Raw genomic sequence first — 70,420 nt, forward strand, 5'->3', positions numbered from 1 at the left:
GATTGGGCTACATGTCCAGTTAGTCGCAAGTCAGTCACTGGCTATTGTGTTTTTCTTGGTAATTCTTTGCTCTCTTGGAAGGCTAAGAAGCAATCAACAGTTTCTAGGAGCTCTACTGAAGCTGAGTATATAGCTCTTGCTTCTCTTCCTGTGAATTACAATGGATAAAGTATCTTTGTGATGATCTTCATCTCTCTATTCTTGTTCCTTTTTGCACTTTTTCTGATAATGAATTTGCAATTCAGCTTGCAAAGAATCCCTCTTTTCATAAGAGAACAAAGCACATTGAAGTGGATTGTCATTTGGCTTGAATCAAGATTCATGAAGGCCTCATTCTCTTGTCTCATGTTCCTTCTGGATGTCAACTTGCTGATATGTTTACTAAGGCCTTGTATCCTACTTCTTTCAAGCAAAATATGCGCAAGCTGGGCCTTGTTGATATACATTGCCCACCTTGAGAGAGGGTATTAGAATTAGATGATTTCTCTGTCATTTGTATTTCTTTTTAGTCTTTTAGTTAATAACTAATTCTGTTAGTTAGTTATTTTAGTTAGTTAGTTATCTTCTTTTAGTTAATAACTAATTCTGTTAGTTAGTTATAGACTTACCTTCTTAGTTAGTTAGTTATCTTTCTAACCATAGCTTTGCTTGTATATATAGGAACTCTCTTAATCTGTTTTGATTGATTGAAGAATTTTTCAGAAACTGTTTTTTCTCCAAATTCAGTTTATGCTCTTTCATATTCCAATAGGCTAAAAATGATCGAAGGTTTCTAACATGCAACAATGATAATTAGGTTTGAATTTATCACCTCCTATAAATTTTTCAAATTCTTCACCACTAGACTAGTCTAATTCGGCGGGCTTAAAGCCAAATAGATTTGGAAAATTAAACATTGAACCTAAAAAAAATAGGTACTAGTCTAGAATTTGAGTAAGAAAGAAGTGAGCGCAAGAATGAGCGTGCAACTAAGGGTACTATCGTGATTTCAGCATTTGTAGGACTAATTACGTTTTAAAAATTAAATTTCAGTTAGAAAGAGGTGAGATGCAAAATAAAAATCCAACTGTATGTATGGCCATACAGCTAAAATTGAAAATATTAATTGTTTCATCTCATAAATAAAAGGATATTTTTCAGCAAAGGGCCATAGTTCTATTGATGGCATTTAAGTGACCACATAAAGGGGACCATAGTTGTGCGCAGCACGAGGCAAGTTTTGTTGTTGAAGAGACATATAAGGAATCTGACTTGTGTGTTTGAACAGAGGCCCAGAACTAGAAGTTGGACCCTAAACATGGCCCTTCCTTTTCCCATAAACCTTATTGTTGCTTTTCTTGTCACCTTTCACCCATGATATCAGATTTCTTTTCCTTTTTCACTTTCTCTGTTCCTGTTTTCCAGTATTCTTTTGGGTGCACTGATGAACTCCTCAGTTTTACAACATTTTGCGTTGCTTCCTCCAATAACTATGATAAGTAAAAACAATCCAATATGCAAAATAATGCTGGGGGCATTCTACCACTTTTTGATACAAAAAGAAACATAAACTCTAATAACGTACAAGTGAAATAGTAAGTGGGTAGAAAACCAACAATTAAACTGTTAGTACCTGGGAAAAGTCCTCGTGCCGATCAAGTTCACAGGCTTCCTAATAACATGCCTGATATAGTTCATGTGTTGGAGATTTCTTCATCATGAACTTGATAGCTGCCAAGTAACGGCTATATTTTAATACAAACAGAAAAACAGGTTCAAGTTTGAACAAACAAGAAAAACCTTAAAAAGGAAAATAATAGCCTTCTGACCTTTACAGCAAATTATTCCACTTTCGGTTGAATTACAAAAGATAATGTAATGATCAATAACTCCTCATGAACATGTTACAATTACAGGCTCTGGTGGTTGAAACTTGAAATGGCAGTGTAGGACATTTGCTTATTAAAGAAGAATTGCCCGGTACTGGGAAGTGAATTAAGAATTAATGTAGGATTATGCCTAAAAGAAAAAGAAATATGCCCATTCAAATCCAATCCTATAAGACAAACTTACAAATCAGGGTAGAATTGAGAGTGGCATAACAAATTATTCATGCAAACATTTAGTATTCCAAACAAACGTGGGAAACATAATTATAATATAACAATTTTCTTTCCATGGAGCTATATATTTATTTAATTATAAACTTTCCCCCCTAATTTAAGTAAGCCTTCTAGTGATCTACACTACAGATCTAGAATCCAAAAACAAACAGAAAACAGTCATAATTTGTTTAAAAATAAAGAAAAAGTTAAAAGAAGGAGATTCTGGCGGAAGCGGTGCCGCGGAATCCAACGGGACTTCAACCTTGGACGAATATTTGAGAGAGGAGAGGAAGTCATTTTTTAAAATAAAAAAATTAAATTTAATGCGTTAATCTTTTAATTATCTTTATAAATATTTAATAAACCGTCCTTTGCAATAAAAAAAAAGCCTTTATTTGAAAAAAATATCTGTTTAAGACTTGCTCATAAAAAAAGCAATCAAGGTATATTATTTGGATATTTATATTTGCTACTTCAAAAAAAGAAAAATTAACTATAGAGTACATTTATTTTTCTTTCATACCAGAGGCACGGTTGTCTGTGTTTTTTCACAATACTCTAAAAAAAATGAAATATCTTAGTATGTAGTATTAAAAATATTTTAGTATCCGACGATTATCTGTTAACAGGTTCCCAACTAAGAACTAGCGACGAAAGACCCCATAGCGTACGTGTAATTACTAGGCTTCCAAAACTGAATTGATTCGATCAACTATGATCGATAACCCATTAAACTAAGTATTAACTTTCTAATAAGGTTCAACCCAGTGACCCACAAGAGCATCATTAAAAACACTTTCAGAATAGAAGAATGAAACAACGCTACCGTGACTACTGTCCTCCTGGCCTAGCTGGAAAGCTCTCTGAAACAGTCGCTCAAACTCGATTAAATTAACACAGCTAAAAATATAGGAAATTTATTCTTTCTTCTTTTGTTCTTTTCTATTTAAATAAGGCAAAAGCACGACTCTTACACTTACTACACTGCGTTTAGCTGATTTCTCGAGAACATCTTCTCAAAGTTAAAAGCTTAAAGATATTGTAGCATCACGTGGCTTATCACATGACCTCTCTGAAATTTCTGCCTCCGTTTTCACCAAATCCATAGTCCTGACAATGCAAGATGCAGCAGTCAAAAAGTTAAGCACATGATCCCACATGAACGCAATATGGCATCTTATCCCATTATCCTTGTCATTTCAGACAGTAATAACTAATATATAATTCAGAATTCACTCTCAAAACATGGTATCTTTAGCTTTACTTGACTCACTATGCAACAAGCATCGCGACCATAAGAACCAAGATCCTCCCATTACCATGAAGAGCTGGTCCATAGCACTGACTGCTCTTGCTCTGCTATTATTAACCTGGTCTACCAGGGCCAAAGCTGAGTTTCTCCCATCAATACAAGTGCACTCTTGGCCATCAAGCAAGACTTCATCTTCTCGTCACGCTCATAGAAAGAATCTTTCTAAGCAGCTGGATTCCAGTTTCCGAAGGATACCTCCAAGCAAATCAAATCCCTCACAAAATAAGTAACTCTTACTATTAGCAGTTTCAAGCCTTTCCATCATACGCAGCTACCCTACTGGCAGGCAAATCATATTTCTTTTGCAGGTTCAATCCTCCAACATATGGTTCACAGACAGACAGACAGAACAAACAGCAATATCGGAACCACCCGTTTCTTTCCTGATCTTATTTCCTTTATTTTGTTTCAATTGCGCCTTCTAAAAACAAATATCTGTTAGTGTATACTTGATTACTTGTATCTTACCTTTCAACTGCCAAGTGCCAATGTTTATATGTATTGCAATTTACATTGAATTTTACAGTTTTGCTAACCACGCTTTTTGAGTTCTCTTATATACCTAAAATTTAAAATATTTGTATTCTAAAAACGGGGAACGATCTCTACGTTCGTATTGAAGTTATATATAATAATTATGCACATCACAGTATATAGGGGTGAGGGGGGAGGAGGTGCTAAGGAAATTCGTTAGAGGAAAAAAAATCTTTAGAGTAACTACCTTTCTTAATGCAATTTTCCAGTTACATAGTCTATGCGACATGGTAAAATGATACAAAATTACTAGCAAAGAGGAAATCATTCAAGCCTTCATGCATTAAATCTTGGGGACCCTGCTGACATGCTTAACGCCATCCTTCTCTTTAAGGAAAAAACTTGTCTTTCACTCTGCATTTGGTGCCTTCACTTTCTTCAGAGAAGCCTCAGAAAGGTCATCATCTCTTCGTCGTTTCTTCAATGTCTTCTTAGCAGCAATATCAAACCCACTTTCAACCTTTTCCTTGTTAGATCTTTTCTTCTTCCTATTAGAGTTAACATCATCTCCACTAACCTGAGCATTTTTCTTACTTTTGTGCTTTTCTTTTTTTGGGTTTTTCTTGAAGTTTTGGGTGCTCAGAAATGGTGCACCAGAACCTAGGGATTGGTCAATTTCTTTCCTCATTTCCTTTACAGTTTTTTTATTTGATTTATTATTCGAAGTGTCAGCAAGAAAGGCATCATTTTCCGTCAACTTTGTATCACTGGAACCAAACATGGTATAAAAATCTTTATAAGTAGATTCTTTGGATGCTTGTTTTGACCTCCAATGATCAGGATTCGCAGCATATCTGTGGTAATAAAGGAGGGTATAAATCATGAGGATTAACTTCAATAAACTTATAAACTCAAAGCTGAAACCAAACAACATTCCATCAGATGTCTTACTCTAACTCATAAGGTTTGAGTACACAAGAAGTTGAAAAATATTTTCTCAATCAAAAGCAATAGTCTGGAAATTCTATAATACACTAAATAGCCTGCAGCATACCCGTCAATATCTAGTTTCCTCAATAGGTAAGAGCCCTGCTTTGCCTTGGAAAGATCACTTCGCACAGCCAACATCTCAGACACTATAGCCTCTCTTAGTGACAGATTACTGGCAGTGAAGCACTTTTCAATGGTAAAAGCACCAGATGAGGTGAGAGCAACCTCTCCAAAATGCCCTTGTAGTCTACAAAATAAGTTATGAAAGACGTAAGGGGAAAAGATAGAGACAATAAAGTAGCAATTTTGAAATCCATTAAATACAGATTTATTAATATTTTCAACTTTAAGTCTTGAAATAAAATATTTTAAAAGGTAAAATCGATAGGGAAAAAGTACATACCCCCTCCAAAACTTAGGCTTTGGCTCATCAACTCTCAATTTTGGAATTTAACACCCCCTCAATTTTAAAAGTATCTCAATAGATATTTCAACCCATTTAGTGTTAGCCATAAGAAAGCATTATCTAAAGGATCCTAAACCACAAAGGGTCAAATTCTAACTTTGAATAAAATAAATTAGATTTCTGCCAAATAATTGCTCTCATTTCATGTGCATGTATCGATGAAATAAAACTTGAACATAAATCCCATAATTTATGTGATATAATGATGGAAAAAATTGTAGTTTAATATAGAAATAGTAGAAAACATAATATAAAAATCTTGTTTATAACATTAATCCTTCTAGCATAATTGCATAAATAAGAATTCCCTAGAGAACATAAATGCAAGATGTACAGTCAAAAGACATACTTTGTAACCAATCTGCGCTTCTGTTTCCCAGAAGCTCCCGAACATAGAAAAGCCTCAATAACATGTGACCCTCTTGCATCTACCACTGCTTCAAGCACATGAGTCGCTTCCATGGAAGTTATACTGATGATATAAGGTTGTATACATTCCTACCAAAATAGAATGCAGGACAATGGAAATTAGCAATTCCATAAACTATTAATGTAAACACTGAATAAAACTAGTAGGTTTAAATAAAATAACAAAGATTAGCAATGAGCAATTTATGGCATAGTGCTTCCATCAACTCCTACAGTAATACTCTGTTTGGTACAAAGGAAAGAAATTAAGAGACAAAATTGAAAGTTGAATTGTATAGAAAATAGAAGGAAAGTAAAATTTGAATTTTTGTTTCTAAAATACAGCTTTCCTCCTCTTTATATTTTCTCTTCAACCAAACAAAAGAAAAATACATCATTATCCATGTTTTCTCTCTATATTTTCTTTCTTCACATCCAAACACACCATAACAATAAGACATCAACAATACTATAAAAAATTCACCACACTATCAGATGTCTGAATGTGCATTACTATCTCAGCTAAAATACACATGGAAGAACAAATTGTCTGTAAAGAGGGAGACCTTAATCTTTCGGAATCAAACAAGGCTACAACAACACTTGAAACTCATTATTAGGATTTTCATTATTTATGATGATGGATGAAATTTTTTCTTTAGGAACAAATGCCAGATCTGCACCTAAGGAATAAGTTTAACAGCAATGCTATAACCCGTAAAGCATTATGCTATGTGCCATTAAAGGATTTCAACAAAAATGGAACATTCTTCCTCTATGTTTTGTTTAAGAGTTCAATTTCTCTGCTGTCAGTGTAAATTTTTTTCTTAATGCTGCTAATCAATCAGAAATCATTTCAGGTATGACTTTTAAAGTAGTTATTATTAAAGTTAATAAACTTTCCATACATGACAATGTGTGATTGGATGACAGTGTAAGAAACCTTCACATTGTCAGTGCAAAGATTTTTTTTATATTGTCAATCAATTAAAAATCATTCCAAGTATGACTTCTAAAGTAATTATTATAAAAGTCAATAAACTTAACACACATGACAATCTGGGATTGGATGGCCATGTAACAAACCTTTGCATTGTCAATGTATTCTAATTAAATTCTTGGTCAAAAGAACAGGAATGAAATTTCACTAGTTGACATTGATAACAATACAGGAAGTAGTGACCTTTCATACTCAAGTAAAAAAAAAAAAACCACTACACTGCAGGGTAGTGAAAATACAAGCCAGGGCCTTGCAAAGAGCATGACCTCTCAATTCCCAATTTCCCATGCACAATATACAAAATAAATGTCTTCCCTACTACATCTCTGCCACTTTCCTAAAAACACCCCTTCCACAACACTCACATGTGACTGAGATAACCAACTTACCCCAAAATACAGATCACTCTTTTTTCCTACTCTCATACACCCTCAACCCCTTAGTCATATTTGGACCTGCCACAACATCAAAAGGACCACCTAGTTCAGGCCCAACAACTGCCTCTAATACTTTTGAGCTAACAAAACCAAAAAGAAGCAGCCAAAACATCAATTTTCAAGAAAGTCACTTACACTTCTAAAACGGAATACTGTCTGTAGGATCAGAGAACCCATGACATGCATTTTAGAACCACTTTGCCAGCTCCAATTGGACTTATCTTCACTTGTGAAACAGCTATCAAGAAACAATAGTCTTGGAACAATCCATTTTGGAGACTCATCCACTGGACACACTGCTTCAGCAAGGACTTGACAGCACTGCCCCAAAGTTACAAAACGTCCATCAAAGTTTTCACAAGGATGAAGAACAGAATTAGGAAGGTAAAATAACTTCAGTGTGTAATGCAAGTAACAATTTTCTTTTCAATTTTGAAGCAATCATTGTAGGCTTAGAGTTAGGTTTTAGAAGCAATATATTAGTTTGCAATATCAAATACATAAGCATATAGGAATCCACATATCATAGACAATGCAACTAAAGCAAACCTTGTGTTCATTAATATGAAGCCTTTCACTGGCAGCAACAAGTGAAGCAACAACTCCTGACCTTCCCATTTTGAAAAGACCCTCCAAATTTGGCCCAAGTTCTTCCCAAATCAACTCCATCTACCAAACAATAAAATATCTTAAAACAAACCTGGGAAAATATCTGCAAAGAGAAATTTGTAACACAAATAGACATTGAGGAAAGTATATAACAAATGCCGTACATGCAACACTATGCAACTAATTCTAAAGTAGATAAAATTAATTGGTGGCCACCCTTAGCAAGATGAGGAAAATGTTCAAGATTGAAAAGCAGAATGGCAAGTAGGCATAATACCAGATCTTGATTGCTTGCATAAGAAATTAATGCTTGAACAACAAAGTTTCCATGTTGATGAGATGATAACTCAAACAAGGAATTCCTGAATACTTTAGTGAATAATTCATTGAATAAGGCCTCAGGAGATACTTCCAAAACAACCTGCAAAAAGATTAGAAAATTTCATTACCTCAGAATCTCTTTAGAAAAAAGAATTTTACAGATGCCTCCATAAAATTTGCATAGGCATAAAATTGTTAAGTATATAATGGCACATGAAAATATACATCATACAAGATGGTATAGACTATCACAACAATTTACAAGCATAACATGTCAAATGCACAGATCAATGTCCACCAATAGATATTATTTAGGGACTAAAAAAAGTTCTTGAGATTAATCTTTTGGAAAGGTTACTATGATGGAAGATATATAATGCTTGTTTGCTTATGTACTAAAACACTAGAAAAAAATTCACATTTACTATAGACAGTATGAAAGGAACATATGAAACTTTTCTTTAAAACATCTTCAAAATAAGAATTAGCTAATTACATGTAGTTTCTATTGAACTTCTCTTTGTATTATTCACAAGCTCCAGCACTACTCTAGCTAATTATACAGTTTTCCCTCATCTATATGTTTCTCACCTCCATTAGATGGCTAAATTTAGATTCTTTTAACAAATTCTTGAGCTCCGCTACTACTCTAGTGCCTATAAAATTGTCCTCTGCATTATTCTTATCCTTGCAGCCAAGAAGGATAGGAATCACATGTAACAACTCTTCATCATCGCCTGCCAAGACCCTCAGCACTGTCTGCCATTAATCAGAAATCCCAGTGAGATGAGAGGAATCAAAGAGAAAAGCTAAAACTAAAACTAACAGTAAGCACATAATGGCACCATAGAAAATGCTTTAACCGAAGTGGTAAGAGAACAAAGTTAAGAATGAATTTCACAATCTCTTTACAGTATGATAAAGTTCTAAAGCAAGCAGATCCAGAAATTACTCAAACGAAGGCTATACTCACATAAGCTCCATCCTAATATCAACCCCACTTATGGAATTACCAGACTCTAGAGGCTAAGACAATATAAACACCACAATGCTCCCCACCGTCAACCAAAGCAAGAAAAATTTAAATTAATTTCTTTAAAAAGAGAACTTCGTTGAACAACAATAGGCTGTCCCCCAACCTAATAATAAATATCAAGCCTGATGGAGTACAAAGTATTTGTTTAATGCACCATATATAAAGAGAGATGGAAATGATACCTGGAAAACCAAACTGCTGAATTGGTCAACTTGTAGTATCTTGATACATTTCTTAGCATGCTTTAACATATCTGACACAAGTGATTTCAGTAAATTTGGAAATCCAGGCTGAAAATTTGTTGCATCATATTTTTTTGAAGAAAACTCCTTCGAATTCAACCGGTCTGCTAATACTGTAGTTGATTTTGATAAATAGTATCCGGACTTATCTAATGGTACTCCTCTACAAAGGCAAAGAAGAGTCCGAAGCACGTGAGAACCATAGCAGTTGCACATGACATCAACAGAATTTGCTGCAATCACCTGCCAAATGACATGTATACGTATAAGAATTCACATTTAAAGAAGAAGAACAGCCTTCAGAAAAGTAGTATGAAATGCGTTACCACCTTGCATATCATGGTTAACGCCTCCTCAACGAGAGGGCGAACGACGTCATCGTCGTCCTGGAGATGAACAGCTAAAGACTTGATGGAGGTCTCAGCGACATGAGAACCAGATCTATCCATTGCAATATAGGGGAAGTGGTTAGCAGAAGTGTGAAGGAAATCACAAAGATGGTGTACATCACAGCCCTGGAGAATGGTCTCGAGAGTGTGGCTAAGAATATAATCAGTTGCAATTTCGAATTCTTTCCCCTTGGTTTCTTCGAGAGCATTAGCACATATAAGTGATCGATCCTCCAATTCAACCCCGTCACTTTCAAAAAGATTAGAAATTTCAGAGAAGTATTGGGTTGTTTCAGGGTCAAGCTGTTTCCTGCAAAGGTAAAGGAAATGCAAATTGAATAAATAAATAAAGACATAAAAAGTTGAAGGGAAGCAGAGTAGGTACCTAACACGGGATAGTTGAGGCGGAGAAGTGAAGGAGTTGGAATCGAATGCATGAGTGGATCCTCCTTTCTTATGCTTCCTCCTCTTAGTTTTGCCTTGTTTGAGGGGTTCATAGTCGTGCTCGCCCATTGAGCTTCTTGACACCAATGTTTTTGAACCAATAGAAACCATAAGAGATTGCAGTACCTTAGATTCAGGTTGAGGCTGCTTCTCTCCCACCGTTTCACCTATTACCTAAACCCTACTTCTCTTCAACGCAAAACCCTTTTCGCTTTTCTTTTACTCCTTCACCCCAAAAAAATGCTACGATTTTTTATATTTTTATTATGATTAATAGCGACGTTGATTCCTCAATAATTTTTTATTCGAATTTAATTTATTATTTTATAATTATCACAACTATGTATTTTCTGATGTTTTTTTGCATAAATTTTTCCAAATAATTATAACTTTTGGAATAATTTTAAATAGAAAATTATTTAAATGATTTAGAAGTAAAAAATTATTAAATTTAAAATATTTTAAAGATAAGAGGATTTAATTTTTTTTAATCTATATACAATGTGATTGGGTTAGATATTGGCCGAAGATGATCAAGATAAAATGTTGAAAAATTAAAAGATACCAAGCGACCCATTTCATTAAAACAAGAAAAAATATTTTCTTCCATTTTTTTTTGTTTTAAAACCAGAGTCTCCTCGTCTCTCCCTCACCCATGCTTGCTTCTTCTTACTCTCCTCACTCATTTCTCTCCATTATTTCAAAATTCACCAAACTAATTGCACCCATGAGGCACATTACCAATGAAAGAGTGCTTTGAGTTGAAAGGACTGACACCCACTCCTTAAAAATCTTTATTTGTAGCCCTTTGAGATAAACACATAACCCATAAATCTAGAGCTTTATTTTATGGCATAGATTAACGATGGATTTTGTGAATGTGATATGGAAATTTGAATATCAGGATTTTCATAAGTTTCCTCCAAACCCTAAGCATTACAAATTAGCGATAGATGTTCTTCCAAGAATATCTTTCATCACGTTGCTCAATTTTTCATTAATTATATGATCCATTTGAACCAATTCAATTGTATATTTTTTACGTATATGAAATTATGAATTGAATGGAGCATGGACAAATCCTAACAAATAGTCAAGTTTGATATACACTCATAAAAAAAGTGTTATGATTGTTATATATTTTAAGGGTTAGTTCGATAGAAAGAAAAGAAATAAAAGGAAAGTAAATTATGAAAATTATAAACTAAAATAAAGCTTAAAACTGTAGATCTTCCATCATTTTGTTGTTTTTACTCTTAATTTTTTTCTCCAAACAAACACAGTCTAAGAATTTTTTATTTTTACGGAAGAGTCTGTTATCTATTAATAAGCACCAAATTTAGATATTTACGTTTCATTGAGTGAGTAAATTAAAAGCAATTTGTCATTATTTTTTACTTTCATGTGATTTCTATCAAGTTAGAAATTCAATTACTCAATTGGTTTGACGTGATGTTGCTACTCCTTAATTATATTTAGTGAAATTATCGTTGAAGATAATAACCTAAAGTTTTGAAAATCTTTAATTAGACACGACTCTACATTAAAACCATCATAACCTACTTGAAAAATCCGTGTAATCTTATAGTGACATTTTGACATGCAGTGCCTTTAATTAATAATTAAAAAAATTGTAAACATATTTCAATTTAGAATTAGAATATTCTTTTATTATAAAAAAATAATAACACATTGTATTATTGAAATTTATATTTTTGTATACAGGTTGTAGATTTTTTCAAGGTGTAATTAAGTATACAAAGATGAATGATATTTAAGGCAATCTTTCTTAACACTCTTTTCTATTACTTAAAAATTACAAAATTAAAATAGAACTTTATTAAATATAAGGTGAAATCCATAAAATTTTATGATTTCTAATAAATTTCAATGAATAAAAAAATATTTTTTTTTAAATTTTTTTTAACATTTATCTTATATAACTATGTAAAATTATTTTAGAACAACCATTTGGTATGAAATAATTTGTGTAAAATATAAGGAATAATTTAATATTTATGCATGATCAGTATTAAAAAATTATATAATCAATAAAAAATTATAATAAATATGATTTAAAAATAATTATTATAAATACCAATTATAATTAAATAATAATGTAAAACCTCTTTATATAATCAAAACTTATACTATTTACTCTATAATGAATTAGTCCATTTATTTGTTAGTTAAGAATGCAGGACCATATACATGACTTAATGAAGTGAAAATTCATACCTGTACCGTCCTAAATCAAATTGTAATTTGACTCTCATACTCTTAGTTTTTATGTACTCTTGAGACTAGGAAGTTGTGTAGTGAAATTATAATTTGAGTGATATTTGATGTGAGATTTTTTGTTATTTCATGTATTTTCTTGACAAAATTCGCGTTTGAATATTAGTTATTAATTTGTAGAAGTATAGTCACTCAATCAAGTGAAAAAGTTAAAAAAAAATACACAATTTCATGAAAAATCTGATGTTATTTTCACTTGATAATAGTCATAGTAAATTGACCATGACCGTGGTCAACTTCCAAATGGTCATGGTTAACATCATGAGGGTCGTGATCAGTTTGCAACTCCCACAATGTTTAAACTTCCAACAACGACCTTGGTCAACCATAAGGGCCCTCATCATTTTACAATACATCAAGGTTCAACTTTAGGATTTTGATAGCGATTGTAGTTGATATCACCATGGGGATAGTGAGCTTAATCAAGGTAACTATCTTTAGATGTCTAATTAAAGTAATCATATCTAATCAGAATATTTATCTATAGTATACCTAATTAAAATAAATATCTTTAGAGACCATATTATAATATCTATCTATGGTGTATATGATTAAAATAATTATCTATTAACATTCAAAATTCAATATTTAGTTTACCTTTTTGAGAACGTTGAAAGCGTTTATGAACAGTAGGAAACACCATGAGGATGGATTGTGATCATCGTTCCTTCCTTACTAGTATGTTTATGCTAATTTCTTCTAGGTTTTCTAGTTTTGCTTTAGCCATCAACAACTAGTCTCCTATAGTCTAGGGGTTATGTTATAATTGCTCAATTGTACTATTTCTATTATTCTTAATTAAACTACTCAATGGTTTATGTTAATTAAATTTGTGCCTTATTGTTATTGTTAATTAAGACTTGATCAATCTTAACTTAATCGAATATATAGTGGTGATCATCCGTGTGTATTTGGTGGATCTAGGTAGTGAATGTTTTATATCAAACTGCATGATCCAACTGTTTGGATAATCTCCAATAAATTAGTTTATCTTTAAATTAGTCATCCATAGACTTTATTTCATTATTTGCCTTAATTTGATACATTCACGATCATTGGAGTATCGATGTAAGACAAAAACACCTATTGACCCAAATCAAAGGCTTTAGGTGACTTTGGAAATTGGTAACTTAGGGTAGGAATTTCTTATGAACATGGTTGGGAAAAAATTGGTACTAGTGAATCATAATCCTTAATCACTTTAAATATCATTCAATTTTCTCATTTATCTTATTTTACTTGTTTTCTTTTAAAATTAAAATCACAAAAAAATTCAATATCTTCTTAATTTACTTTAACTGTTTGGTTTAATAATTTTGACTATTTGGAAACACAACTGGTTCCTTAGATACGACATTCAAACTTAAGTTCATTGTTATTACTGCGTAAGGTACACTTGTCCTTGTGCATATATATTTTATGCATCATGTACCATCCTGGATCGAATTTTAATCCGATCCTGATACTCTTAGCCTTTGCATTTTCCACTTTAGGCTAGGGGGTTGTGTACCCTTCCATACCAAATTGTAATTTGATCCTCATGCTCTTAAGCCTCTATACACTTTGTGGTTAAGGTTAGGGGTTGTGTACTTTCTCGGATTAGATTGTAATCCAATCCTCATATGTCAAACCATATTGATTGAGCCTTAAATCCGATCACTATGATATCAAAGACTGATTCGATCATCCCTGAGACCTATGAAGTTAAGGGGAATATTTTGATACACAAGACAGCTTGACCCATGAAGGTTCATCTTAATGGCATGCCAACATTCTTTGGATATGAGAATATTTTGATATGTCATAATGTTCGGCCCACAAATATTAGAAGGAATGGATGCAGCAGACTAGGATAAATAGTTTTCTTCTTGATCTAAGAGACGATAGGTTAAATTTTACCTTTCACTATTTTAAATTAGATCATTTCCACTACGACAAAATTGAGGAAGCCTTTTCTATAACAATATACTATAAAATCACTGCATGACTGCAAGTATAATTTTGGTAACTCATGATTTCGTACTTTATCTTTTCACAAACTTTTGATACTGATGATAATAGATATAGCTCCATATTTCTGCCTCTGGCAAATTCTTCTGATTAGTGAACCTATTTTATGGTTGCTAGCTTGCGCGCCCTGAACGGGAATAGCAGAAAAATGAATTACAAAATATAAGTGAATTTCTTTAAACCTATTTTTAAAAAAAATTAATTTAACTTAGAATTATCTGAAAAACTCATGCTGGACTTACCGCACTCTGTTTTGGTTACATTATTCTTATTTCTTACATATTATGGAGTGATTTATTTATATTGTGATACACACCCACTATGGAAATTGTGAACCATGATCATAAATGAACAAATAGCAGATTCATTCATTCCATAGTGAAATGGTGAATGGACCAACCAACTTAATGATAAGAGAGAAGCACTATCAAGCATCAAACAAAACTGTGACTTGGAGATCACCGGCAATTAAAGTAAGGGATAAGCGACTTAGGCCCTACATGACTATTTATATTTTAATGCATCATGACAAGACACAAGCCAAAAATAATTGAATTTATAATATAAGCAATCAAAACCAATGCTTACCATTAATAAGAAATCATTCCGTTACTATATAGGCATGGCCTATCCAAATTTTATTCTTCTATTCGGAGATCGAACTCTGGAAGAATTAGATTGATGGCTGTTAACTGTACTTCCTCAATTCAAATCCCAATTCAGAAATATGGATCATTTCTCAAGTACCCCAACAAAAAATTGATGCCCAGACGCAGCTATGTCCCACTGAAAAAGGCATCGGTACTGAGGATCACAGCATCCATCAAGAACAAGGTCAATATCTTCATCTTTTTCTGTCATTTAATTTTATCCTTAATGTTGTGAAAGAGATGCTTTTGGTAAGTTGTGTTAATTAATGTCTAGCTATTTGGTCTCTAATTAAACAGGTTTATGAAGATCACTCTCAGGGCATAATCTGCTACCAAGATGAGTTTGGAGAAATAATTTGTGAAGGGTATGATGAAGGGTCTTGTTTCCAAAGAATTCCAGAGCCAACCAATCGTCCAAGAGATGCTCAAATCACGACGAATCTTCTTCTACGACAAAGTTGGCTTCAGATAGTTAAAGGAGAGAACTCGAATGATGGTCTGCAAAAGGACTTGAACTGTAATGGCTTTAACTCATTCTGCTAATTACCTTAGTGAGCATCATCAGAAATTAAGACTTTATTGTATTTGCAGAGGGTTTTGTTCCTAATGCTCATGCCTCTTGCGAATTGTAACTTTTATAATGGCAATGCTTTTCTTAATTGCCTTTACTTTTCGACTAGTTTTTTGTATTATCTGATGATAGAAAATGATGATGACTTCCCATCACAAAGCAATAAATTTAATTGAATGTATGTCTTTGTATTCTAAAAAGACAAATTAAGGCAATTGCCAAAAGCAGAAGAGGAGGGAAAATATGATATGTATGAGAAAAGCAAAAGGAGGCTAACTTAAGTTGCTGGATTTTAAAAAAGATCTTCTTTCAATGTTCGCTGCTGTGGTCACTAATCTTCACTCTTCAGACCCTCATCACATAATAATAATAAGAAGAATAAGAAGGATAATAAAATAAAAGTGTGAAAGGGAAATAATTAATTAAATTCCTGGAAAGAAACGACATGGATTATAGGGGTCAAACCAGTGACCAGTCACTGTTCAATCACGCTATATGTGAACACATGTACCTGACTGAAACCTGAATTGTAATGTTTCCTTCAACCAAAAGCAGACAAAGAGTTGGTTCCTTCTTCACGGAACTGTTCCGTGATTCATTAACATGCTTATTACTTATTAGTTTAGTTAAGAGGGGAATGAAGGAAATGAAGTAATTTTAAATTACACTCTATTTTAATTGGTTCAAAAGGCTTAATCGCTTGATATTATTCTTGTTATTTTTGTTTGAACTTTAAAGCCTAACTTTACAAGTGTAAATAGAGTGTTCACTAGTGAAATTAGTTTGGATTTATGAGATATTTTCATTCAAACATGATTCGATTTGAATTAGCTCATATATATTTATATAAATTGACCACTCAAATCATATTTGAGTTGGTTTAGATTGAATCATCAAATCACAAAATAAGATAATACAAATTAAAAAAATAATAATAGAGAAAAAATAAAAAAATACATAATAAAATGAAAGAAAGTTAATGAATAATATTAAAAATGGAAATTAGAGATGTATATAACATAAAAATTATAGAATTATAAAATTACACAACATTTAATTTTTTTTAAAATAATATGGGTTCGGACTAATTGAAAGTTTATATGCTCAAATTTAATATTCAAACTGATGTTATCAAGTTTGTAATTTCAAAATCCAATGATTTTAATCAACTTAAAATTTTGTCTTTGTTTTATTTAAATTTTTTAGATCATTGATTTAGGTTGAACTCATGACTGCTGTCAAAGTTCAAATAAGAAGACATGTCATTGTAAGACATTAATATTTTAATTGGTTGAGTGCAAAAATAAATAAATATACAAATTTATAGTGAATAATTTATAATAAATTCTCAAGAGTTTAATTTTCCAAGAATCATGATTGTCAAAAAAAAAAATCCTACCAAAAGTTCCCTAAACAATTATTACTTAAGACTCGTTTATGTGGCTGAACTTTCAAACAAAATAAAATAAACTGTGGGTGAACCTAATTAAAAAAATGTAGTTAATTTAGAATTACTAATTGCAAATTTTACAATAAACAATTAAACATGAGAAGAAAAAAAAACTGATTTGGTGAGGGAATTAGCGAAAGAGGCGCTTAGACGTGAAACGGTGTCGGGTTAAATGCAGAGAGAAAGAAGGAAATGTAAATTGAATTTGCGAATTGGTAATTGCAAGCAAAACCCTAGTGAGTGATAGATAGGTGAGGTGCTGTTGTCTGAATCGAATAGAATCGGGAAGGAAGATCAAAGATGTGGTGGAGATCAGCATCTTTCATCATGGACAGGCAGCGGAACGAGGAGGCTGATCTGAAGGGGGACTCCTCAAACCCTAACCCTAACCCTAATATCTCTGCCTACTATGAGACGAGAGCGGCGCACCACGGCGTGGTCACCAGCGACTGGCTGGCCCAGGCTCAGGCCGCTATTGGGCCCGACCCCGACCCCAACCCTGAACCTGAACCTCAACTCAGGCCCGATCCTGACAAGCCCTTCAGTGTCATCGATGAGTTTAACAGCTGGCGGAAACAGCCCCATTTGGCCGAGGCCGTCGCCGCCATTCGGGCCCTGGCCGCCGTCATAAGGTCCAGCAAGGCTACCACCATGATGCAGCTCGAGATTGAGCTCAAGAAGGCCTCCGATTTTCTCAAGGTATTCACTCTATTGTTTCTTCATTCATTTCCAACGCTCTCTCTCTCTCTCTCTCTCTGACACATTCTTCTTCATTGCTTTGCATTGCAGTCTTGGGATACCACCTCTATCTCTCTGACAGCCGGCTGTGATCTCTTTATGCGATATGTCACTCGGACTTCTGCTTTAGAATACGAAGACTTCAATTCCGCTAAGTCTCGCTTGATCGAGCGCGCTGAGAAGTTTGGAGAAATCTCCTACAAGGCAAATTCCAACTCTCACTAACTCTAATTTTCTTTTCTTTCCTCACTCTCGTGCCCATATTCCTTTTTTTTTTTGTCCTTCTTTGCAGGCCCGCAAAGTTATTGCAATGTTGAGTCAGGATTTTATATTTGATGGCTGCACAATTTTGGTTCATGGTTTTTCCAGAGTTGTCTTTGAAGTCCTAAAACTTGCTGCACAAAATAACAAACTATTTCGGGTCTTCTGCACAGGTTTTTGCCCTCTTAGTCTCTTACTCTCGTTATATAGACTGTCTTGGCAAAAGCAAAACTAGTTCATAACTTAGCTGAAAACTTTAAAGTTAATTGAAGGCTTATAAGCTAGTATAAATTAGCAGCTGATTGAATTGCAAGTGTTTGGTTAGGAGAGTTGGAATTGTTATTCTCAATTCATTACCCTATTCATTTTAAAACAATACAAGAAGCCAACCTTGCTCTGTACAATTTTACTGATAATTTGGTTTCTGTTAGTCCATTATTGTTGATTGATATAAAGCTTTGTTGTTGTTGCTGATATTGCCTGTGAGGTTTGGTTTCAAATTTTAGTCACCATAGTTTTCTTCATAAATCCCATTTTAAACTCGTGGAGTCTGTATCTTTGGCATCTTCATTGTGATCTGCACTTCAACCCTTGTGTGCACAAATTGGCAGAGGGAAGACCAGACCGAACAGGTTTGCGGTTGTCGAATGAGCTGGCCAAACTTGATGTTTCAGTGAAACTTCTAATAGATTCTGCTGTTGCATATACTATGGATGAGGTGGACATGGTTTTTGTGGGTGCGGATGGAGTTGTCGAAAGTGGGGGCATAATCAACATGATGGGGACCTATCAAATAGCATTGGTTGCTCACAGTATGAATAAACCAGTTTATGTCGCTGCTGAGAGCTACAAGGTATATTTGCATGCATTCATCCTTTTTTGACGAATTAGGAATTTATGTTGTCTTGTTTGTGTTACTGTGCCTGCAGTTTGCTCGCCTTTACCCTCTTGACCAAAAGGATTTAGCCCCTGCATTACGCCCTATTGATTTTGGCGTACCTATTCCATCGAAGGTTGAGGTTGAAAGGTCCGCGCGGGACTACACCCCTCCTCAATACCTGACTCTGCTTTTCACAGATTTAGGTGTTCTTACTCCATCTGTCGTTAGTGATGAGCTCATCCAGCTATACTTATAGTAATCCATCCATGTATATTTTTCCCCCTATTTTCCCTATCAAGATCATGTATTTCACATGAAACAATTTTGTGACAAGCACGTGTATTGTTTCAATTAATTAGGGATAGGTTTTAGTATCTGTGTGCAACACGTAATTTGTTAATTCTTTGATTGAATTTCGAAGCATAGCGCGATTTCTGTGAGAGGAATGGAACTGCATTCCGTTTTGGTTTTTGGAACTTGGTTAAAGAATTAAAAGTAAAAATAATTTATGAAGAAAGTGTTATAACAATTCCTTTTAAGAAAACTATAAAAAATTTATATTGGAAAGAGAAAAAGAGGATATTAATATAGGTAGATGATTGAAAATATCAAATATACAAATAAAGATAAAATGATGTTAATTTAAAATGGTTGAGAGAAAGTTTTTAGCTAGTCATAGAGATATATAGTACATGCATTGGACCTCCAAAGGAAAAAAAGTAAAGTAATATTGAAATGTCTAATTGACAAGAGAGGAAAAAATGAGTGTTTTACTCTCCAAGTTTTGTATATTAATTATTATGAGTAAAAAAAATAGGATACACAACTTGAAGTGTTTCTTACTTTTCACATTGTCAATTAGATTTTTTTAATATTCTTTCTTTTCCATTTTTTTTTTACGAGGATTTCGGGTACTAATATTGTAAAAAGTTTATATTCTTTCACCAAAAGGAAAAAAAATGATATTCTTTAATAAATCCTTGAATATATTTATGAATAAGAGACCAAGCTGCAAGCGTGGCTGGACTGCTTGGACGACAAGTGTTGCTCAGCAAGTGACATCATTGACATTTTGCTTTCCACAAGTTGAAACCTTAATCATGTGCTTGGACGAGAAATTCTAGTTATTTAATGAAATTAAAATACATAGCATTTTAATTATTTGTAATTAAATTTCTTTCATTTTATAAATAATTTGTTTGAATAGAATATTTTAAATTTTTTGTATTTTGATTTATTTGTTTGGATAGAGTAATTTAATTTATTTTCTACGTAAAATTTTGTTTTAAAATATTTATTTAAAAATTAAAATTTCAATATTGAATTTTATTGAAAATAAATATTAAATAATTTTTAAATATATCATAATTTAAAATAATTTTAATAATAATACAAATATAGAGAATTTACAAACACTACCATATAAGAACCTTCATTTATAAATTTATAAAATTTTCATGATACAAATCAAATCATGAGAAAATAAATTCAATAAATAAAATCATGAAAAAATATAAAAAGTCAAAGAAGTACATTCAAATAAGTGAGATAACAACTTATAATTTTAGCAAAGCATGTGATTTCTAACTATTCAATATTTTTACAAGAACAACTATAAATTGAAACTTCAAACACATAAGTCACTAGTTGTATAACTCTCATATTCTCTCGATATTGAACAACCTAGATAATGATGAGAGAGTAACCCATTCTATCCCAATTGGCCCACAATTGAAATAGATATGAATAATCTTTGGTTTAACAATTTTATTTTGAACTACATGATCTTCATCGTATGTATGATCATGGACAATAGTACAAACATTGATTAATATTATGTATAATAAATATTTATATCAACACAAGAGTAAATGAAGGCTTGGATTACTCATCAATTTACGAATAAAAAATAAAAATACTAAACTAGTTAATTAGGGATGTATTCTAATTTTTTTCAAATAAAAAGAGAGATCAGATTTATGTCAAAGTCTTTGGAACTAAAAGTAGTAATAGAAAATGTATAAATGATGGTTTGTTCTGCACTTAAGAGTAAATCATTCGGATTAAGGAAGACTTGCAAGGGATGGTACAAACATATTTCTAAAAATGGTGAAAATTAACAAAAGTAGGAGGCAAAGAATACCAAACAAACAAAACTTAGGATGAAACTGAAATGGTCAGTATCTAATAAATTCAATCCATGCAGAGGTGAATGGTGTATTATTATTATTAATATACAAAATCAACATAATTAAATAACAAACACAAACGAACGAAAATAAGATACAAGATATGAATGCATCGTGAGAGTGAGAGCGTAAACCACTGAGAGAGAGAGTAAGAGCGTGAACCACCACGAGAGAGAGAGTGAGAGGGTGAACCACTATGCGAGAGAGTGTGAGAACACACTCTAAATCATTGTGCGAGAGTAAAACGGATTCAAAGTGTGAAGTTAAGAGGCTGTGAGAGTGAGAAAGTAAGTCAATGGTGAAATCTTACTGAGAGTGAGGAGCATGAAATTTCAAATGATTATTTTTATATTATTAAAATTTATAATAGCTTTTAAATATAGAAATTATATATTAGTTTTTTTATAAAAATATTGAATAAAAATATTAAATACTCACACACACACACACACACACATATATATATATATATTAAAACATTAAATATGTTTCTTTTGTTTAATTTTTTTAAAAAAAATATAAGATGAATCTTATAAAAAATAGCATTATTCTTGTATAATCACTATCTTCCTTGAATAGGGTGGACTTTGCTGACTCTACTTGTCGTGTGTTGTTTCTTTTTTAGTCTAAAAAATATTGAACCAAAAGTTACGATGATGGGGGACCAGTAAGATGAAACCAACTTATTTATCTTTTCTCCTTCACCCTTGAAATTGTAACACGTACTTGGACAGAGGACGATCCAAGTTCTTCCCTGTTTTCTCTGAGGTAAAAGAGAATGTAGAATTTGTATTAGTATGACTCACTTTGCAGTAAAAAGGTGAATCAACGACAGATAAAAGCCAAAATCTGTTACCATGTAGGGGATTGTGACCACCCATGTTTAATAAGAGAGGAAGAAGGCAATGTAGGACTTAAGGCACCAGGACTGTTAAGAAAACATTACTTCTTAAATATGATCAGATATTCTTGTAATACATTTACCTAAAGCTTGTCAAATGAGCTGAGGTCGGAATGAATGATCCCAATCATAGTTGTGTGAATGAAACAGGCCCTCGCTTCACAAGATGCCTTCATCACAAAAACATCAATAATGAATCCGATAACACACAAAAATCACATTGAGTTTATGTTTGTCAATGTGAGCTGAGGTCGGAATGAATGATCCTTTATCACGTTGAGTTTATGTTTGCCAATCAATAATGTAATCGGATAACACAAAAAAAATCAATTTCATTTCATAAAATTATGATGAATCCGTCAAAATACAAACAATTACTTATTATATGCCTTCATCATAAAAATATTTAATTATATAAAGGCAATAGATTTACATTTTGAACTTAAAAATAAGTTAGTTCTCCGAAAAGAGAAAAAAGACGTTTCATGAGAAATGTTTTGCATAATAAATATTGTTTTATCAATACATAATTAATAAATATAAATAATAGTCATATTTAAAAAACCAGGGCATTGTCTTTACACATATCTTTTGTTTGTGTTTCATCAATTTCATTGACATTATTATAAGGGGTATACGACATGTGCTCTGCTTCTCACTAAAGTCTAAAGCTAATCTCTTGGTTAGTCTATGATAATTGACGCTTGTAATCTACGTGTTTATATATACTGGCACACTAGCACTCTCACACGGTATGCATTAGTTTACTTTATATTTATACTAGTACTGTATTATTTTTCAAAATTAGCTTTATATATATATATATATATTTTAAAAAACTTATAAAAAGGAGTAAGTGCATAAAAAAAGAATGTTATTGTGAACTGGAAATAGAAAAAAGGACGAGCACTAGAGAACAGAGTTCCACCTCAGACTCGTGCAGTAGTGCAGTACTGCTACTGTTTTTCTATACTCTCTCTCTCAGTTCCAGTAGCATACTAGGTCGTAGGAACTACCTTTACCATTTGAAGTTGTGTTCACCTGAGTGGAAGAATCTCATCTCAATCATTCATTCTCAATGGGTTCTCCCTCCCACTCTCACATCATCATTCTGTTTGTGCTCTCTTTAGCCTCAGCCTCCGCTTGGGAAGTAGAGAAGAAGACAACATACATAGTGCAAGTCCAGCACGAAGCAAAGCCTTCCATTTTCCCCACGCACAGGCACTGGTACCAGTCTTCCCTTGCCGACACCACCGCCTCCGTTATTCACACCTACCAAACAGTCTTCCACGGATTCTCAGCGAGGCTCTCCCCCGCGGAGGCACACAAGCTGCACTCACTCTCCCACGTCATAACCCTCATTCCTGAACAGGTACGCCAACTCCACACCACGCGCTCCCCTCAGTTCCTGGGCCTCAACACTGCCGACAGGGATGGCCTTCTCAAGGAGACCGATTTCGGCTCCGATCTCGTCATCGGAGTCATCGACACTGGCATTTCCCCCGACAGCCAGAGCTTCAACGACCGCGATCTCGCTCTTCCTCCCCCTAAGTGGAAGGGCAACTGCGTTGCTGCTAAAGACTTTCCCCCCACCTCCTGTAACCGTAAACTCATCGGAGCTCGCTACTTCTGCGCCGGTTACGAAGCCACCAACGGCAAAATGAACGACACTTTGGAGTCCCGCTCTCCCAGAGACTCCGACGGTCACGGCACCCACACGGCCTCCATTGCCGCCGGAAGGTACGTCTTCCCTGCCTCCACCATGGGCTACGCCAGAGGAATGGCCGCCGGGATGGCTCCCAAGGCTCGCCTCGCCGTCTACAAGGTCTGCTGGAATGCCGGCTGCTACGACTCCGACATCCTAGCCGCATTCGACGCCGCTGTGACGGACGGCGTCGACGTGATCTCCCTCAGCGTCGGGGGCGCGGTGGTGCCCTACCACCTCGACGCCATCGCCGTCGGGGCCTTCGGAGCCTCCGAGGCTGGCGTCTTCGTGTCTGCCTCCGCGGGAAACGGCGGTCCCGGCGGCCTCACCGTCACCAATGTGGCCCCCTGGGTCACCACTGTGGGCGCCGGAACCATAGACAGAGATTTCCCGGCGGATGTTATGCTGGGGAACGGCAAGGTGATTGGCGGGGTGAGTGTGTACGGTGGACCGGGTCTGACTCCGAGTCGGCTCTATCCTCTGGTGTATGCGGGTTCGGATGGTTACTCCTCCTCTCTTTGCTTGGAAGATTCGTTGGATCCAAAGTCTGTGAGGGGGAAGATTGTCGTGTGTGACAGAGGGGTCAATTCGAGAGCCGCAAAAGGTGAAGTGGTGAAGAAGGCGGGAGGAGTTGGAATGATTTTGACGAATGGACCCTTCGACGGGGAAGGTTTGGTGGCTGACTGCCATGTCCTCCCAGCGACCTCCGTGGGTGCCGGGGGCGGGGATGAGCTTCGGAGATACATGTCCTTGGCCTCACAGCTGCGGTCACCAGCCACGGCAACCATAATATTCAAGGGCACAAGGCTCGGGATTAAACCAGCGCCCAAGGTGGCATCTTTTTCGGCGAGAGGGCCAAACCCGGAGTCCCCCGAGATCCTGAAGCCGGATGTGATAGCTCCTGGATTGAACATTCTTGCGGCCTGGCCCAGTACACTTGCTCCTTCTGGAGTTCCCTCTGATGAGCGTAGGAGTGAGTTTAACATTCTGTCGGGCACTTCAATGGCTTGCCCCCACGTTTCTGGTTTGGCTGCTCTGTTGAAAGCGGCACATCCGGATTGGAGTCCTGCTGCCATCCGATCTGCCCTCATCACTACTGCTTACACTCTTGACAATGGAGGAGGCCCTATGCTCGATGAGTCTAATGCCAATGTTTCCTCCGTCTTTGATTATGGGGCTGGCCATGTTCATCCCGACAGTGCCATCAACCCTGGCCTGGTCTATGACATCTCTACCTACGATTATGTCGATTTCCTCTGCAATTCCAACTATACCTCCCACAACATCCGAGTTATCACCCGAAACCAGGCTTCAGACTGCAGTGGGGCCAAGAGGGCTGGTCACTCTGGGAATCTTAACTATCCTTCTTTATCTGCCGTCTTTCAACAGTATGGAAAGCAGCACATGTCCACACACTTTATTAGAACTGTCACCAATGTTGGAGACCCCAACTCGCTCTACACACTCACTATTGCACCCCCTCCCGGCACCGAGGTCACGGTTGAACCGGACACGCTGGCTTTCAGGAGGTTGGGTCAGAAATTGAACTTCCTTGTTAGGGTGCAAACCAGGGCAGTTAAGCTTTCCCCTGGTAGTTCTACTGTCAAGACTGGTTCCATTGTCTGGTCTGATACCAAGCACACTGTCACAAGTCCCTTGGTTGTCACCATGCAGCAACCTCTCTAGACTCTAGTCTAATAAGTTGGGTTCCTTCGGGGTTTGTATTGGGGTGTATAAATTTTGCACTTTTTCCATCTTACCACCTTAGTTAGCACTGTCTTATAAATTACTTCTTGTTCTCTATGTATGTATACTAGTGTGATAGCAGCGCAGCGTCTGGTGGGGGTTGGATTGTTGTACCAAACACTACAGTGTCGTCAAGGTATATATATATATGGAAAATATATATATCCTTCTCTCTTGTTGTAAAACTATGAATGAATGTCTGTAGAAAATGCTGTGTTAAAAAGGAGGACGAGGATAAGGGAAAGATTCCCATCCTTTTACAGCAATTTTTGTTGACTGCTTTCAGTATGTTCTTTCCCATCTTTGCTTGGTCAAAGATTTGGCAGGCACATGCACATGTGCACAGACACGGTAATCTTTTTATTTTATGCATATGAATCTTTGTAGGCCAAGCAAACTAGATCGTAAACCAACAGTTTCATCCCCGTGATAATGACGAATGAGACAAAATCCCATTACTAGGTCGGGTTCTTTTTTGTTGTGTGCTTATTATACCCAAATATTACTATCAATTTACTTTTTGAAAAATCATATATTATCACATATTCTTTTGTTATCTTGATTACATTTTATATATAAGTTTTATTTTAATATTTACATATTTTAAGAATTTGTTAATATCTATTTTAACCAATACTAGTGCAAGTAAATTCACTTCAATATTTTGTGTTTGTATTATTAATAGTTAAATTCAACTTTATCAAAAGAATGAGGTATAACCGTAATTAGCCGCAACCTTTATGTGTACATATTCATAACACAGTGTTCACATCTTGCTCTTGTTATATTAATTAATATAATGCCAATCCGATTTATTAATTTGTTTGAATATGTTAAATATAAAGATATCTTTAAAATTTAATTCTTATTAATTTATACTTTTTTAGAAGTAATTCAAGGTAGGATTATGATTAAAAATAATTTTGGTAGTCTTTTTACTTGCAACTTTAATAGTTTATTAAATATTTTATGAGTTTAATATTTATATACTAATGATATAAAATAGTTTTACATTTTATATTATTTTATTATATATTATTTTTAGCATAATTTGTATATTTCTAAATAATTCTCAATAATAGTATTTTTTTTTTACTATTGAAGTTTGATAATGCAACATATAATTGGTTATATTTATAAAAATATAGACAATATTATATGCTACTTTGCAATCTTATTATTATTATTAATATCTTTTTATATTATTTTGTTAACTCTTCAATTATATTAATAATGTAATTGTTGATCTCACCAATAATATTATTTATATAGAGAGAAAGAGTTAATTCTTTTTCTCGAATTAAAATCATGATTATTCAACTGCTTTAAATATACGTGAATAAGCTTTAATTCAATAACTGTGGTCTATATAAAAAAGAGTTCACTTTTTTTATAGATATTTTTGTTGTTGAAAATTTTGGATAAGTGATATATGAATTTTTGATTAAATTATTTATTGGCTTAAGTAGACATTGACTAATTAGTACTCCTTCTTACATTGAATTTTTTCCTTCTCAATTACTAGTATTTTTCTATTATCAATTTATCAAATAATTTATTAAATTAAAATATTAAAAAATTTAATTCACCTAAAGATATAGTGGCAAGAACCTTATTACATCTTTCCCTTAAAAAAATCATTACATATAATCAATTAAATAAATATCTATCGATAGTATAAAGAATTCTTATACTACTATTTAATTGTAAGTTTTATATATATTAAGTTTGTAATTTTATATTAATTATTTTTAAAATTATGTTAATAATATTTTGTATTAAAATTGATAAAAAATAATTTTTAATCAATTAAATATTTTGACTCAGTAGTAATAAGTATTTTTTTTTTGTTGAAAAAACCGGACTGCGGCAAGGGCATAATAGTAACACTGCTTACTCCCCCTTCTCCATTTACCGACATCCGAGAGCCTTCATTTGCATTCAACCAAAACGGACGCTTTTGTTATTCTTCGTGTCTTGTTGTGTTTTTCATCTGAGATGTGTGGAGGAGCTATCATCTCTGATTTCATTCCGGCGGCGGCGATCGCCGGGTCTCGCCGCCTGACCGCCGATTACCTGTGGCCGGATTTGAAGAAGCGGAAGTCTGACTTGGACGTTGACTTCGAGGCTGATTTCAGGGATTTTAAAGACGATTCTGATATCGACGACGACGACGACGATCACCAAGTCAAGCCCTTTGCTTTCGCCGCCTCTTCTCGTCGTAACTTTTCTCTCTCATTTCTTTCTTATGCAAAATTATCACTCTTTACTCTCTTTTTGATTTGGGAACATTAAAAAAAAAAATTCATGCTATGGAAGTCAATTTTATTTATCACCATGTGCTTTGATTTTCGTTTATGGAGTTGATCACTGGGATTTCCCCCCTCTTAGATCTGCAATAAACTCTTTTATTCGGTACAGATCTCGGCTTGTTTTCTGGAATGATTTGTTTTTCAGGTAGATAAAAAATGAGGGAATACTTTTTTTTTTTAAAGGAGTGTGTTGTTATCCATTATTCATACACGAGTTCACTTTCGGCTGATTTTAATTCAAGGATGACTTTGTGGATTCTGTTGAAATGATAGATGCTTAAGAATGATGCTGTTTGTGTTTCTTAATAACCCGCTACTGCAGCTTCTCTTTCTCAGTATAGAGGTACTTGGATGGCAACCTTTTGTTCATTGCTAAAATAAACTTTACTTGTTTGTTGTCCATGTTAGGATTCTTTCGGATTCCCTTTTAACCTTGTTGAGACTTCTAATATCCTCAGGTTTTTTTAGGGGAGAATTGGGGGAAAAAATGGTTATATGAATCCGTGTTTGTGCCTTGATCTTATTTTTATTCTCTTTGTTTAATGGTTCTGAGTTTCTGTTCTTACCGTGATTTTTACACTTTTCCAATTATATGAAAGTGTCTACGGCAGCGAAATCTGTGGCATTCCAAGGTCGGGCTGAGATATCTGCAAATAGAAAGAGGAAGAATCAGTATAGGGGAATCCGTCAACGCCCTTGGGGAAAATGGGCAGCTGAGATTCGGGATCCAAGAAAGGGGGTTCGTGTCTGGCTTGGAACCTTCAACACTGCTGAAGAAGCTGCAAGAGCTTATGATGCTGAAGCACGGAGGATTCGTGGCAAGAAAGCCAAGGTGAATTTTCCTGAGGCACCAGGTACTTCTTCTGTAAAACGTTCCAAGGTAAATCCACAGGAAAATCTTAAGACTGTTCAGCCCAATCTGGGTCACAAGTTCAGTGCTGGCAACAATCACATGGATCTGGTGGAACAGAAACCCCTAGTTAGCCAGTATGCTAACATGGCTTCCTTCCCTGGCAGTGGAAATGGGCTAAGATCCCTTCCTTCGTCTGATGATGCAACCCTTTACTTCAGTTCAGATCAAGGGAGTAATTCATTTGATTATGCTCCTGAGATCTCATCCATGCTTTCTGCTCCTTTGGATTGTGAATCTCATTTTGTGCAAAATGCCAACAAGCAGCAGCCTAACTCTCAGAATGTGGTATCTATTGAAGATGATTCTGCAAAGACACTCTCTGAGGAGCTTGTGGATATTGAATCTGAGTTGAAGTTCTTTCAGATGCCTTATCTTGAAGGGAGCTGGGGCGATACTTCATTGGAATCCTTGCTATCTGGTGACACAACTCAGGATGGTGGAAACCTCATGAACCTTTGGTGCTTTGATGACATTCCTTCCATGGCTGGTGGAGTTTTCTGAACCGCTTTTTCTTTGGTCTCCCTGTGTGTAAATAAAGCTACAAGTTGTTTTTCTCTGTTTTTGATTTTTGTTGCATTTGTTGTTCTCTTGTTGGACACATCCCCCCATGTGTCTGAAAAAAAAAATGTAATTTCCATTTTTGTTGCTTTCTGGAATGGTTGTCATCCGTGTTGAAGATGGAGTTAAAACAATTAACTCGCTCAAGCATCTCTTGTATCTAAAGTATGGGGCTATATAGTTATTTAGGTGTCCTTTGCCTTGTCAAAGGCCTTAGTTTTGGGGAAATCTCGATTGTTGTTCGAGGGTGATTATATATGATCTGTGAAACAATCTTGGCTGCTGATAATTTTTAACTGGGTTGTTTCTCTATGGTTATCCTCCTATGACAAAATTTGAATGATGAAACAAAATGTAGCTGTGTGGGAGCATCAGCTGGTGACACGGGGCATGGGTCTTGAATCTTGATTCAAGATAGTGGCTTCGGTATACTTTAAAAACACATTGACCATTGACCTAAAAAATAAAAAAGCAGCTTTGAGAAACAAACTTCTATTTTCAGAAGCTTACCATGGGATTAGGGAGATTTGGAGACGCAGAAAAAAATTGCACAGAGGATTTTATTATTCATGTGCCTCATTTGATCCAAGAATATCAACGCAATAATAATTGGAAAAGCTCTCATGTCAGGTTATCAACGCCAGTAGAAGAAACTCGGCTGCTGAGAGTGCTACACACGATCTATTAATATTGTAATTCGTAATTGTAAATGATGAATAAGAGAAAAAAATGTTCATCTAACGTAACACTCATTTTATTTTGAGTTGATAAAAGTGTGAAATTATTTTACATCAGTGCTTAACTTTTTTTTCTTTTAATTAATTAATTTCAAAATTTCAGAATTAATCAACTTTTATTTATAAGAAGTTATAGGATTTTATAATTGAAAAGCTTTAGGTAAGTAAGAAGTTAAAACTTAGCCTTAAATCCTATATACGGGTAACTGGGCCTTACACAATATTGAGCTTTTAAAGAAGTGCAATTATAGAATTTGAAAGAGGTAATTACTAATTAGTTGTGGCATATGTGGTCAATAATTTTCTGTTAGGATGGTTTGGAGGAGATGGAGACGTTTACCGAACTAAAGTTCTTACGTGCTCGAATTCAGGACTCCATTGCGTGTAAGTCCAAAGTGACGTGAATATTAATGAACTAAAGGATCATTGCAGTGTTCTCTTGGCAAGAAAGTAGCAAAGTGCAAAGATATTTTTAGTTACATATATAAGGTACTTATTAAACTTTGACTATTGAGTATTATTTATTGTGACTCAAGCTCAAGTCTTTTTCTTTTTCAAAAGCCTCCCAAAAATTTGCGCATTGCCTCCGAGAGATCACTTAACTTCTTTTCACCCCTGCCTACTGCTCATGTTAAATGTTACTTCCACGTTCCATCGTATGATATTTAGTGTGTCACAATATGTCTTGTACAAAAATCTATTGTTAGATTCCATGCTGGTTTTTATATATGGTGCAGAAATTCGCTCCTTTAGCTGGTTCAAGATTTGGTACGCCACTGCAGCAACACATTTTCTATTTTTTAACACGTACACTTTGACTAGTAAAGAATTGTTAGAGATTGTGTTGCTATATAACAGGAGGGAAGCCATCATTGTCTTGAATTAAATCTTGAAACTGCTTAAACAAAAAATAGTTGCTTTCTTTCAGCACAGGTTTTCTCCTCAAAAGGTTTTGGTATCAATAATTTATTAAGGAATAATTGAGTGCTACTGGCAACGAAAGACATCCCATTAATTAGCCGAAACTCAAGAAATGGATGTTTCCACACAGAATCCCGTGTTTTCTTCCAAGAAATGCTGTTTCTTCCTTTTGATCATATGCATGGTGGTTGGATTAGCCACTTTTTTTATGATCCTCATCATTAGACCCCACAAGCCTGTTTTCTCTGTTCGGGAGGTTAAAATAAACTTTTACAAGATTGATAATGATAGTTCTAATCTAACTCTGCTGGTTTCATCTGTAATCTACTTAACCCTCAATGCAGAAAATCATAATAAGTTTGGCATAGGTTTTAGTTCATCAAGGTTTCTTGTTTATCATGAAGGTTTGCATATAGGAACTATTAGAATTCCTTGGTTTTTTCAACCTCCTCACAGTGAAAACGTGAGTGTACCATCTCGTGTCTTATTGCACAGTGCCAATCTCACCAAAATCATCGCCAACACATCGTTACAAGAAATTTCAAAGCAAAACATGGCACAGATGAGGATCATAGGGGATTCTAGAGCCCACGTGTGGGTACTTCATATAAAACTTTTTGAAATTATGGTTAGTTCTGCCTTTTTTCCTTTTTTTAATTCTCCATTTTTTTGGATTCAACTACATTTTGAGCTACAATACTTAATCTCTACCAAAAAACTCTACCTTATTTCTTGTTTATATTGATTTATTTCCAAGTGTTAAATTTAGTATGATTATTATTTTTTAAAATATCCACCGGCATCAATTATAGCTAGACCTATACATAGATTGCGGTATGGATTTACCAATCTATATATAAATTAAAATTTTGTATCAGGCTTCTGTTCTCAGTAAATCCAGATCCATCTCTTTGAATTGCGCTTCATCTGTCTATATATAATCCCATTGCCAGGCCACTCTGTCAAATCCACCTCAATGTGAATGTGTAAAGTTAAACAACTCTCATCACTTTGTGCTTTTGCCTTTCACGGCTTACCTGTTTTTCTAGATTTTTGCCTTTTCATGTGACTGCGAGTCACATTTAAGTTGAAACTTTGTAATGTTGAATTTTCTTTCAAATCTAAAAAGTGATGCACAGAATGACTCTGTCTATATTCGAAAATCAAGGCTCTTAGACTCTGCATTGGTGAAGCTTTATTTACCCAATTCATTCCTATGCTATTTGTCTCTCTGTATGGTGCCGTGGCCTACATACTTTTGAGCCAAATTAATAAAGTGAAACGTTGAAAGATGAAAGTAATGTTGAATACACCAAACAAACATATAACCCACAAACGACAGAAAAGATTGTTAGTCACTCAATTGTCACTATTCATTCAAGAAAAGAGGAACATCTTAATCACTATAGCACTTATTTAACTGACATCTAAAGCTTTTAACGGACATTGTTAAAATAGGGCTTTTAAATGTTTCTTAATATACTGATAAGTAGGGTTAAAGTGTGAATTCAAAATCTAACATTTATAATTTCTCATATTTAATATCTCAAGAGGAATGTTAGCAACATTTTTCTCTCTAACACTGCTCAAATAAAAGATATAATTTTTACAAGTCAGTATATATATATATATATATTTATTTATTTTTCTTTCAACCTGATGAGATAGAATAAATCATTATTTTCTGCAGTGATATACACAAGTCTATATACATGGTTTATATAAAAATAAAGTCTGAGTAAAAGAAGAAATGATAAATCTCCATTGATCTTATACATAGAATAATTAGGAAAATCGAAATTATTTTTCTTGATTATAGTAATTAAGAAAGTAATGTTTACTGAACAATTAATTTCTCCAATGATGCAGTAGAGCAATCTACATCAATAATCACGACATATTAGTACGTGATGAGGTTTGACTAGACTCAAGTTGCTCAATTCTTATCATTCGTGAATGTCTAAGGAATCATCATTATAGGCTGCCGTCTCGATTACAAACAGCTAGCTATAAGAGTCTTGCATTGCCTCACAAGTTCTCTTTTATTTATTAATGTGATCGTGTGCTTAGGGAGGAAGCAGATATTCTGGCTGGCCTTTGTATGCTTCACCATCTTATATATTCTTAGCATGTTTTATAGTCCTCCGTCTTTTTTGTCCTCATTCTTCACCATTAGTGCATTGTCGTTAATCATGTGTGTTTATTTTGTTCGGCTGTTAGGCCAGTTTCAACATAAGAAAAATAAAAATAAATCTTGGTACCTATATGAATTGGTCCTAAACTACTTTTTTTTTTTAAAAAAAAAATCTAAAAAATTGAGGTGAAACTCATATGGCAAGTCCAAAATCCAGTTAAAAAAAACATTTTACTATTTAAATTATTTGCATAAAGCAGGAAATTTAGTTTTCATTCTGCATGAAGTCAGTGGCCTTTATAAACACAAGTTGCTTACTATTGATCAGATCATTACAAAATTGATGTGAAACTCATATGGCAAGTCCAAAATTCAGTTTTTGCATCCTGCTTCTTTTTGTAAGCTATGGCATACTAACTCCAACTTGCTGCCTTGGTGAAATATGCCAGCCAAAAGAAAACGCTGCATTATTTGTATTTGGAGATTCAATATTTGATGTTGGAAACAACAATTACATCAATACTACTGCTGACAATCATGCAAATTTCTTTCCATATGGTGAAACCTTCTTCAAGTATCCAACCGGTAGATTTTCTGATGGTCGCGTGATTCCAGATTTCGTAGGTACATATAAGAATTTTGGTTTTACGAGCTTAATTCATTAATTAGCAGCAAGCAATTAATCGTGCTTCTATTCCTACAATTAATAACATGGAAACTTTATTGCAGCTGAGTATGCTAAGTTGCCTCTAATCCCCCCATTTCTATTTCCTGGTAATCAACGATACATAGACGGAATCAATTTTGCATCAGCCGGAGCTGGGGCTTTGGTTGAAACCCATCAAGGACTGGTCTGTTGCATATATGTTATATATTGTTAGCTAATTAAGGATGAAATTGAATATATATTATACTCTTAGTCATTAACTTTTATATCCAACCGTACATGCAATTGATCTATATATGGTATCTAGCTATTTTGATATTTAATTTCAGGTGATAGATCTAAAAACTCAACTAAGTTATTTCAAGAAAGTCAGCAAGGTATTGAGGCAGGAACTAGGAGTAGCAGAAACCACAACTCTATTGGCCAAAGCTGTCTACTTGATTAACATCGGAAGCAATGATTATGAAGTCTATCTGACAGAAAAATCGAGTGTCTTTACTCCTGAGAAATATGTAGACATGGTGGTTGGTAGTCTTACAGCCGTGATAAAGGTATATGTTATGTACAAGTTACTTACTTGTACGTGCATTCAAGCTTTCTATAATCAATCTTACCATTCTATTAATCAGCTGAAATTAATATTAGGAGATACACAAGGCGGGAGGGAGGAAATTTGGGGTTCTTAACATGCCAGCTATGGGTTGTGTTCCATTTGTCAAGATACTAGTAAATGCACCTAAAGGTTCCTGCGTGGAAGAAGCGTCAGCACTAGCCAAACTGCATAACAGCGTGCTTTCTGTGGAACTTGGGAAGTTAAAGAAACAACTAAAAGGATTTAAATATTCATACGTCGATTTTTTTAATCTGTCATTTGATCTTATAAACAACCCTTCAAAATATGGTAGGTAACGTACGTACTGCATGTATGTATGTATAAGTATTTAATATTTATAGTAAGTGAAAATTTAATGTCATGATCGATTTTGGTAATTTGCTGTAAAGGGTTTAAAGAAGGCGGTGTGGCATGCTGTGGCAGCGGGCCTTACAGGGGAAATTTCAGTTGTGGAGGTAAAGGAGCAGAGAAAGATTACGACTTATGTGAGAATCCCAGTGAGTATGTCTTCTTTGACTCGGTTCATCCCACTGAAAGGGCTGATCAGATTATTTCCCAGTTTATGTGGAGTGGACACCAAAGTATTGCTGGCCCATTCAATCTCAAAACACTATTTCAAGAATAATTCAACCATGAGGAGAAAAGATAGCTGACATTGTTAATTGTTATTTGTACTAAAAGGCAAAATACATGTAATCGGCAGTTATAACTTATAATTGTGACTTCTTGATGGATTAATTGTACGTAGCAAAATAATACTATCTAATCCTTTCTTATATATAAAAAATAATTATTCAATTCATCAAAATTAGTAAAAATAATTAAATTCATTTATATTAATTAAATATTATCATAAATGTAAATTTTATTCTAAAAGTATCCATAATTTGATTTAAATAGTGACTAGATTATGATGACACAAATCTAAGGAATAATTTTTTCAACCAATAAATATGAGTTTTATTATTAATATCTTAATAGATCTCAACATAAATTAAAGATAAAAAATTAATAATTAATTTTTTTATCTTTATATAATATTTTTTATCCGTCAATTAACTAATATATTTAAAAGTGATTATATGTTTTTTATAATTAAAAAAATATTACTACTTCATTTTTAATTATAAGATTCAATGATCTAATTTATCAGAATTAAAAAATAATTAATTTAGTTAGTAATGATAAATTTGTTTTAAAATATTTATGCAATTGTTTGACACTTAACAATGTACTCCAATTCTGACAGATCACAGCTTGCAGCCTGTAATTTATCGGCTACTATTTTACAATTTGTTTCAAACTTAACATCTTTATGACCCATGTAGAAGCTGCAATAGAAAACTGCTTAAAGAGGAGCATTTTCACTCGTTTTTGGTTAGGAAAATGAAATATACCATCATAATCTCCTCCCAATCAAGAAGAGAATTGAATAACAAGGATCATTTTATACGCACAAGATTATTTTAAAGTAATTTAAATAATGATTTGTGCGTATTAAATGATAATAAAAAACTTTCATATATATATATATATATATGATGTAAAGGGTTTCAATTAAGAAGGTCAGTTTGACTTCATGGAATAAAAACAAAATCCCATCATTATAGTAAGTGAAAATTTAATTAAAAAGGTTTAAATTAAGAAGGCGGCGTGGCATGCTTACAAGGGATATTGCGGAGGTAAAAGAGCAATGAATGAAAGATTACGACTTATGAAACGTGATGGCAAAGAAGCTGGCTTCGAGGGCCAGAACCTCCAGACACAAGAAGGGTAAAAATGCAGGAAAATTTCATTGATTCTACCTTATTACATTGCTTCTATATTTATACTGATAATTGAAATAAGAAAATTTGTGATTCTGCTCTATCCTATCCTAACAGAATTGGAAATGCACAAGCAAATGGCAGACAAAGCATGGTGCGATAGTGGTGGCATGGGCGCTTCAGGATGCACCAGCTCAGCACGGGTTAGCTAACAAAGTTCCTGAGGTGAGGTAAGCAGGAATGGTTGTCCTCCTTTTGGGTCTTCCTTCAGGTAGTGGTGCTTGTGTAATGTTGCTGCTATCAACTTATGTGAGAATCCTAGCGAATATGATTATGTGCTCTTTGACTCGCTTCATCCCACTGAAAGGGCGGAAATCAAACTATTGCTGGCCCATACAATCTGAAAACATTATTTGAAGAATAATCCAATCGTTTTCGATTAAATAAATGACATGCTTATTATGTTTTTTGTGGCATCTTGATAGATTAATATTTGCGACAGTCACTTTTTTAAGAGTAATTCTATGAATGTATTAAACATTTAAAAGGTAATATTATCAATTTTCATATTTTTTTCAACAGATATTAATTATATAAGTTAGTTAGCATGTAATGATATTTCCAATTTAATGGAGTATCAAAATTTAAAATTAAGAAATCATATTTAAAAGGAATAAAAAATAAAATTAGATACTCAAAGAAGTCATTCATTTAAAAATAAAGACAAAATTAAGTCATAAAAAACTCTCGTTTAAGATAGACTAAAATTTATATAAGACCGTATATTTTTGTCCCTCACTCTAGATAAATTGTATGATGTACATTTTCAAGGAAAAGCTTAAGACCGGCAATAATGCTCAATGGCAGGACTTCGTTTTGGTAAAAGAATGAATGACTATGCTTGTATATAGTAGGATTAATGCAGATTTCTTAATCTAGTTAGTTTTCTTTGGTGCCCTGCGCAAATAAAGTGGTAAATTAATATGAGAAGGGCTTCTAGTGACGCCTCGGAAGAAATTAACATGGGAATGTCCTCACCTTTCTTATGTTTACATTGCCTCTAACTTCAAAAATGAAACGCCACCAGATGGAGCCCCACCAGCATAAAGACCATAATGCCCACTAAATTGTTGATAGGGTAAGGCATAATTTCTCTATAAAAGGGCTGATTTGTCATTTCGTGTCTCACAGAACGTGTTGTACATTTCTCACGCGTAAGTATATGATGGTCCCTTGGCTTTCAAGCCAAGGGAATTTGATGGTTACGTGCCCTGCCCGGCATGCAAAGCTTTAGATGTTCTCGGTTATGCCATTGCAGAAGCAATGATGCAGTCATTCTATTCTGTTTTGGAAGCCAAGTAGTTTGTCATCTCTGTACAGAATCAAGAAAAAGGGCCTCTTCGACTTTTCTCTCCTTCACTTTTATTGGTCCTTTATGCTCCTCCTCTCTGGTAACTTGAATTTTCACTCGTCCTGTATTGACTGCTGTTTTTCTGCTTACTTTTAATGTTGTACCAGAGAAGAAATCTTGCTACCCATCTTTTATAAATTGAAGATCTCATCTCATGATAAGATTGAGTTTTCAGTTAGCCACATTTTCGCAACATTCATTATTAGGACTCTTCAGGGAATAAAATAAGTCGAGTCAATTTATGGCACAGAAGTATCTACTATCTGCATTGTCTTCTCAATATTTCAGGCATGCATTTTTTACTAATACATAAAAACTACAATGCATCACAGTTACAATTTGGAATATCATTGGAAGAAGAATGGCATCCCTGGTACCAGGAGTTCTACTGAAGCTTCTTCAAAGTATGAACTCTAATGTGAAAGTTCGCGGGGAATATCGCTCAGTCCTTTTGCAGGTGATCAGCATCGTGCCATCATTATCGGGGTCTGAATTATGGCCTAACCAAGGTTTCTTCATAAAAGTCTCTGACTCTTCTCATTCAACCTATGTCTCACTCTCAAAGGACGACAACGAGTTCATTTTGAATAATAAGCTGCAGCTCGGGCAATTCTTTTATGTGGATAGAATTGAGGCTGGTACACCTGTTCCAACTCTTGTCGGAGTTAGACCAGTCCCCGGACGGCACCCTTTTGAAGGCAATCCTAAGGATTTAATGCAGATTCTAGAGCAATCCGATAATGATGGAGTTAATGGTTCAAAGTCCATGGATTTAACAGAAGCCAAAGAGAATCCAAGTTCAAGGCAGAAGATCGTTATTAAAGAGGAAAAAGTAGGTGTTGCATCCAGGTACATGCAAGGTGTTCTAAATCCAAACTCAAGAGTGAACGGGGCAGATACTAATATAGGAAGCAAAGGAAATGATTCAGAAAATGGGGTAGATAGTAAAAAGGTGGAATCTTCGAAAGGAAAGCAACTAGAGATCAAAGGCCAGGTATGATTCTTGCTTCGTATTCCAATTGCTAAAGACTCAAGAATGTATGGTTGTAGAATTTAAGTTGTCCTAGGTAGCTATGGAGTAGTTAGGAAAGTGAGTGCCATAAAAGAAACAAATATGATAGACTTCGAATGAAAATTGTAAAGAATTTCAATCAACTTATTAGATACAATCAGTTGTATCTTACCACAAAGGATATTCATCAGAAGAAATTATGTAGTGTCACTATTTCTGTATGGTAAACATGAAGTTGAAAATGGTTCAATTTCATTACCCGAAACCAATAGAAATGGAATATATTTAAAAATTGAAATTAAAGGACACAAACAACTTCAATGCTGATTTTATTTACTTGCTAATAAAGAAAATAATGCGGTGACAATAATCTATTTTAGCACCACAGGTGCTCCCAATTACTCCAACTGGTACTCGACTTGAAGCACTTTCACCAAAGCAAGACATCCCTCAGTGTAACATCCGGGAGACTGTCATAGCACCTTCTAAGCGCACTTCTGCCAAACACAGTTCTACTAAACAGGAAAATTTGAACATGAATTTGTTGTCTCGTGGTAAAGATAAAAGCAATAACACTGAGGCAATTCCATGGTCCGCTTTGCCGGTCAAGCTTCTGAAGCCTGGAAAGGTGCATTAGAAATTACTTACTCTCTGTCTCTCTCAAATATTACCACACATACTTGTCGTCCTCCTTTAAGGGTGTGTTTGAAAAGTTGTTCACTGCCGTTAAATGCCAATCCAATCCAATCTAGATGGATTAGCATTCGAACGTTAGAGCATGTGTTAAGCTTAAAACAAACACACTATAACTAATGCAATCTGACCACTTGTGTTTGCATATTAACATGATTCTATACTTGACCATCATATAAACATAATTTCCCCCTTGTCCACTTTATTTTCATTTTACAAGGTTATTCTTAGAAGGAAACATCTAGCCTCTCAGGTTGTAGTAGAAGCCCAAAAAGAAGCATCTGCAGCAGCATCGATAGTTAAATGCCTAAGGTATACAGAGGTTTTTTTTTTTATCTAAACTTTGGCACACATTAGTTAATTTGGGGGAAAAATGAATGCCTAATTCCTTTTGCCTTTTTTTTTTTCTGACACTCAGTTATTACCTCTTCATCTTTGGTTTTCAGTATGTTTGCCAATATCTGCTCATCTGCATCATCAGAGAACCCTCATGCTACACTGAACAAATTTTTTGCCCTCCAGCAACTCATGGACCAGCCAAATGGTACAACTCAGTTGAAAGATAAACCAATTCAACTATATAAGATTCCTACTCCGGCAGAAAAACATAAATCAGGCAAGACGGCAGGTGTGATGCCTGTTAAAAGCACGTCAAAGTCTCCAAAACCCTTAAATGAACTATCAAGAACTGAGAAGCAAGAATGGGCCAAAGAGGATGGCACGAAAAAGATCAATGAGCTGAAAGAGGTCCTTTTAAATGAAACAAGATCATGGTTTTTGATGTACTTGGAAAAGATATTAGATGCTGGGTTTTCCGTTGGCTCCCAAGAGATGGGCAAGGAAAGTAAGGATAATGCAGGAAGACAGATGGAGCAAGCCAACCATATAGCTCTCACATTATCACACCTTAAGCATGCAAATGAATGGCTGGACAAATTGAGAAGCAGTTCTAACACGGAAAGTGAAGAGCTGGTGGAGACTGTTGACAGGTTGAAGCAAAAAGTTTATTCTTGTCTGCTTGTACATATTGATTCCGCTGCATTAGCTTTGGAGAACCGAGCTTGATTCTAAGTCAAGAAACTGCTTCACAACAATATAACTCTAATTCTATTTATTAGTTAAATTAATAAACATGATTGAGCCAAACATTGATAATGAAAGCTTGGATTGCTCTGTTTTAGTGCAATGTTGATCTACAATGCTATTTGTACCAAAAAAAAAAAAAAGGGTTACTGACTTTAGGTTAAATTTCAATTTCCCTGGTAGATGAAAATAAAGTAAAGCCGTTTATGGCTCTTATTGACACATTCAAAGTCAAGTTATTAAATGATTTTCTTGTGGATATCCATAGTAAGATACAAGTGCGGCATAGTCAAGCACATCAGAAAGCTTTGAATTCGAGGGATAATAGTGCTATTTAGACTAAATGCAAAAACAATACCTGGTTATAAAGGGAAAGAACATACCTTGTGGTCAAGAAACTAATCAATCCAGGCATAATGACAGAATTGAAGTAATAAGAGAGGGATGCATGATAAAGAAGCAATGCAACTAATAACTATAGTAGAATTTAAAAAGCAATGAGAAACTATAGGTATCTCTTGATCGCTTAGACCGTCTCTTTTCTCAGTTCTTTAAAACCAAAGGAGGTTTCAGAACAACGCTTCCAACTTCTTTAGGTTTAGGGGGACATATATCGAACCCTCCTCCTCCTCCTGCCGCTTATCATCGCCAATGCTTAACTGTCCCACTCTCATTCCAACAGAATCAGAAAAAAATAATATTACATTGAAAATTTAAATATGATACTTATTTTTAGAATTTTTTTTCACAAATGCGAAATTCATTTTCGTTATTTTGGAAGCGAGGCAGTATCAAAGATTTCTGATTGAGGGACTTTTTTCAGGAAAAAAGATAGCATCAAGAACTAACCTCACATTGTTATAGTATAATTTTAGGAACTAAAGTAATAGTTTTTTTTCTTAATCTTAATCAACTTATATTATTTAAACTTAATCTTTATTAGTAGAAATTTAAATATAATTAAATTTAAAATTACCAATTTATTGTACCAATTCTTTGGGTTAACTAGAATTAGAGTTTTACTTCAATAGTTTACATAATAAAAAATTGTAATAAATATAAGCATCAATTAGAAAAATTAAATTCAAATTCTAATTAAAATTTAAATACCTAAAAAGTTACATCTAAATTTTATGGTAAATTTTTTATATAATAAAATTTAGGTGAATTATATCTTAAAAACTCATTCGGATCAAAACATGTTTCAAGTCTTACAAGTTTTTATGATAAAAAATTATATTAAATTGTTACATGGGCATTAAACTTTGTATTAAATATAAGCATCAATTAGATTCAAATTTTAATTAAATTTAAAATACCCAAAAAATCACATATAAATTTTGTGTTTAAAAAATTGTCTTTTTTTATATAAGAAAGTTTAGGTAAGTTAAATTTTGGAAGCTCACGAGGCATGCCTCAAGGCTTACCAAACACTTAGAAAGGTATTTATAAATTATCTATCAACAAGATTTTCATAATGAAAGCATTATCAACAAGATTTTCACAATGAAAGCATGATTTAAACTTATGTTCTTATGTGATACGAGTATGATCCTTATTAATTAGGTCAATCTTTATTGTCCGCTAAGAAGGTTAGGAGAATATATTTAACTAGGATTTTAAAATACTTTTTTTGGTAAAAAAAAAGTCTTGAGGTATTCAATCAAGATTTTTAAATAATAGAAATACATAAGTTTTGTGGTATTCAATCAAGACTATTGAGATTTTTTAAGAAAATCAATAAAATTCGTTGGTATTTAATTAATATTTTTTATAACTTTAAAAAAAATCTTATGATATTCAAAACTATACAAATTTTGATGATTCTCTCTTAGAATGAATTTTAATGGATTTCATGAGACTCTTTAGTATAAAATGCACATTAAATAATTTCACTAAAACCCTTGAGATTTCATGAAACTTTATTTCTTTTTCCATCAAACATATCTTGTAATTTTAAGGGATCCTTATAAAATATCAATAACTATCATGAACACATTACATGATTATTAAGAAGATTTTTAAGAATATATGAATTCATAATGATTTATCAAACAAATACAACAAAATCTGAATCCGTGAATGATTTTTAATCTATGCACTATTTTTAGGATTTGTTATAGAATGATGTAAAGATAATGTATAATTGGCTAACAATATAACTGGTGGCTTCATGATTCTTCCTCAACTGAAACTTCATTATTCCACAATAAGACTTTCGTAACTCTTCAAATGGGGAGAAGAGGAACTATGTGTGACATCGATATATATTGGGGACCATAGTCTTCTTATAGCGTGTTAACCTAATAAGATTCTTATTATCCCTCAATGAGTCAACATTGACATCTACTCATTTAAGTCCATATCATCTAATTTAGTTGTTTAATGGACTCACTTAATTTAATCACATAAAATAAAACTCACTAGTGATAAATAACTAATATATTTATCTTATAATATTAACCCACATTAATTATTGAAATAGAAAATTCCAACAACATAATCCTTTGTCTCTTTGTTGAAAGTCATAGACATTCATAATTTTTTTTCTCTTTCGACCAAAGATGAGCATGCTTTGAAATGTATGATATGAGAGATCTTTCCAATTATTTGAATTAGTGCAATCTTGATTACGTGTTTATAGTCTTATACTTATAAATGAATGTGAATATATATGAACATGAGAAATATATAATTTTAATAAATGTGAGAAGTTGACTCACATATAAGTGGATAAATATATAAATGAGATTTGAAACAATTATTAGACATGTTTTTTGTTTGGTGGGATTGTTATTGTGGGAATAGTTACAAATATCAAGGTTACTAGTGGACACTGTGATATATAATTTTTATACAATTAACATGATTGATGATTAAAGGAAATAAGACTATTGTGCTTGTAAATATATTAGGAAAAAATAATTTGATATGTACAAGTCTAGGATTATTTGTATAAGATGAATTTTATTTAAAGTGTTAGGTAGATAAAATTCATAGATCTTTATCAATAATTTTGAATGTTTTTTTTTAATTTCACATAATCTTTTAAAATCTTAAAAATTCATAATATTTTTTCAAATCTTATGAATTTATATTTTGTAAGAGAAAAATGATTATACTCTAAAAGTATATAAAATTTTATACCATTATCTAATCACAACCAATATATATATAATGAAATTATTAACTTTTATAATAACTACTTTAAAAGTTATATCAATTATAATTGAATGATGATATAAAACTATTTTATATTATTAGTACATGAATATTAATTCATGACATTTCTTTTAGTCAATAATACTTAATTCGTTTTATTATAAATCAAATTTTCAGTACATGAAACTATATGATAAAAAATGAAAAGACTAGAACAAAACAGGACTACCTTTACTAATTCATGAGACATTCTATTAGGTTGCTTCTTTGATAAATCCTATATAAAAGGATGAGTTATATGCTAACAATGTTTTACATTCTCCAATAATATGACCAGCCTCAATTAGATCCTTCTTTTCACCCTTCAATCTATCAATGGTTCTTGCAATCCACCTGAAACATCACATCTTTCAAGTCTAGCAAAATCACCAGCTTTATAGCTTCTAGTAATCCCCAAGCTTCACCTTCCAAAACGTTAAAGTAAGGTATTTTTCAGCAAGTCATAGCTGCTACAAAATTACCTTGATCTCCTCGTGCACACAACGCTGCCAGAGTGCCAGTGCAGTTTCGATCCGAAAAAACTTGCATAATCATTACATTTAAAACCCCCGGCAGTTAATTCATGACATCACAAGGCAAATAATGCATTTTGTATTGGACAAATAAAATAAATTACTACCAGCGAAAGTTGAAAACTATTTATGCTTTAGTTTACTTTTATTTTTAATTATTAATATTTTACAAATTTCACATTTTATAATTATTTTTACACATTTTTTCATTTAAATTTTAAAATAATTAGATTTAATTTCTATGAGGTATGCTACATTTATAGTTTATCTATAAAACACTTCATCAAACAACAGATCACATTTACATCTTATATTAAATTAAGAAACCTTAAACTAAATTAATTAATTTATATTTATTCTTAATTATTTGTATAAATAGTGAAAAAAATTATATTTATAAGAGTGGTAGAAACATAATATTCTTTAAGATATTCTTTCAAACACACTCATATAAAATCAGAAATACGAAATTAGACCTATAAAAAAAGTATGGTTTATAGTTAATTTTAAATAATAGTAAAGTGTGTTAGATATGTTATTTATATTTTTTTATATGTATATAATTTTATACTTTATTTTTTTATCATATCGTATAATATTACATTTTAATTGTAAAATTACTATACAAATAACATTTCTGTAAAAAACATTTTAAAAAAGAATCAATACTAAGCGAAATTCTTTTTGGAGAGAGCTCTTTAGAATTTTAAATGAGTATATTATTGGTTAGTACGGATAGATTTGATGTCGCGTTCGCGTATACAAACGAGTATTTTTTTTATTTTTTTTTTGCGTGATTTTCTTTGAACTCCATTTTTTTATTGCTTGACTTTTCGATTATTTAATGAAACCTATGTACTTCCGGTATTGGTGCAAACTTTTTTCCCATAACTAATAATAACGATTTTAAATTATACTTTAATTTAAGAATCTCATAAAATATTGCAACCACAGCACCACAGGTTGTAACAAAAAAATACTATTTAATTAAAAAAGTATATTTTTAAAAATTAATTATGAATTATTATATGATTTTTTTTACATTCATACCACTTTTGTCACGACATCATATATATTAATTAATTATGAACTATTATTTGAAAAAAATATCAAATTTATAATAATAATTTTTAAAAATATAATTAAATGTTTGTATAAATAAAAATCATTATACTGATCATTTATTAAAATTAATCTCATTTTATGATATTTATTTTATATCAGAGAAGTAGACACTAAAACACCTATCCAGACTCACATAATGAAAATATGACCTAAAATGTATATAGCCAAATACCATTTTGGCCCTTATGATGTATATGGCCGAATAACCCTTCGACCTTGATTAGAGATGGTAACCCTGATTACTAGTAAACATTAGGTTAGAGTTACTTAAGCAAGGTTATAAAAGGTATCACCAAAATAGTAATTAGTGTACATAGGCCTAAAAATCCAAGGCTCAACAATGTTAATGAATAAAGGAAAGAAACACGAGGTAAAAATGATTGTTCATTTAAATATACTCTTGCTATTGAATATATGAAGTCTCACTTAAGCGTAACGAATCTTTTGAAGGTAAAATAAAAATAAAAAGACACATTCTACATTAGTGACGTCGCGGCAAAATATAAGTAACCAATTAAAACAATAAATTCTATGCTTTGGATAGAGTAAACCAAGCAGGTGTTTTCATAACCCATACGAACGTAAAAGTCAACTCGAGACCTCGCGAAGGAGGCGCGGTTTAAAGATAAAATAGTACAATTATTGACGATAAAATAATATGTAGAAATGAATGAGGGTATCAAGATCTGACTTGTGTGCCTATAAAAACCAATGCAAAACGCAACTTGATCATGAACATCTCCAGCCAAATTAAAAGAAGAGAAGTTAGATCGAGTATATAATATAAGTGCTAGCTAGCTAGCTGAAGCTATGTCTGGAGAAGCAGATCGAACGAGCATCGAGGAAGAGGTGGACACAGGAAAGGAGACTGCAGAGAAGAACCTGATGAAGCCGAAAGACCCAAAGGTACCATGGGCAAAGCTACGCCGCGTAGATTCTCTCAATTTAGAAGCTGGAAGAGTTTCTATGGTTGCACACGATCCCTACCAGGTAGGTACACTCCCTAGATGTTCATTTTTATACGTTAGTTAACTGTTCTATATATAATTATTCTACTTCTTAATCTTAATTATTAATTATAACAGATGGATTGGAGGACGACGCTGAGCTTAGCATTTCAAAGCATAGGGGTTGTATATGGTGATATTGGTACATCACCACTTTATGTGTATGCAAGCACTTTCACTAAAAAAATTAACAACACTGATGACATTCTTGGTGTCTTGTCTCTCATCATCTATTCCATTGTGCTCATACCTTTGCTTAAATATGTCTTCATCGTTTTGTGGGCCAACGACAACGGCAACGGTACGTTCTAAAAATTAACAAACTTCCCTTCTTCCACCTTTGGTTAGCTAGACGGCCTTCATGGTTTTTTTTTTTTTTTTTACCTTTTTAAAGTATAGTTTTTGTCTCTATTCATCTGTATGTTTCCATATTTATAATAATACTATTAACTAAATATTACTTTTTCAACTACTACCTTATTCCCATTTAAATGTCGTTTCACATGGAGGTATTTTTTTTAGTAATAAAAAGTTATGTTTTTATCAGTAATAAAAAGTTATGTTTTCATTTATTTAATTTGGCATTGTCCCACAATTCCTTTCTAAAATAAATCTGAAACAAAAATATTTGTTGTATCTAGTATCATATTTTTTTAACAAAAGAGTGCATTTTGAATTCTTAAATCATTTTTTTTTTGGGTAAAAATAAGATTTTGAGAGTTCTCCCCCTATATCTCAACCTTCAGTGTAGAGAATTCTTTAACAAGAATAGGTAATAGATAGTGAACATGTATTTTTTTGAGTTTAAGAATCTCTGTTAATGATGCTCTAAGGAATTTGTATAATATTTTTTTATGAAATACTAATACCTTATTACAAGATCTAATTAGCTATTAACTAATTATAATAAATTAAGAAAATTAGTTAATTTAGTTGAAAGATTTTTTTTTTCAAATTTATCTTTGTAAACAAAATTTACAAACATTAATAAATTATGTTTCTTTCGCTATAACTTCATTCTAAAATTGACTTTAATTAAGAATATTTTTCTTTAAAAGTAATTAATGTAAAATACATTTTAGAATGAACCTTGTAAAAAGGACAAAATCACATTTTTAATTTGAATCTTATAATAAGGATTAGAAGGATTAATTGTATTTCTTAATTTTGTGTTAAAACCTTAACAAAAGTTTGGTAGAAAAGTGTGAAAAGGAATGAATACACGAGGAATGTAAAGAGATGAAAAAGAGTTGAAACATAGTGAAAAGTAAGAGTATTTGGTTGAAATGAAATTGGGGTAAAAGAGAGTATAAAAGAGACGAAATATTAAAATTAAAGTAGTTAGATGAGTAATAATATAGGTTTAACTATTAATTTGATCTTCAAATTATTTTAAAAGATTTAATTTTTTTCCTTAAATTTTTAAAAATGTATCAATTTAGTTATTTTTAACGAATTCGGTTATAATTTTGAGGATCAAATTGAATATATTTTTAAAAACTTGAGTAACAAATTAAATCTTTTAAAATGAATAGATTAATGTATTTAAAAAAAATTGAGACCCAAATTAAATATTTTAAAAAACTTAGGAACCAAATTGAATTTTTAAAAACTTTGGAACTAAATTATATCTTTTAAAATAAATTAGGATCAAAGTGATAATTAAGCCAAACAAAAAATAACGAATAATGAATTTCTCATTTTGTCCCAACACAAAAAAATATTCGGGGGCCTGTTGTCCACTGAAAACCTTTCAACTAAATTAACTAATATGTTAACTGGGAATTGAGAAGTTAGCTGATAACGGGAAGCTAAAAAACTATTTTTATTAAATGATAAATATTTAGTAAACTAACTATAAAATCATTATTTATTTGAAAATAATAAACAAGAAATTTGATAAATTTATTAAAGATAAAAAATGAAAAAAAATATAAAAAAGTAGAAGCTTTTTGCTAGCATTTTAAGAGATGCTATCTCAAGTAATATTTCAAAAAATTATAGAAGTTAGTAAGAAAATATTAAAAAAGACTTATTTACCGAACAATTAAATAAATTTTTCAACTAATAAAAAAAGTTAAAAATTAACTGAAATATCTTGTCAAACATAAATAAAGTTAAAAGGTGAAAGCTAGTTAGTAGTTGAAAGTTAAAAAACTACTTATTAAATTATAGATGTTTGATAAAATTAGTTGTTAGAATAACCAAAAAATATAAAATAACAAAATAATAATAATAATACTATAATTTATTTAAAAAAAGTAACAAGAAAAATGAATAAATATATCTAGTGATATATTCACTTAAAAAAAGTTACTAATATAAATAGCTTGTATAACCAAAAATATATATGTAACCAATTTGGATATATTCACTTTTTTTACACTCAATTCCAAAATTAATGGCATTTATTTCTAGTATATTGTGTATGTTTTACAAAATAATAATAATAATACCACCACTAATAAGTTTTTGTATATATAGGTGGAGCAATTGCACTCTATTCGCTAATCTTTAGGCATATAAAGATGAGTTTGATTCCAAATCAACAACCAGAGGACAGGGAGCTTTCTAACTACAAACTTGAAACACCGTCTACTGAGTTTAAACGAGCCCAGAAACTAAAGCAGAAGCTTGAGGGCAGTCATGTTGCGCGGATTGTGCTTTTACTTTTAGCTATAATGGGAACTTCCATGGTCATAGGAGAAGGGATTCTTACGCCATCAATTTCAGGTTAATTAGTCATTTTATAGTTTCATTTTGTTTTTCAATTTTAAATAATTAATTATGAGTATGTGTCCCATGTTGCTATTTACTATATTTTATGGTATATTTGCTTTATAAATGTTGACATCAATTTAAATACTCCATAATTAAAGAAACAAAAAATAAATGATTAAAGGAATGACGTAAAACAAAAATTATTTGTAAAGCTGGCTTGACACTACTATATTGTTTAATAATGTGTGTTCAGTCCTTTCTGCGGTAAGTGGGATCAGTACATCTTTAGGTCAAGGTACGTAAATAAATGTCTTTGTTTCTTTAAAGTTTGTTACAAGTTGACACATGTCAATTTAATGTGTGCGCGTTTTTAAAATTTTTCTTTTCTCTAGATGCTGCTGTGGGGATCACTATAGCAATCTTGGCAGTCCTATTTTATGTGCAACGATTTGGTACAGATAAAGTGGGTTTCTCATTCGCTCCAATAATTTTGGTGTGGTTTTTATTCATCGGTGGGATTGGCCTTTACAATTTATTTAAATATGACATTGGCGTATTACGTGCTTTTAATCCAAAATATATATATGATTACTTCAAACGGAACGGCAAGGAAGGATGGTTATCGCTTGGTGGAGTCTTTTTGTGCATAACAGGTGACTAGCATCTATTCTAAATCTTCTTAATTAAATTGTATCAACCTTTAATTCTAACTAAGATACATATAATCTTAGGATCCCAGGCCATGTTTGCTGACTTGGGTCACTTTAATGTACGATCCATTCAAGTAAGTAATAAATTTATCCTCGTAAACGCAAATATATACTTTCAGTTTAGGGAATATATATGCTGAAAAAATTTATTATTTTTTTTATAAAAAAATTAATACTTTTTTTTTTGACAAAATTTAATGTTACGTTGTTCACATACATAATTTTATTTCACATTATTGTTATACATTATATATTTATAATTGCTGCACTCCGATTGGTTCTTATCCCACTTCATCATCGCTGCACTCCGATTGTTATAGGTGTTTTTTTTTTTTTGACAAAATTTAATGTTACGTTGTGGTCAATTCCTGAATAGAAATTGTTTCAAGTTGCAATATTGATTGTTTAGTTGCTCTTAAATTGATCATATATTATAATATGTGTTGCAGATTAGCTTTTCTTGCATTACATGTCCTGCAATAGTGGTTGCATACATTGGGCAAGCAGCATTTCTACGGAAGTTCCCTGAGAAAGTGGCTAATACCTTCTATGATAGTGTACCGGGTAAGTTGTTTAATTTTAAAGAGCAAGAAGATCATTAACGAGTGGAAGTTCATTTGATTACTGAGGCTCAATTAATAATGAAATGTTTTTTTCCCCTATATATATTAATTGTGAATAATAACATGCAGATCCCTTATATTGGCCAACATTTGTTGTGGCTTTTGCTGCTGCCATTATAGCCAGTCAGGCAATGATTTCAGGAGCATTCTCTATTATATCCCAGGCCATAAGTCTAGGTTGTTTCCCAAGAGTTAGGGTAGTGCACACTTCCGTTAAACATCAAGGTCAGGTGTATATTCCTGAGGTCAACTACATGTTCATGATTGCATGTATTGTGGTCTGTGCTGCCTTCAAGACCACAGAAAAGATTTGCCATGCATATGGTAATAATTTCTGTCTCTATCTATCTATAATCATTTATTACCAGTTTGAGGCTACAAAATTAGTAGTACTAGACTAGTGGTAACTCTAACTGACAAAAGCATGTATGCAGGGATGGCAGTTATTGGTGATATGATGATCACAACAACTCTAGCATCGCTTATAATGCTTGTTTTGTGGAAAAAGAGTCGGTGGCGCGTGGGTGTGTTCTTTTTGGGATTTGGCTTCATTGAGATTGTTTATTTCTCTTCTCAACTAACCAAGTTTACAGCAGGAGGGTATCTTCCAATTGTATCAGCTATGTTCTTGACGGCGGTGATGGGAATATGGCATTATGTGCACAAAGAAAGATACATGTTTGAACTGAAAAACAAGGTTTCAAGTGCGTATTTGAATGAAGTGGCCAACAACCCAGACGTAAGGCGAGTGCCCGGAATAGGACTTCTGTACGAATTGATACTTGGACACTCCAACATTCTATTTAACCATTAACACTTTTTCTTTTGTTTCTATCTTTCTGTTATTATCACATCAAATATGTATCTTTTTCTTTTCTTTCTCGTCCTAGGTGTAGATTATCATATGAGGTGTGCACGAAATATTTGACTAAACAAATAAGTGAATCACAAGTTCATAACATCTAGGTAATTTTGTGTGTATCCAAAATTGAGTCAAATCTCATGTTCTCAACTCAACTATTAATTGATTTATTGAATAGTAATTAAATAAGAGAAAGAATATGATAAATGATCTAGAGTTTGCCAATTTATTTAAACTTAAAAAAATAATTATAAAGATCATTTTTAAAAAAGAAACTACCTATTTTATTAAATAAACTACTTTTGTTTTAAACTACTTATTTTAAAAATTATTTATTTTATTAAATTAACTACTTTAAAAAGAAGCTAGTTGAACTTTTTGTTTTTATTCATTACATTTTTTAGTCCCAATAAATATGTCACTTTAAATTATTAGTTCTCTTTTGAATGATATTATCATGATGAGTGATATTTTTTATAATATTATTTTTTATTGACGTGATAATTGATTATGTCATCATTTAATAATATGACATGGTGATATTGATAACATTATTAATCACAATGATATGAACTAAAAAAACAAAAAAAAATTACAATAGTAAGATCTAAAATCAAACTTTAAAAGACTAAAGCTAAAAATTCTCTATTTTAAGGGACTAAATTGTTATTTAAACTATTTTAAAGTATATCTAGTTTTCATATTTTATTTAATTTTTAAAATACTTTTATGTTAATTAAATTAATTTTATATAACATTGTTTTCTATAAATGTACTCTTTTAATATATGAGATGATTTTTTGTTAAGCAAATTCTTTTTTGCTAAATAACTTCTTGTTTTAAAGAACTTTTAAATTTTAAAAAAATAAAAATTGACAAATAACTTTTACTTGATTCTATGTTTTTTTTTTTTTAACTTTAGAGTAGCTTACATGTGAAGACAAAAAAGTTGTGTGAAACATAGTCTTAATTTGAAATGAATTTAGAATGAACATCTTAAATCGTGAGAGACTTGCGCAACTTATAGATTAGTTCTTGAGGACGGTGTGACTATCATTCATCTCAAGCTATTTTATTTACAAATAATTAAGCAAGTTGAAGAACAAGTCAAGGTTTGTGATTTGGCCTATCTTAAACAACATAATCCACTAGTGATCATTTTGCTTGAGCCAAGTGGGACCAAAGGTAACGAATTAGTAGATAGTGGATTTTAAAAGTTGGATGAGAAGTGTTCACAATGTCAAACTTTGCAGTGCATATCAGTTATGTTTTTTACGATTAAGACATTAAGTATGACATGAGTTGCTCTGCATCCGCAGAAACAACCATGAAAAAAAGAAAAAAACAAGGGAAGGCGCCGGTAACAAAACAGAGATACTGCTGATCTGAGCCACTCATTTCTCGGTGCAAGATCACAGATAAACTCTATTAAAAAAATGAGCTCCATTTCACGCTTCCTCGTAATCGTTTCTATAGCCTTGGCTTCTTTATTGGATCTGAGGCAAAATAAATGTTAAGTTTGCAAATTTATTATCTTTGGAAGACTTTAGAATAACATGTGACAAAGACACAACAGAAGGTTACCTGACACGAAAAGAAAGAGCTGTTGAAAATTGAGGTGGATTTAAATCTCCAAAACAATATCTGCAAGAAGAAAAAAGATTTGCTCAGTGTTTGGCAACCTAAGAAGGGCTAATATGATATGAAGTTACATACATTCAGAATCAGTCTTGACCCATTTACAGCCATCATCATTTTCAGCTTCATCCTCCTTTGGCATCTTCCTGTCCTCGAGGCGCTTCTTGAGGGACAATGCCCGAGAAGAATGTTGGGAATTTATTTTCTTGTGAAGGATTGTCCTTAAAAGCTGTATACAATATTCATTGTATTAATTAGGCAGACGCAGACCCACATATACATACATCAAATTGACTGCATATATACCTTCTCCATTCTTGATTCTTGGAGCTGAAGGGTGTCTCTAAGGCTCGGTGCTGGAGCAAATCCACTTCTACAAACAAACATCTTCTTCAGCAAAAATGAAATCGATTTCTTCCCAATTGCTTTCTTGCTGTTGTTTGCACAAATCTCTTTGAATTTACCAAGTATGACACTAAGTGTCTTTTCAATATCTTCTTCTTCTTCCTCTTTTTCTCTTTCTTCTTCTTTTTCTTCATCTTTATCTTTATCTTCGGAATCACTGCCAAGTACATTACTGATTCTCCTATCAACCTCCAAGCTTGATGGACAATTGAGAAATCTGTCCAGAGGAAGCTCAGCAATTTCCTTTTCCACAATATTGGGTTTTTGTCTCAACAGCTTAGTTAACTCTTTTTTTAGTTTACCGATTTCTTCAGGAGTGAAGTCTGCTATTTCCTCTGACGAGGATGGATCCTCTCTAAGAATGTTCTTCTCTGTCTTTTCTTTTACTTCATTGTTATTTCCAAATGTACCAATTGCTAGTAAACCATCAGGCCAATCGCTTAATTCTTCTCGAGGCACTAGTTTTGCATCATCTATGCAGTTCCAAACAACCAAATGAACACATTTTTCAATTCTCACAACAAGATAAGGATGTTATCCTAGTCCTAGAGTTGAACAAATTCAGGAGAGAAAAAAAAAACCCTTTGCTCTGTTTTGGAGGCAAGCTAATTATAAATTATAACTTGCAGCAAGCTAATTTGTCAGAAAAAAGGGAGCTGCTTTATCAAATCAACATTTTAAAAAAAAAATTATATATATATATATATATATATGAAAATTAATTCCTGGGGGATATAAATAATTAGGATGATCAAACAATTCATGGCTAAGATAAAAAAATAGAGACATATTTAAATACGACAAGACATGATTTAAAGAGTGTTTTCATAGTGTAAAGTACAATTATAAATATTTATATAAAGAAAATAAATTGTATTTTTCATAATTAAAAACTATTAAAAAATCTTGATTGAAATAGAAAATATTAAATGAAAAACTAAGTATTTTCATATTTTAAGAACTTATAAGGTTCTAGATGTTTTCTTTTGTTAAGAGATATCAATTCTTTAAATAAATTTTAATACTTTGGGAGATTAATCTATTGCTCTTGATAGAGAGATATCTTGGGTTAAAAAATATATATTTCTTAGATAGTTAAAAATAATAAATTATTTTGAATTGAAAGATATTTAAACCTAAAAGCATGAATTAACAGAACCCATGAGATAAATCCAATGTTATTCCTAATTTTTTTTAATAATAATGCTTAAAAGCAAGTTACTAATGCTTAATAATGCTTAAATTAGGTTTTTAAAATCATCTGAAAATTGATAAAAATAAGTTAAATTAAACATACTTAAATAAAGTGTAATTCAACTCAATTTATTGTCATTTTTTGTTTCTTACATATAATCAAATATTTAATTATTATAGACATGATCTCGGATATTAAATATAAATACTTATTTTAGTGAAAGTTCATATATTAATTTATCACATTGTCAGACATCAACTCTTTCTATTAGACATAATTTCAATTGGTTCTCAAAAAAGAATTTTGTTCTATACTTTGAATGTTTAACTATTACATAATTCCTAATAATATAATATCGAGAAGTTCTAACTTAATTCATTTAATAAAATGTGTAAATTATTATAAATTTTATTGATATATTTTTTTATTCTTACAAATAAAAAAAATCATAAATATAATATTTGATTTGTATTTACTCGGTATGGGTCTCCGTAAGACTATATAGATAACAAAGCTTGCTCCTCTTCTTCTTTTTCATTTATATTTGTACAAAGATTATATATACATAGATATTTGCAAGCGTGTTTTCACTTATTTTCAAGTTAAAATAATTTAGCTAACTGTTAGCGGACGTTAATAAATCCTCTCTGTATATATCTGTGGGTGGGTATAATAAAAATAGAGAAAACATGTGAGATAAGATATATAGTTTATTTGATTGTAAAAAGAAATAATATTATAAAAATATTATACAGATTATTAAATGAAAATAATAGCTCTGATTAATTATATTATAAAACTTAATTATGATTATTATATTTTTAAGAGATTATGATTATTATATTAAACTCCTGCACTATGGGAAAGTTAATACGCTAATCTAAGAAGAAAATTTCAAAGGATAAGGAAAAATGATTATATATGTGGCAACTTAATTAGATCCTCAACATTCCACTGAAGTATAACACCTTTTCTATTTATAATTAGAATGGGATAATTTTTATTGTACCCTTTAATTTTAATAATTCTTATAAAGATATGCTTATAAAAAATAATAATTATATGTTACATTATATATGATGTCAACTATTTTATGTTCAAATAATTATAGTATTGGAGAGAAATATATGTAATCTATGGATCGTTATGATTTAGGATGTGCGATGAAAATATTAAATTTTCTAAGAGGAAGAAGATATACACATACAGAGTGCATTTGAAATATAAATAATTAAGATATCTTTGCTGGGTCCGTGCCTTTCTTAATAGATCTGATCGAACGTTCATGCAACCAAAGATGATTTAGTTTCTTCATGTTGAACACCGAAGAACAAAAAAGGTCAAAAACTAACATCTTACAAAAACAAGCTAAAACATGTGTGAACTAAAATTCTGAAATATATGTAACTTTTCTTCTTGAGGTACTTTAAAATTAATTAATACATAAATCATTCCCAAGTACGCATCTAAAAGTCTAAACTTTTACAATGACATGTAAAAGAATCCACCCCACTCCCCTTTTTATAACACAAGAATCTACTTATGATACAAGTAAAATAAGCATGCATACAAGAAAACATATATACGGTCGTCTCTCTGTCTTACTATATGTTTCTATTTCTTTCATCGTTTCCTTCAAAGACAGAAGCTCGATGGTGTGTGTTTCAGGCTACGAATATAAATATTCTTAGATCGTATTACTATTGGGCATGCTAGAAAAATCATGCATTAACTGAGGGAGAAAAAAAAAAGAGTAGAAAACTTACTAGTAGCTGTATATGTGTTTGGTTTTCTGATATCTTGTTTTCCACCAATTTTGTTTTGCATCCAGCTGAGGAACTGCAAATGACAAAAGCAAAAAAAAATCTGGCGGTATGAATAACGTGAACTAATGTAAGATAACACAGTGATTCCTCGATATGATCTCTCTTTGAGAGAGACAGAGAGGAAACTTACTTGCATTATGAGAGGCAGGGACTAATGAATGAATAAATGGGCTTAGAGACGCCTAGTGTGGAACGTACCAGCTACCAGCAAGTTAGGGAAAAAATATATATATAAGGTGATCTGGAGAAAAGGGGGTTGGAAGAGCCAGGGGTGAGGGAAGTGTAAAAAGGAGGAGTGTGAAATTCTCTGTGGTCAGATCTTGCATGGAAGCCAATGACTATGAGGACTGAGCTTTGGGACTAGAAAACTGAGATGGGAATTTGATGAATTTCATGGCCAAATTGACCGTAGTATGCAGATATGATCTATGATATCGCTTTTGGATCACGGACTAATTTACCACTTCTCTCCCTTTCCAATCTCCGTCTCTCCACTCTTTCCTCCTTACCTTCCCTTTCAGAGTATTTCTTTATATATATATTATTAAAAAATATAGCTATATATACATTATCTAATACATTTTATTATTAATTAAAATTTATGAAAAATGTATTAATATCATTTTTTATTACCATAAAAAAGCATTTCTTTATTACTCTCTATTATTTAATTTATACCCCTTACCCCCCTTCCCCCCACTCACACCTATAATATACTTTATAGTAGAACATAAAAGACATTCTCCTCCTACATTCTTATTACTTCGTAATTCATTCGACCTTTCATCCTTTATCAATAACACGTGGGTGAGAATATTTTTACGGGGTATGATTCTAAGTAGGAGTATTGTGTCATCTTTTTAACCATTAGATCACAAAAATGTCGATCTTGATAAGATTGGAGTGCTAAAGGGGGAACTAATCTCTATATAATCGTAATACTATATATCAGAGTCATGGCGGGAATTTCATTGAAGAGAGCATATAAATGTTTTAGCAAGCTTTTTTAATTTTCTAACTTGAAGGTTTATATATTCAATTTTAAATGAAAATTGAAAAGGAATGGCTACGGAAACATGTCAAATTGCAACACGAACACACAAAAAATTAAAGCTATAAATATGCATGATTCTTCTATTATATATAATCTTAATACTAATCTGATAGTATTAATTTGCTAACGTGGATATGCAAAAGGCATGTGGTCTTGGAACATTGAAGAGAGATGAGATAATGGAAGACTAAATACTAGCAAGTGTATTGATGAATTAAATAAATAAAATTGTGGCAGACAAATGATCTCATCTAATGTAAAAAGAGGTATGGGCAGAGGCAAGAGAAAATAAGGATGAAAGTGAGGGTCAATGGTGACTAGCAAGCAAGCATATATAAGTACGAGTATGTGCGACATTACACTCGCATGGGAATGTCGCTCACTTACCGGACCGATTCCTGGATTTCACCTGCTCCAATTATAAACTAGTGCTTTTTAGTACATGGACTCCCATAACTACAATTGCGAGAGCTTGGCTGTAATGTATAAAATTCAGGATTCCAAACATATATATGACCAACCACAAATGTGAAACTATCCTTGATGCCTTCACGCCCTTTTAGGCTTTAGCTAGCTAGATCGATGCAACTAGTTTTTTTTTGCTCATAGGAGCCTCTGGGCATTTTCTTCTGTCACATTAATTAAACAACTAAACCGACTACACTTTCGTAAAAACAAATTAAGGAAGGCACGTCAACGTCATAACGTTTCAGGCAAAGCTACAATACAACAACTAATTACAAACTAAGCAGCTACCCCGTGCCAGTGTTTTCCTAATGGGCAGAATAAAATACTCATTTTTTTTTACAAAATTAATTAGCAGTAATTATAAATTAAATAATGCCCACCAGTAGTTTGTAATAGTTAAAGTAAGAAATATCCAATAAAAAAACTAAACTAAAATAATATATATATATATATATATATATATATATATAATTCAAACTTTAAAACCCATTATATTATTTAGACAAAAAAAATTAAAAACACATTGGGACTTTTTTCTATCAAATGAGAAATTTCATTCACTTGATAAAAGAAAATCCCGAGCTATTCCCTGTAATATATTGAATGATTATACAATATTAATACGACTTTTTAACATATATTAGTTTCATATGTTGAATAAATTAAAAAGGAATATATAATATTTCTAGAAAATGTTAAACACACACTTAATTAATTTCTTTTTAACTCATTTTTTATTTCTCTTTCATCTCCCATCATATTACTTAAGCTTAATTCCATGTTTTATCACTCAATGATCTCATTTCCCAAATTTCATCCCCTATTTTTCTTTTTCACATTTTACTATCATGTTTTTAACTTCTACATATTTTAATACTCAATTTATTTTTCTGTGTATTTTATCGTGATATTGATAATAAAACAACTTTATTTTACTAAAAAAATATATGATAAATTACATCATTTTTAGAGACAGATCATCACTTCGTTATACAATTAAGATATTGGTTAAAAGGGAAAAAAAAATTAAAAAAAGCATAATGGTAATATGTGCAAAAAATAATTTGGATAATAAAATTTATAAAATATCATAATTGGGAACTAATTTTGAAAAATCAGTTTTTAGAAGGGTTTTGAAATTTGAATTTAAAAGTTGTAATTAATTACCATTGATGTGTAGCAACAGAACTCTTATTCAATTTGAAAAATCATGACCCTTCAAAATATAATTGTGTAATCGATGATTACTAGTAAAATTTTAGAATTTTTTTTTTGAAAAGACACATCTCTTCAAACCATTTTGAAAAGACACGAAGAACTTATATACATGTGTCTGATTTCGAAAAACAAGAGAGATATTCTAAAAAAATTAATTGTCAAATGCTCTCTCAATAACTCTTGGACAAACACTTGCAAATTTATTGAGAATTTATCGAGAAACTTCAAATTGTATTATCATCTCTAAAAGAGAGAAATTCCTCTAGGAACTTCAATTTATATCATCCACTCTAAAGGACAGAAATCTTTCTATTCATCTCAGAAAGTCAGTTGTAATCAAGAGACTAATTGTCTCACGGATTGTCTCTTGGAGAATCTTTGAACATAAGGGTGAGGGATCCCAAGGTGTGTTCAAAGTTTGTAAAAGATTTATAGAGATAATAGAAAATTTCAAGTGAATTGCTTGAGGATTAGACGTAGGCACGAAAAGTGGTCGAATCAGTCTAAATCAAGCTTGTATTTTTTTCTTCCCTTATCTCATTTATGTTATTGCAATTAATTTTATCTTGCATGATTGTTGCTTCTTCTTCATTATGAGTTTATCATTTAGAAGGGGATTAAAAGTTTGTTATTGAGAAATTTTAAAATTTAATTCACTTCTTTTTTAAATTATTGATGTCACTTGTCCAACAACCAACTTATTCATTAGTTCCTAAACAAATTTTATAAGTCTCAAACATATTTTAGTTATCCATATGATTTTATGAAATTTGAAACTAATCCTAATACTAATATAAAAGTAAGTGCTACTCCAAGTTTTAGCACGAATGATTAAAACCTTCGTTATATAATTGAGAATTTAAATCTTATAACAACGCACGTCTTTCATTGGCTTATTTTTTTTTAATGGGCCTTTCATTGGCTTAAAATAAGTTGTTTAGAATATAAAACTATAAAAGTCCTCGAGATGCCGGGAAGGGAGGAGTAAGTTAAAGAATCAATTTTGCCAATTGAGATATATAACTTTTTATTAGGCAAGCCATGTGGATACGGAATCAACTAGATGTATGGGGTTTGACAATCATACTTAGTAAAGGAAGTAACCTCAAACTTGCTATTTCTGGAAAGGTAGGCATTTGGCACCGCAAAAAACAGTAAGAGAGAGAAATCGTAGTAATCACTTTTTTTTAATGCTGTTTAAACTAAATCAAAAATATGTTTAAAATAAGTATTTTTCTAAGAAACAGATATTATTTGCTTTTAAAAATAAGAATAAAAATAATTTAAACAAATATAATAAAAAAAATTACTTATTTTATTAAAATAAAGTATTTTTTCAAAACAAATAAATTTACACAAACCAGCTCAAAGTCATAATAGTCACTTGTATCGTCCAAATGTGAACTTATGATAATTATATTTATTAAATCATTTTCACTTGCATATAGGTGCATAAAATATTGCCAAGCTACGGAGTAACAATAATATTATCTTGCGCAGGAAGTAAAGAGAAGAGCATTTTATTTATTTATTTTTATTTGTGAGGTGTTTGATATTCAAAAATTAGTTTACATTTTTGAATATTCCGAATTTTGTTGGTGAATTAGTTTTTGAAGATAAAATTATTCTATAGCTTGCTTTTCTAATTTTATAATACTGAAACATAAAATTTGACTAATAACTTAAAATGTTTAATTTTAGGTTGAACTATAATAAAAAAAAATTAATAAGAAACTTCTATTTTTTTTACTAGCTATTAAAACGAGCTAATGAAAACTTATATACTTGCCAACATTCATGATAAGTAAATAATAATTATAAAAGTAGTTATCATAAATATAAAAAAAAAACTATAAAAATGTACTTTTGTACTTGTCATCCGAAAACACAAAATTCTCTACCCCTAAATAAGGATAAAAATAAGTTAGGTCACTTCACAAGAATCTATGTCTTACTCTACATCATGTTTAGGTTAAGTGAGCCTTTTTTCAAAAAATAAATTAGGCCAATGTTTTTATTAAAATGTATTATTTAGTTAAAAATGTCAAACTGTAGATCATTTAAAAAAATCTTTTAGACCTAACAACTCAACCTATTTAAAAAATATAAATAAATAGTTATTATTATTATTATTATTATAATCTTATATTTATCTTTTTAAATGTTAAGCATATATGTTAATGTTGATCTATATATATATATAGAATCAGGCTAAAGCTTATAATTAAGTTTAACTCAGATAAATTTATGTCTTATTTAGAATTTCTATTGCAAAATATGTGTTAAATAAATTATTATGAATATCATATTAAACATTGAAAAATATATTTATATCATACAAACAAGTCAATTTTGATTCTTATAAAGTTTAATGACATGATTATTTTTACACATGTATTGGTATATATTAAATGATCACAAAGTAAACTCTTAAACAAAATTGTAGGACAAAATTATAAATAGGTTAGATCAGGCCTATAATAAAACCTTTGTCAACTGAAATGCCAAACTCTGGCCATGCAAACTTAATGAAGATCAAGCTCAAACCTAATAAAGTTTAATTCAACCTAGCCTATTTTTACCCAACCCTCCGAATAAGATTGTGATTGGCAATGCAGAAAGATTTTGCCTCTAGTTTTCATTACTTTGGTTGCAAAACAATATAAGAAACAAGGAATAGATGAAACAGTCACACTGCTATTATATTTTCTTCCTTGCGATTGGTTCCATTGGACTAATTACTAGGTAAGCGTAGATGCACGCACGCATTCACTAAAAAACTTCAAACCCGTGACTCGTGAATGTTTATCTAAATGATGTTTTAAAACAAGGAAGGGTCGTGAACCCGTGCCTAGCTATTTGGAGAAAATAAGGGGAAATCCATGAACCCGTGCCTATTTGGATGCGCTTGCACAAGTAGGAAGGAAGGGTCGAAGGAGTAACTAGAGTTAATTATCAATTTACGTTAATCGGGTTGTCCCATTACCAGGGATATATTCTTGTATTACACATACGACTGAAAATAAGACAGACTCTATTAGGAGTTACGATATGACTTACATAAGATCTTATCTGATTTAGCTTGTTTACTAAAAGGATTAAACTTAAGCGCTTTTAAAAAAATTATTTTCTATTTAAATAAAAAGATCATACCATAGATCTTAGAAAAACGATTTAATTTAATAGACTTGCCTATATATATAATAATAATATTATTATATATAATATATCATGTTATATTTATAAACACAAATATAAAAATTTAAAAGTATTAAGATAAATTATCTTTTTATATAACCAGTTGATAAAATATTTTTAATGACTATATACTAAATAAAAAGCATAGTTTGTGATTTGGAAAGTTATTAAACTCGGCTCAAACCAACTGGATCGACATGTTGATCTAGGAACTGGGCATCCAACCAATCTGAGTAATCTGTTGGATTGATTTCACGGATGATCCAGTACGACCATGTTTGACTCAATATGAACCAATGACTTAATGACTGGCGGGTCATGTAACTTTTTTTTTTCTTTTACAGTTGAACAATATTACTCATATTAGATCAGTCCTAGTTTATAGATTTGCTTGTATTTTTTTACCAAGCATAAATACATTTTGAAATTTGAGAAAATAAATTTTTTACCATTTTCAATCTTTCCTTGACTAATTAGAGTGTATTAGGGGGTGTTTGCTTTAGTTGTTTTCTGTTTTCTGTTTTCATTTTCACTGGAAATAAAAAATAGTGATAGAAATGTGTTTGTTTCGAATTCTGTTTTCATTTTTAGTAAAAATATTTTTTCAAATGAACCAAAAACTGAAAATAATAAAATCTCATTTTCAGTTGAAATCAAGAACCTTATTTTGGGTAGAATGAAAACGCAGTGACAAGGAATGTAATTTTAAGCAAATCTAAAAATACATTTCCTTTTGAAAACGCATTTTCAGTATTTTTATTTCTTGAAAATAAAAAATAAGAAGTCAAACCAAACATGTTTTCAGAATTCTAATCTTTTAAAAATAAAAGAAATGAAAACAGAAAACAAAAATGTAAAACAAACACACTCTTAGATTATTTTTGTCATTGTACAACAATAATAAATATTTTAAATTCTAACTTAAGGTTGTTTATATATATTGAATTCTAAAATTGCATGCTCAAAAATATTAAATTGGCTTAAATACATTTTTGTTTTACGCAACTTAATATTTTTTTCATTTTCATTCTTATAAATTTATTTTTTTTCGTTTTAGTCCTTGTAAAATATATTTATTTTAATTTTTGTCTTTAAAGTGTTTTAAATAACGCTTTGAACAGTGAAAAAATGTTATTTAAAATACTTTAAGAACAAAAAATAAAATAAATACATTTTACTAGGACTAAAATATTTTTTTACATGGATAAAAATAAAAAAAAATATTAATTTATAGGAATAAAAAATATATTTAAGCCTATTAAATTTATCAATTAAAAAAAATTGAACCAACATGCTTATCCAAACCATCACTGATCAATTTTTTTGGGCTAGGTGAAAAATCAATTTAAGTCAAATTAAACTCAAAACAAAATTTTTACAACTTAGTCAAACCTATGTAGGGTTGACCATAAGCCTAATCTAGAGAAGCGATGGTTCCACGGACCATATTAGAAGGGGCCAAAAAATTAAATAAGTTTATATAGTTGTGCAATGTTTTTTATATTATTTTATGACATATCACAAGTTTTTAAGTTTAAATATTTGAGAACCTAAATCAATTGTATAAGTTGAAGGAAAAATTAGTAAGAATGTCACACACATGATACAAGCATAGTTGTAAAACTTGATTCGGCTTGGCTAGTCGGACCGGTATAATTGAGATTCGATAGCCTAATCGGATCGGTTCAACTATTGGATCAATCACATCTGGAATGACTCGATCAAATTCGGCTAGTTAAATACCGAATCCCGGTTGGACTGGTCTGACCCATCCGGTTTTACAAAAAAAAAATGGACTACCTTTACAACGTTGTTTTGATGTCTCATTATTATCTATTGTTATTTTGAATTTTGAAGTATGGATGGACTTTTCTTACTTAAATAATATTAGTTATATACTTATATATATTAAATACATATATAATTTTGAATTTATATTAGGTCAAATCGGACCAATTATTGACCCACCGGTTGGATTACTGACCCACTACCTCGACCGGGTCAACATCATAAAATACCTATCAAATTCAAATATTATATAATAGTGAATGTTGGATTTTTAGGGGACAACATAAGAGAAAAGTGAGAATAACATAAATAAAAATACAAAAAAATATAGTATAAAATAAATATATACAAAAAAAAGATTAATATAAAATTTATTGAAGAAAAGATAAAAAAAATTGGTTAAAATGACTTGAATACATAAAAAAAGATAAAAAAAAAGCATCAGTTTAAAGAATCAATTGTGTGGACTTTATTTTTTTTAATCATGTCATTCGTACGAGCAATTAAATCTAATATTGCTCACCAATAACTTATTTGTGTGTGGGCTTTACTTTCGTTTCTCTATATATGACTTTGATTTATTGGCGTCATTGGAGTGGCAATTTTCCACCTACCAACTCTTCTTATTCAACGATGTGAAATAAACCATCCTCATTTATACTATGACACTTGCATTCAGATTTAAAAGGAATTGAGCAATATCTCCATGGTAAGATGAAAATGAAAAGTCAAAAGTTTTAAATGTTTTTTTTTTATCAGTAGTTTTAAAAAGTCTAAATTGTAGAACAAGGTTTCCGGCTAACATCTGTTTAATTCCACAACAATTCTATGGTCTCAACTAGTATAACTGGCATTTTAATATTCTTCCCTTATTTCTTCTTTCAGAAAGGTTTTGCTTTTGTTGCGCACTCTTCCATGTTGATTTTCATCGTATGATGTCAGATTCGGAGAAATTAGATATGAAAATGCCATATTTACTTTTATATTCAAAGATGTATACTATAGTTTAGTCTTTCTCTGTCTTAAATGGAGATTATTGAAATTAATTAAACAATTTAATTCGGTAACGCTATCAATGTTTCGTTTACTTTTTAAATATTTTTATTGTATGGCTTGGGACCCATATCGTGGGCCTGGCGGAAAGGCCTCTAGTGGAGCGCTTGAGTGGTTTTCTAATGGATCTAGGAAGGAGGGGTTGTGCTATTCTTACATGGTTTCCCACTCTTTCCACCCCTTACTTTTTCAAAAACATTTGCAATCACCTAATTATTCTCACTTGTATTTCCCCACCACACCAACTCCTCTCCCTCCCCTTTTCTAGTGTTTGTACCCGTCGTGCCACAGGGCATCAAGGAGGTTGTCACGATCACATCGCATCAATGGAAAATCACTCAACCTTTGGCAGTTGCAGTGGAGCTCGAGTGGTGGTTGCCAACTACCACGCCACACAAAAAATGAGCCTGATAGCTACCATGGCGATAGTCATTTGCCGAGGTCGTTTTTCCAATTCTTCTGCCCACTCTCTCGCACCTTGATTTGTATCCCAACAATGTTCCTCTCACCATCGTTGACCCTTGACACGCCTTCTAGGCCCTCACTTCTTTTTTTAGCTCCACAACTTACAGGATGTGAGCACATTTTCATTGAATATTTTGAAACACGGAAACATGTTTCCAATCTGTTAAAAATTACCGACACAATACACTACAAAATGTGATTCTGTTGATCCAAATGCACAATGACAAGATGTTTTCCTTTGTATTTTTAATCAATGGAATCACGTTTCTATCATATGTTTTTCAAAAATCACAAAGTTGAACAAAAATACAGGGTAGGAATAGCAGAATACGTTGTAAAATTGAAACAAGATTTGGTTAGACAATATATTTGTGAATTAATATTAAAGTAACATGTTGAAGTTTTAGAGGAACTGAAATGGGACGAAATCTTTGTTTTTTTGGTACAGGAAGGAAAGATAAAGACCAATTAGTCTAAGCTAGCTGAATCAATCAGGAAAGAATCCATAACAGTAGCTGGTGCAAACTCTTATGATATGTAATGCTGACGAGAACCATTTATAATTTCATATATTTTAGAGAGACTTACTTTATGCATCAATTTATCATATATGATTATTAATGTATTTTATAATTAATAAACAAATAGGTACTTGACACAAGGCAAAAGTTTTGGACGCTTAGATAAAAAACATTGTTGCGTCTTGGTTAACTTTTATAAAACGCTCATATATCTTAACAAATATAATTAAGTAATATCAAAGCGATAAAGAGGTACATTTAATGTACACTTTTATCAAGAAAATACTTATATATTTTACTTCTTCCTCCGCCCATTATAATTATTTCAAAATAATTATTATTTTAATTTTTTAATATAACATTAATTATATTTTTTTATTTATATCTTTTATAATATTAATGGTGAATAATAAAATTTATAAATAAATTAATAATGATATAAAATTAAATTTATAAAATTATTATTCTTTTTATCTATTAATTATTTTTTCTTAATATGTATTAAACAACACGATTATTATTTTGAGACGTACTGCTACGCTTTATCAAAACTTGTTGGTGTGCTACAAATTTTAATAGCCTTATCAAAATAGTTTTAGGAGTCAAACGTTTTATATGTTTTTGATTTCAACTCTTTTATAGAAGCAAATAATGGGTTAATAATAAAAATGTATTCGTCGTGATATTATGAGAAATGTTAAACTTAATTAGGGATGTAAATTTGTACAGCCGAGTAAAAATATAGACTTAGACTTATGAAAAAAAATAAATGAATTAAATTTGATTCATTCATTTAAATAAGTTTAATTAAAAGTTTGACTTGTTTAAAACAATTAAAACTTGAGTTTAATTTGTTTAACTCATTTATTACTTAATTAGTTTTTTATTTTGTGAAATTTTTTCCTTAAATTATTTTTTTACTTTATCATTTTATTATTTAATATAACATTTTAATACTAGATAATAATGAGTTATTTATATAATTTTAATATTAGATAATAATCTACAAATAAAATTAAGTGGAATGATATAATAAAATTTATATAATTTTAATTTTTTTTTCTCTCTGGAGTTATTTATGTAAACAAGTTATTAGTTCTAACTGGTAAAACGAACTTATCTTATTTAAATAATTAAGTTAAACCTGAAACTTATATTTATTGATTTAATTAAACAAACAAGCTTGGTCAAACATTTAATGAATTAAGTTTGAATAGTTCACAAATAAATTTACTTATTTATATTTCTAATTTAAATCATATGATTATAATAGAAAAATGTAAGTATCAACATTATCATACAAAATGTATGCAAAAAGAATTTTATTTTTATATATGTCCGTTTATAATTGTTTATCGTCTGATGACAAAAATGCCATCAACCGATAGAGAAACAAATAAATAGGAATTTGACGTAAGGAAAAACTTTAAATAAATTTATTAGAGTTTAATTTTCATGTGTGGTTCGTGTAATTTTTAATTTTTTACATTTTAGATTTAATTTTTGAAGTAATTATTATAAAAATAAATTATTTTATTATATATGATGATTTATGTCGTATATAATTAACTAGTATTTTAGTTTCTACAATGCACATAATAAATATTTATTCTATATAACTGAAATTTATAATAAATATTTTGAAAGTATAAATTATATTATAATTAAATTTTATAATAAATAATTATTTTTTAACATATAAATCATATTTTAGATTATAATAAATAATCTATATTGTGATACAATCTACAAAGTTATTTTAACTATTCATAATTTTCTCTAAAAAATTATAGAAATTAAATTTAAAAATAAAAAATAAAAAATATATTGAAAGATATAAGATACTAAGAAAACTTCTCAAAAACACTCTCATTAAAAAAAAAAGTCATCGTTGAAAGAATAATACCTAAAAATATTCTCATTCAAAATAACTATTCTAATTTACATATAAGATTCATTTTATTTGCTAAAATAATAATAGTAATAATATAATTTATATTAACACAAATAATATAAATTTTATTGGTATTCAAAAGGGTTCTATAGTAAATTATATATAACATTATCTATTTTGTCTTCTGTTGTTCTATCATTTGATGTGTATCAAACATAAAAAGAGAAATCTTAAAAGTCATTCTAACATCTGGAAAAGATAATAGGCCAGTTTTTGTCGGATTAAAAAACCAACTCTAGTATAAAATAATCCAATAATTATTTTTAGAGATTAAAAAAAGCATAAACGAAATTATGTTTGATTATAATCATAAAAATTATTTTTTAGAAAAGAAACAGTTTATTTCATTATAAGGAATTAAACATTGTTTCTGATTTTAATCAAATTTTAAATTCTTTTAACTTCGGGCTGTTTTGAAAAATAAAATAAACATAAAAAAGAAGAAAATTATAAATAAGATTCTTTTAAGGGGGAAAAAATACTGTTAAGCAACGGCTTGAATGCTTATGTTATTATAAGAATTGATTGTATCTGATTAAATTAAATATTTAAATATGAAACGTACTCAAGGTCAAAAAATGTCTGTTTCCCATCGACGCGGAGTTATTCTGCCTAAAGCTGGTTTTGACTTGGTAGCCGATTCAGGTGGATTGACAAATAAATTGGCCTAGGGAGTAGTATGTATGTATGTATGTTTTTCTTTTCTTAAAATTAAAAAAACAGTTTGATGCTGTCTGACTTATCATAGTATTAATCAAATACGAGGCTGCTCATCCCGACCCGTTCCATTGCAAGAAACAGAACATGGCCCTTTCAAAAGAACTTATGGGTTTTTCCTCATTTTTTTCTGCTTCCTCCAAAGTGTTTCTGCACAACAAGCATGGCACCTTCTGGGTCAATCCTATCTTGCTTCCTTCGGAAAACCCACGAGTTATGAGGTTGAGGAAGGGTGCAAAGTTTCCGGTGGCAGCTATCAGTGAGGATTTGATAAAGACCACACTGACAGTGCAAGCAGAGAAACCAGTACAATTCAAGGTCAGAGCGGTGGTGACAGTGAGGAATAAAATCAAAGAGGATTTCAAAGAGACTATGTTAAAGCATTTTGATGCCATCAATGATAGGATAGGAACTAGAAATGTTGTGCTGGAGCTTATCAGCACCGAGATTGATCCAAGTAAGCCAGCCTTTCACAACTCACCATTCTAATCATTTTCTTTTTCTAGCTAGGTGTCACAAATTGACCATTTCATAACAGAAAAGTCCTTTAATTTTCTTCTATCATTTTAATGATTCTTAGAAACGAAATCTCCAAAGAAGAGCAGCAAAGCAACGCTAAAGGACTGGTCGAAGAAATCCAACGTCAAAGCAGAGAGAGTTAATTACACAACTGAATTCATTGTGGACTCGAATTTTGGAGTCCCTGGAGCTATTACCGTGACAAACAAACACCAAAGAGAGTTCTTCTTGGAAAGTATAACCATCGAAGGGTTTGCCAGTGGAGCAGTTCATTTCCCCTGCAAGTCGTGGGTACAAGGAGAGAGGATATTCTTTTCTAACCAGGTAACTAACTAACCAGTAATTTTTCAACTTGGAAAGGTCAAAGCAATTACTGGTTAATTATATTTGAATGCTACAGTAATTTTCCAACTTGGAAGGTCAAAGCAATTACTGGTTAATTATATTTGAATGCTAATCAGTTGAACAGGCACTCCATTTTCTTTTTTATTGAAAAATTTCAAACTTTCAATTGTTGACTCTCCTGCTTTGTATTGTAGTTATTTTACATCAAAGAAAAAGTCTTCACCAAAGTCATAAACAAGCAGCTATACCTTTGAAATGAGTTTTGAAAATTCTTATTGACTAATGCTAGGGTTAATTTAAGTTTACGTTTCAACCACCGACAACATAGACACCACCAAATTTAATACAACCACTTAGAAAAAGACAGTACTAGTATTTTATTACATACAATCTTTCTCTTTTTGTGTGTGTGTTAATTCTGGTTTTAACAAAAAAAAAATCTGAAATTATATTATATATTATTTGATTTATTTTGTCAGACATATTTACCTGGTGATACACCTGCTGGACTTAGAGTATTGAGGGAGAAGGAGCTGATAAATCTTAGAGGTGATGGGAAAGGAGTTAGAAAATTATCTGATAGAATATATGATTTCGATACATACAACGATCTGGGAAATCCAGATGAAGGAGTTGAGCTTACCAGACCAACTCTCGGTGGATCCCAAAACCATCCATACCCAAGACGCTGTCGTACTGGCCGCGCCCCCACTGATACAGGTAACATTAACAACTCAATCACTATGAGAACTGATCATTCACTTTATAATATAGTTCTTAAGGCATTGACTGTGCCAGGATTAGGATTATTATTTCTCTATACTTTTATATTTTTTGATGGGT

At 31.7% G+C, this 70,420-nt stretch overlaps 10 protein-coding genes across 11 annotated transcripts in view; 8 read left to right on the forward strand and 2 right to left on the reverse strand.

Moving 5' to 3' along the window:
* Positions 1-4,082: 4,082 nt before the first annotated feature.
* On the reverse strand, positions 4,083-10,440 carry LOC114407861 (pumilio homolog 23). The gene is made up of 10 exons (XM_028371136.1): positions 10,154-10,440; positions 9,709-10,078; positions 9,320-9,622; positions 8,693-8,860; positions 8,058-8,201; positions 7,721-7,840; positions 7,307-7,492; positions 5,676-5,824; positions 4,925-5,107; positions 4,083-4,724 (listed from the first exon to the last, which is right to left on the reverse strand). Exons 1-10 carry the CDS (start codon positions 10,321-10,323, stop codon positions 4,280-4,282), a joined length of 2,238 nt encoding a protein of 745 aa, XP_028226937.1. The 5' UTR covers positions 10,324-10,440; the 3' UTR covers positions 4,083-4,279.
* Positions 10,441-15,110: 4,670 nt separating this feature from the next.
* Positions 15,111-15,951, forward strand: LOC114407862. Its single transcript, XM_028371138.1, has 2 exons — positions 15,111-15,354; positions 15,468-15,951. Exons 1-2 carry the CDS (start codon positions 15,202-15,204, stop codon positions 15,711-15,713), a joined length of 399 nt encoding a protein of 132 aa, XP_028226939.1. The 5' UTR covers positions 15,111-15,201; the 3' UTR covers positions 15,714-15,951.
* A 1,355-nt stretch (positions 15,952-17,306) lies between these two features.
* Positions 17,307-19,510, forward strand: LOC114407863 (translation initiation factor eIF-2B subunit alpha-like). Its single transcript, XM_028371139.1, has 5 exons — positions 17,307-17,890; positions 17,981-18,133; positions 18,222-18,363; positions 18,802-19,043; positions 19,120-19,510. The coding sequence occupies exons 1-5, from the start codon at positions 17,492-17,494 to the stop codon at positions 19,324-19,326; spliced, it is 1,143 nt and encodes a 380-aa protein (XP_028226940.1). The 5' UTR covers positions 17,307-17,491; the 3' UTR covers positions 19,327-19,510.
* Positions 19,511-23,040: 3,530 nt separating this feature from the next.
* On the forward strand, positions 23,041-25,940 carry LOC114407864 (subtilisin-like protease SBT1.5). The gene has a single exon (XM_028371140.1). The coding sequence runs from the start codon at positions 23,239-23,241 to the stop codon at positions 25,549-25,551; it is 2,313 nt and encodes a 770-aa protein (XP_028226941.1). The 5' UTR covers positions 23,041-23,238; the 3' UTR covers positions 25,552-25,940.
* A 1,591-nt stretch (positions 25,941-27,531) lies between these two features.
* On the forward strand, positions 27,532-29,706 carry LOC114407865 (ethylene-responsive transcription factor RAP2-12-like). The gene is made up of 2 exons (XM_028371141.1): positions 27,532-27,832; positions 28,523-29,706. The coding sequence occupies exons 1-2, from the start codon at positions 27,610-27,612 to the stop codon at positions 29,335-29,337; spliced, it is 1,038 nt and encodes a 345-aa protein (XP_028226942.1). The 5' UTR covers positions 27,532-27,609; the 3' UTR covers positions 29,338-29,706.
* A 3,727-nt stretch (positions 29,707-33,433) lies between these two features.
* LOC114407866 (GDSL esterase/lipase 5-like) lies at positions 33,434-35,204 on the forward strand. The gene is made up of 5 exons (XM_028371142.1): positions 33,434-33,810; positions 33,916-34,037; positions 34,183-34,404; positions 34,499-34,754; positions 34,856-35,204. Exons 1-5 carry the CDS (start codon positions 33,543-33,545, stop codon positions 35,089-35,091), a joined length of 1,104 nt encoding a protein of 367 aa, XP_028226943.1. The 5' UTR covers positions 33,434-33,542; the 3' UTR covers positions 35,092-35,204.
* Positions 35,205-37,036: 1,832 nt separating this feature from the next.
* Positions 37,037-40,655, forward strand: LOC114407867. Its single transcript, XM_028371143.1, has 5 exons — positions 37,037-37,683; positions 37,976-38,637; positions 39,044-39,283; positions 39,569-39,660; positions 39,795-40,655. Exons 1-5 carry the CDS (start codon positions 37,668-37,670, stop codon positions 40,411-40,413), a joined length of 1,629 nt encoding a protein of 542 aa, XP_028226944.1. The 5' UTR covers positions 37,037-37,667; the 3' UTR covers positions 40,414-40,655.
* A 5,360-nt stretch (positions 40,656-46,015) lies between these two features.
* On the forward strand, positions 46,016-51,368 carry LOC114407868 (potassium transporter 5-like). Of its 2 annotated transcripts, XM_028371144.1 has the most exons (9): positions 46,016-46,280; positions 46,376-46,598; positions 48,782-49,030; positions 49,272-49,313; positions 49,411-49,671; positions 49,750-49,802; positions 50,178-50,292; positions 50,421-50,675; positions 50,786-51,368. In XM_028371144.1, the coding sequence occupies exons 1-9, from the start codon at positions 46,101-46,103 to the stop codon at positions 51,163-51,165; spliced, it is 1,758 nt and encodes a 585-aa protein (XP_028226945.1). In that variant the 5' UTR covers positions 46,016-46,100; the 3' UTR covers positions 51,166-51,368. The 2 variants fall into 2 exon arrangements, with proteins under 2 accessions (XP_028226945.1, XP_028226946.1); XM_028371145.1 differs by lacking the exon at positions 49,272-49,313.
* Positions 51,369-52,395: 1,027 nt separating this feature from the next.
* Positions 52,396-63,987, reverse strand: LOC114405348. The gene is made up of 5 exons (XM_028367925.1): positions 63,959-63,987; positions 53,158-53,770; positions 52,930-53,080; positions 52,798-52,857; positions 52,396-52,709 (listed from the first exon to the last, which is right to left on the reverse strand). Exons 1-4 carry the CDS (start codon positions 63,985-63,987, stop codon positions 52,838-52,840), a joined length of 813 nt encoding a protein of 270 aa, XP_028223726.1. The 3' UTR covers positions 52,396-52,709; positions 52,798-52,837.
* Positions 63,988-68,680: 4,693 nt separating this feature from the next.
* Positions 68,681-70,420, forward strand: part of LOC114407870 (linoleate 13S-lipoxygenase 3-1, chloroplastic-like) — a 4,625-nt gene continuing 2,885 nt past the window's right edge. Inside the window, exons 1-3 of the mRNA XM_028371146.1 lie at positions 68,681-69,170; positions 69,294-69,556; positions 70,057-70,297. Of these exons, the coding sequence (XP_028226947.1) occupies positions 68,801-69,170; positions 69,294-69,556; positions 70,057-70,297 (874 nt within the window). The 5' untranslated portion in view covers positions 68,681-68,800. The remainder of the gene's footprint in view (positions 69,171-69,293; positions 69,557-70,056; positions 70,298-70,420) is intronic.

The sequence above is a fragment of the Glycine soja genome, chromosome 3, assembly GCF_004193775.1.
Source record: "Glycine soja cultivar W05 chromosome 3, ASM419377v2, whole genome shotgun sequence".
NCBI lineage: Eukaryota > Viridiplantae > Streptophyta > Magnoliopsida > Fabales > Fabaceae > Glycine > Glycine soja.

What these genes read in the sequence shown, in the direction of transcription:
- LOC114407862 (XM_028371138.1), top strand. Translation starts at nt 15,202, where the DNA reads ATGGCTGTTAACTGTACTTCCTCAATTCAAATCCCAATTCAGAAATAT. An exon ending in CAGCATCCATCAAGAACAAG is followed by an intron (nt 15,355 to 15,467) that starts GTCAATATCTTC and finishes CTAATTAAACAG; the next exon opens with GTTTATGAAGATCACTCTCA.
- LOC114407867 (XM_028371143.1), top strand. An exon ending in AGCTTCTGAAGCCTGGAAAG is followed by an intron (nt 39,284 to 39,568) that starts GTGCATTAGAAA and finishes TCATTTTACAAG; the next exon opens with GTTATTCTTAGAAGGAAACA. An exon ending in TCGATAGTTAAATGCCTAAG is followed by an intron (nt 39,661 to 39,794) that starts GTATACAGAGGT and finishes TTTGGTTTTCAG; the next exon opens with TATGTTTGCCAATATCTGCT.
- LOC114407865 (XM_028371141.1), top strand. Translation starts at nt 27,610, where the DNA reads ATGTGTGGAGGAGCTATCATCTCTGATTTCATTCCGGCGGCGGCGATC. An exon ending in TTTCGCCGCCTCTTCTCGTC is followed by an intron (nt 27,833 to 28,522) that starts GTAACTTTTCTC and finishes ATTATATGAAAG; the next exon opens with TGTCTACGGCAGCGAAATCT.
- LOC114407861 (XM_028371136.1), bottom strand. Translation starts at nt 10,323, where the DNA reads ATGGTTTCTATTGGTTCAAAAACATTGGTGTCAAGAAGCTCAATGGGC. An exon ending in CCTCAACTATCCCGTGTTAG is followed by an intron (nt 10,079 to 10,153) that starts GTACCTACTCTG and finishes TTACCTTTGCAG; the next exon opens with GAAACAGCTTGACCCTGAAA. An exon ending in TCAGCAGTTTGGTTTTCCAG is followed by an intron (nt 8,861 to 9,319) that starts GTATCATTTCCA and finishes GATTAATGGCAG; the next exon opens with ACAGTGCTGAGGGTCTTGGC.
- LOC114407868 (XM_028371144.1), top strand. Translation starts at nt 46,101, where the DNA reads ATGTCTGGAGAAGCAGATCGAACGAGCATCGAGGAAGAGGTGGACACA. An exon ending in TTGCACACGATCCCTACCAG is followed by an intron (nt 46,281 to 46,375) that starts GTAGGTACACTC and finishes TAATTATAACAG; the next exon opens with ATGGATTGGAGGACGACGCT. An exon ending in AAAGATTTGCCATGCATATG is followed by an intron (nt 50,676 to 50,785) that starts GTAATAATTTCT and finishes GCATGTATGCAG; the next exon opens with GGATGGCAGTTATTGGTGAT.
- LOC114407863 (XM_028371139.1), top strand. Translation starts at nt 17,492, where the DNA reads ATGTGGTGGAGATCAGCATCTTTCATCATGGACAGGCAGCGGAACGAG. An exon ending in AGGCCTCCGATTTTCTCAAG is followed by an intron (nt 17,891 to 17,980) that starts GTATTCACTCTA and finishes TTTGCATTGCAG; the next exon opens with TCTTGGGATACCACCTCTAT. An exon ending in ATTTCGGGTCTTCTGCACAG is followed by an intron (nt 18,364 to 18,801) that starts GTTTTTGCCCTC and finishes ACAAATTGGCAG; the next exon opens with AGGGAAGACCAGACCGAACA.
- LOC114407866 (XM_028371142.1), top strand. Translation starts at nt 33,543, where the DNA reads ATGGCAAGTCCAAAATTCAGTTTTTGCATCCTGCTTCTTTTTGTAAGC. An exon ending in CGTGATTCCAGATTTCGTAG is followed by an intron (nt 33,811 to 33,915) that starts GTACATATAAGA and finishes ACTTTATTGCAG; the next exon opens with CTGAGTATGCTAAGTTGCCT. An exon ending in AAACAACCCTTCAAAATATG is followed by an intron (nt 34,755 to 34,855) that starts GTAGGTAACGTA and finishes TTTGCTGTAAAG; the next exon opens with GGTTTAAAGAAGGCGGTGTG.
- LOC114407864 (XM_028371140.1), top strand. Translation starts at nt 23,239, where the DNA reads ATGGGTTCTCCCTCCCACTCTCACATCATCATTCTGTTTGTGCTCTCT.
- LOC114405348 (XM_028367925.1), bottom strand. Translation starts at nt 63,987, where the DNA reads ATGGGTCAGACCAGTCCAACCGGGATTCG. An exon ending in ACCAGTCCAACCGGGATTCG is followed by an intron (nt 53,771 to 63,958) that starts GTATTTAACTAG and finishes TCTTGTTGTGAG; the next exon opens with AATTGAAAAATGTGTTCATT. An exon ending in GGTCAAGACTGATTCTGAAT is followed by an intron (nt 52,858 to 52,929) that starts GTATGTAACTTC and finishes TTCTTCTTGCAG; the next exon opens with ATATTGTTTTGGAGATTTAA.